General features: G+C 51.0%; 3 protein-coding genes and 1 long non-coding RNA gene across 35 annotated transcripts; 1 reads left to right on the top strand and 3 right to left on the bottom strand.

Moving 5' to 3' along the window:
* Positions 1-1878: 1878 nt before the first annotated feature.
* Positions 1879-20280, bottom strand: RAB8B (RAB8B, member RAS oncogene family). The gene is made up of 8 exons (XM_034409364.3): positions 20029-20280; positions 9565-9625; positions 8941-9001; positions 7945-8022; positions 7281-7370; positions 6857-6922; positions 6086-6136; positions 1879-4634 (listed from the first exon to the last, which is right to left on the bottom strand). The coding sequence occupies exons 1-8, from the start codon at positions 20150-20152 to the stop codon at positions 4542-4544; spliced, it is 624 nt and encodes a 207-aa protein (XP_034265255.2). The 5' UTR covers positions 20153-20280; the 3' UTR covers positions 1879-4541.
* Positions 20281-21340: 1060 nt separating this feature from the next.
* Positions 21341-28178, bottom strand: LACTB (lactamase beta). The gene is made up of 6 exons (XM_034409365.2): positions 27637-28178; positions 27150-27216; positions 26014-26204; positions 25549-25870; positions 24794-24959; positions 21341-23336 (listed from the first exon to the last, which is right to left on the bottom strand). Exons 1-6 carry the CDS (start codon positions 27886-27888, stop codon positions 22760-22762), a joined length of 1575 nt encoding a protein of 524 aa, XP_034265256.2. The 5' UTR covers positions 27889-28178; the 3' UTR covers positions 21341-22759.
* Positions 28179-30526: 2348 nt separating this feature from the next.
* On the bottom strand, positions 30527-50106 carry TPM1 (tropomyosin 1). Of its 32 annotated transcripts, none has more exons than XM_034409388.3 (10): positions 49632-49856; positions 48568-48693; positions 48266-48391; positions 42177-42310; positions 41332-41449; positions 40659-40729; positions 39616-39691; positions 38029-38091; positions 37392-37461; positions 30527-30692 (listed from the first exon to the last, which is right to left on the bottom strand). In XM_034409388.3, the coding sequence occupies exons 1-10, from the start codon at positions 49743-49745 to the stop codon at positions 30610-30612; spliced, it is 981 nt and encodes a 326-aa protein (XP_034265279.1). In that variant the 5' UTR covers positions 49746-49856; the 3' UTR covers positions 30527-30609. The 32 variants fall into 32 exon arrangements, with proteins under 32 accessions (XP_034265279.1, XP_034265269.1, XP_060545493.1 ...); XM_034409371.3 differs by lacking the exons at positions 30527-30692; positions 48568-48693 and adding exons at positions 33235-33582; positions 35811-35889 and having other exon boundaries at positions 49632-49941; XM_034409375.3 differs by lacking the exons at positions 30527-30692; positions 39616-39691; positions 48568-48693 and adding exons at positions 33235-33582; positions 35811-35889; positions 40304-40379 and having other exon boundaries at positions 49632-49940.
* Positions 50107-50638: 532 nt separating this feature from the next.
* Positions 50639-51847, top strand: LOC148112184 (uncharacterized). The gene is made up of 2 exons (XR_015729772.1): positions 50639-50769; positions 51674-51847. It is a non-coding gene; the product is annotated as an uncharacterized LOC148112184 (long non-coding RNA).
* Positions 51848-55826: the final 3979 nt, after the last annotated feature.

Here is a 55826-nt window from a genome sequence, read left to right as displayed (position 1 = left end):
ACATCTTGGATCTCAGTGAGAAAAGAAAGGTAAAGTTCTCCAACACAACTACACCCTTGGCTGTAGCCACCTCCAGAATAAGTACCTTCCAACTCTCTCCAGAATTACCCAAAATTCAGGGATCTGCATGAAATCAGGATACATGTTTCTCAAGGGGTGGGTAAAAGCCACTGTTCCCCTGGCTCATTTCAAAGCAAGTCGGTGCATTTTACTTGGCAAGAGTGCCAAAGAAGCTGGGCTGCCCCACTGGACATTTTATATGAAGACAGCTCCTTTATTCCACAAGGTGGGACATTCAGCCGTGTAAGGTGAAGCACAAGCCTTTTCAAATCCAACCAGCAAAAAGGAAGCAAGGCAACTGCAGATTGAAGGACAGGTAGGTCTCTAGGCCAGTATCTCTCCACCTTGGCAACTTTAAGATGGGTGGATTTCAACTTCCAGAATTCCCCAGCCACCTCTAGGGAATTACTCAGCCTGCGGTTCACATGCCTTAAAGAAAAACTTTGGTCCAGACAAATACAGGCTTCGCAGTCCTTTTCCCCCTAGCCAAGGTTTAAAATATGCATCTGCGTTTTTATAAGGATTTAACTAACGTAGAGCACAATAATATTAATAATGATTAGGAAGTCTTGTGGAAACTAACCACGATTCACATTTGGAGCAGGCAGAAAACCAAGGGGCAAAGAAGTTGAAAGAAAAGGGAGGAAAGAGGAGCCCAGGGTGGTGAGCAGCCACTAGGAAGGAAGGACTCCCCTTTTGAGGAAATTCATCCTTTTCAAAAGCCAAGCAAAACAAAAGCAAAGCTGATTTTGTGCAGAAATAACAATCAGTACATGTGATACACATCATTGACACACACTCCCGCAAGACAGTTTATCCCACCTACCTGCCAGTGCCAGCAGTGAAGACCCAAGGATCACGGCTTATAGAATGTTGAGCTCATCCATGGCTTACAAAGCCACAACAGTAAAGTCTCATCATCATCCTGAACCACAAACTAACCACATTATGATTTAAAGGGAGGGAACCTCACCATGACTTAGCAGAGTGCCTGGACTGTAGACTAGTCCCAAATCAGCTGAATGGCCTGGATCAGTGCTCTGCTGCCCCCTGGTGGGCACCAGAGGACGGTCAGTCTGTCCATCCAGTAGCCTTGTAAACCTCCTGGGACTGCAACTCCCCGAATTCCTCAGCCCCCCCCCTCCTGCCCCACGTACACCCAAGACCCGCAGGAGGTCCCACACAAGGCAAAGCCCTGGAAGAATGCCACAGGCCACGTGGTGCTATCCAGATGTTCTGGGCTTTGGTTTCAAAGAGCCTAATGTGATGTTGGTCAAGAGAAGGGACCAGGGCTGCAGAGAAGCCATTCTGGTCCATCCTCATCCATGGACCTTCATGGAGTGATTCTGGGCGCCCTCATCCCAGCCTTTCTTCCCCTCTTCGAGGGAGATTTCAAGAAATAAAGGAGTTAGGCCTTTGGACACAATATGTTTCACATGGTAGAATAACTAGGTAAAAATTAAGTCTGTTTTGGGATCATACAAATTTAGAATATTGCATTAAATTTCATTTGCACATAAGATCACCTGTAAGGCCACAGGAATGCACTCACATTTTCCAGAAGCTATGCAACTTTCCTTCTAATTGTGATTTATTTCTAGAATGTAATTTATTTTGACTAAAAAAAAAATTAAACGGTAATGTTAGAATACGGCAATACCAATGCAAAGATCTATTACAGTATAATTGACCTTACGACATTTCCCATTTCAGCGTTTCTCTAATTACCAAATCCTTTGTCCATTTTAATTGCAGTGAAAAGCCTTGCATACTGCTAACCAAATGAGTGAGAGACACATTGCAACATACCAAGGCGGCTACCCATCGTAATGGATTTTATTCTTTCACATCTGAAAAGAAGACATGGTGAAAGCACTTGGTACATGTACATACCCCATTTATTAAAAAAAAGCTGGCAAGTATTATACAAGTACTATACAGAAGTTTCTTTTTCTGATCTCACATGCAGCACAGGAGCCTGAAGGTGGAACCGGGCAGGTAATACTTAAAAACCCTTAAAATGGGGGAGAAGAAGGGGGCAATGAAAGGACAGGCTGCCTGCTCTCCCCAGGAACAGGGTGAGGGAAAGTCATATTTGGATCTTACGGGGAGCAAGGTCGAAGGGCCTCCCTCCCCTCAAAGACGGGCCAGAAGTCCAGGCCCCAGCCCAACAGGCAGGGAGCCACTCCGGGGTGGGCTTCAGTGCTCAAAACTAAGGAGGTTTGACTTCTGAGGGCCCCTGCTCTGCTCAAGCGAAGGAGAGGAGACTGACCCCAACGCCATTGTTGACCGCCTGGTCAGAGCCTTTGCAACCGGTCACTCTACTCCATGGCCTTTTTCCAACTGGCCACCCATCAGATGTGCTTTGCTGCAGCCAACCTTGAGTGATGGGAAGAGCAGCCCAGCACATCTGGAGCACCCAGACTGGAGAAGGGCAAGAGGCAACAGGTCTCTCTCCACAAGCCTTCCCTACCATGAAGCCACGGGGAAGAAAACTCAGCAGGCGCCCTGGCCGTCCTGTGGCTGCAGAGGCCATCCTTGTTCCTGAAGACTAAGGCTGTTTTCAGGGGATGGCCTCTTAAAAAAAAAATTCCAGCAGGGAAGAAATAATTCTGTCGTTAAACAACCGACAGGAACAAAACCTAAACTTTTAACATTATAAAGGTAAGTTAATCGTGTGTTAACTTTACAACACCAAGCTTAAAGTGGATTTCCTATGGTCTTACTCAAATTATGTACACTGTAGCACAGCTAGAAGTAAGAAAATAGCATTTTTTTTTAATAAAACAGAGTAGATGCCCCAATATGCTGCTGCTTCAAAAAGCACTTTATAACATTTCGACTAGTTGCAGGCTCTCCCGAGGGAACCTTCTCAGAGACAAAGCGTTGGTTGGCAGAACCCGAGATATGGAAGAAAAGGAGACCAAGAGAAAAGCCGAGGGAAGGAAAGACGCAACGGGCACGACTGTCTGGGTTTCACGACAGTGCCGAAGGGGTCTACAATCAGGAGGGACTTGGGGGGGCATGCCCTGTGGGTGCAGCCCCCCCCTCAAAGAAAGCACTTTGCACCCCTTGGGTTGAAGTGGGGATGAGGCCAACTCTGCCCATGTGCTGAATCACGCAAGGGCATTGCAGCCGTTGCTGAAGGGCCCGGCGGCGAAGCTGAAGATGGCACGACCTGCCAAGATGGCTCACCTGCGCCAGGTGTCCCCGAATAAGACTCAGGAGTGAAATACTGTCAGGTGAAGAGAGTGGACTGGCGGGAAGGCGGCGCTTCCCAGGGGAGGCAGGCGGTGAAGCCAGGAGTCTCCCCGCGCAGAGTGTTGGTTTGGCACGTCAATAAAAGTAAAGCACCCGTGTAGAGGCGGCCGGTTGCCTGGAAAGGAAAAGGCAGCTCAGCTTCAGTGATGGCTGATTCACAGATGGGGGTCTTGGAGACCCAAGAAAAGTTCCTCAGTGAGTCCTCGCTTCCTTCTGACCGGGGCCCAGGTTGCTCTCCCGCCTTAATGAAGGGTGGAAACCCGGGTCCTGGGTTCAACCGGATGCCCCAAGAAACAGACCCCAAGCCTTAGCAGAGCCAGATTAAGGAACGAGGGGAATGGAGTGAAGGGCGAGGGGGACATTCAGGACCCAGAAAGGGGACATGCTGCCGTCAGACAAGCAAACTCAGCTTGACCTACACAGGGTTGTGTCTTTTGTTAAACCATCCGAGCCCCACAGGAGCTTTTAAGTGGTTTGGGTTTTCCACGCCTACATTATGATGGCATTGTTTATTGGCATCCCAGGGGGAAAAAGATTCAGAACATGTGCCCGCCCTATGTGTGCCCCCGTTTTCCACCAGTAGCAGTTCCCCTTCCAAGGCCACGGAGCCCGGGGGTCTTCCAGCCAGCCTCCCTTCTGGACTGCAGGTTAACAATCTGCACACAAAGGAGGGCAGGCGGGTGGGCTGCTGTCTCAGATAGCAGAGCCCCCCCAGCCCAGCCCTAGAGGCCCCAGCTGTCCCTTGACAAACAAAGAGGTTTGTGGTCCCTGAAAAGGAAAAAAAGGAACGGACCAAGCCTGCAAGAAGACCAGTCCACCAACCCACTACCCTGTGCCTCTAACGGCCCGGCCCTAACTGTCAACCAAGGACTAACAGAGATGTGCAAAGAAAATACTCAGCAGTTTTTGAAGCAGGCAGTGAAAGAAAGAATGAAAGAAAAAAGGAAGGAAGGAAGGAAGGAAGGAAACGGAGCTCCGGCAGGTGGGAGTCTCTCAACTTCACAGCTTCCATGTCTCGGAGTGGGGAGGCTGGCGATGGCGGCCAACGGAGAGGGAGCCCCATCCATTCTCTCGGTTTAGCCCGTTCTAGGTCCAAGCAGAGCCCTCAGCAGCAGCCGGGCGGTAACAGCTCTGAGGCTGGGGGAGCCTGTGCTTTCAGAGAAGCAGGAAAAGGTATTTTTTTTGTTCTAGGTATGCTGCAGTCTCTTATGAGAAGTTCATCAAAGCAGCAAGCATCGAAAGAAGCTGCTCTTCTTCGACCGGTTCTCTGTGATCTTCACGGGCCCGCTCGCACCTGCCGAAATGTTGTCGTTCTAGGGAGAGAGGCAAGAACAAAAACGAGGGCAGGGTTACCAACAGGGAAGGGGAGCGTCTGTTTTAGAGAGCACTGGGAATTCAAGAGATTATTTGTAGGTTTCTTTTTAAACTCTGCCGGGTGAGGGTTTTTTTTACTCTATAACTTTCCCCTTTTTCTTTTGAAACGGGGGTGAAGGATAAGTCAAATGCAATTGTGAAAAATGTCAGGGGCTCAGAAAGCGCTGAAGCACACACTAGGCGGCACTGTGACGAAAACAGGCATGGAAAATGCTTATGTAAGTCTCAATCGGGCAGGAGGAAGTCCCACTTAATTATGCTTCCTGCACATGGATTCTGGACGGGGCCTTTGGGATTATCTGGCAGGAAAAAAAATTACACGCTTTAATTCAACAGAGCAAGCAAAAAAGTTTGTGTTTGTTCACCAGTCAGTCCAGGACATTTGGGAAAATCAAAAGGACCCAATCCTTGGTTTGAAACGGAAGGAGGAAGGCAGAGCCCGGCAACCCTTTTTCAGGCTCGCGCGGCCAGGCTTGTTGCTATTTGCCGCGTTTCAAGAAGGGTCGCGCAGGAGATCTCATCGAGGGGCTGTGCAAGAGCTTCGACCTGATCCTCACCTTCAAAACCTAAACTATGTTCTGGGCAAACAGGAAGGAAAGCCAAGATTTTCCCAGGCAGATTAGAAGAGCCACTAATGGCCGCTAAGAGTCAAGCCAGGCCTCCTGTCAAAGCTCCTCCAAAGGCTTGCTGGCCTAGCCCCGAGTTCGGATTCCCCAGCTGGCAGTCCTTGGCTGCCTCCGGGGACTGTCTGACCTCCCTCAGATACACCTGCAAAGTGTTTCAATTATACCCATTGAATAAATAAAGCGGATGCAGATGCTGAAAGGGGATGAAGTTAGACGGTGGGGATGATGGGTCGTTTGACAGCTGGGATATCACGTTTATAGTTTACAGATAAGTAATAGAGGAAAATGGGGTTTCTTTACTGTAATGTAAATATATCATAGTGTCCACTGATTTTATTGCTTTTGTATAATTTTAACTCCCATTAGAATTTTATGTCGTTTGAAAAACTTGTTTATTATGCTTTATTACTGTAATGTCATTTTGCGGTCTGACTTTTTATTGTCCTGATCATTGATCAAACAAACCTTTGCCTTGCCAACTGTTGTTAGTTTTTGCTTGTTAATTTTGCTTGTGGCTGGACTGCACCCTGGGTGGGTGGGTGCTTTACACTCGGGTTCTCTTTTCTTACTAGGCAGCGGGAGGGGAGGGGCTCATTAAGGCTGTGATTGGCCCATTCAATTCAGTCCCTCCCCAGCACTGATGGGCAGAAGCTGCCCCTTTAGGGAAAATTTCGGCTGGCTGTGAAGCCACCTTTGAGCTGCTTAGACTAGCAAAGGGCAGAAACCACGCGAATCAGGATAGGTTAGTACCAAGAGAAACCAACCATTTTTTTGTTGAGCTTTGTCATAATGTCCCGTGCAAGGGTGAAGAAAGCCTGGAAGGAAGAGAAAAGATCTGATGAGATCTATGCGATCCAAATAATTTATTAAATTGTTTATTAAATTTAAACCAACAGGCTGCCCAACTCCAGTGGACTTCAGACAATTACTTCGGAGTGGAGAATGAAGTCCTTTAGGGGAAGGCAACTATTATGCTTCAGGTGCCTTTCTCAAATTTTGGGCTATGAATTCCAATCCAGAATCCAATCCTCTTTCTCGCCAAATACCCATGCTGGCACCCCACCCTTCCCAGATAGGGGTGGCAAAGATTTACCCATGGAGGGGGTTGCTAAGGCGGGTCCAGGAGGACTTGTACAATTACCCCAGTGGGCATCAGCCTTGCCCCCCAGAAGAGTTGAGAGATCTGCTCTCTGCCATGGAAGGGCAAAGCAAAACCTGAGAGAGCCCCTCCCTTGAGGGGGCTCCGGTCCCCTTTGTGCCAGCCCTTGATGAGACTCAGGAAGCTGCCAGGTGACTGCGACAAAGATGGGCTGGCTCTCGTCCCCCCACCGTCCCCTTTTCACTGAAGAGGCCAAGAGGGGCTGAACAGACTTTCCAGTCCACAAACAAGCAGCAGCAAGGACATCTTGAAAAGCTCGGGAGGCGGAAAGCGGGGGTGGGTGGGTGGGTGGGTGGGTGGTTTCCCGCTCCCCCCCTCGAGACATCAGCTTCATGGTGGCAGGTCCGACCCCTGCTGGCACCTACGTAATGCTTACCTCTTCCACGTTGATGCTGGACTTTGCACTGGTTTCCAGAAATTTGATGCCATAGTCAATTGCTAACTGCAATATGAAGATTTCAACAAGCAATCAGTCAGATTCAGCAATTTCATAAATGGTGAGTTTGAATACACGTTTTGACACCTGAAGCTCTTACGTTCTTTAGCTGGGGAATGAGGAAACCTATCTGCCAAACCACCCCTGAAGACAAATTCGGGCGGGGGGTGTTGTTGTTGTTGTTGTCTGGTAGCCCTTTTCCAACGAAGTTTATGAAAAGCTCCTGCCTTTTCATCACATTTAGTAGTTGGAAAAAGTGGTGCCGAAACGCTCCTGATTTTTTGCCACTGTTCCCCCTCCCCCAGCCTGCCTCCCAAGAAAAAGGCAGCTCCGATATCAGAAACTCTGTTTTCACGAGATTTACCTTTTCTCCTTTTTCCTTCGAAACTTGCCTTTTCTCATTCATGTCAGATTTGTTGCCCAGGATCATCCTTTCCACATCCGAAGAAGCGTGCTGGGCGAAGGGAGGAGGAACCGAGTTAAGAAGAGCAGCCTTATGGTGCTCAAAGCCCTGGGAGGGAGGGAGGGAGGGAGGGAGGGAGGGAGTCTGTCCAAAGAGCCCAGAGCCCACTTTCTGCTCCAGATTGTCTTCCTGGAGGCTGAGCTTTGCAAAGCCCACCCTTTTAAAGTCTGCTTTGCTCACAGACTGCACCGAGGGGTAAACAAAGCTTCAGCAATTGGAGGAGCAGAGGAAACCAGCGAGGCCCAGGCCCAAAACTGAGCAGGACTCCTGCCAACAGGAGAGGAAATCTGGAGGGCCGTGACTCAAGGAGAAAAAATGGAACAATGGAAGCTCAAGCGCGGAGAAGCTGCAGGCACAAACTCCGAGTCCCCCTTTGTCCTTGTTTTAGCTTTGGGCCACAGAAGAGCTAGCTCTGCGATGGGAGTCCTCGGCTAGTCTCCCCTGAGGAAAAACAGTCCATCAGTTTCTTCCCCAGGCCCTTCTGCGTCCTCTCTACGTGGGACCCTGCGAATGCCCCCACGTGGCAGGTGGGTTTGCTGTCTCTTCCCCTTCCAGGCATACCTACCTCTTCTATGTTCCTGATCCAGTTTTTAATATTGTCAAAAGACTTTTCATTGGTGATATCATAAACCAGCATTATCCCCTGGAGGGAAAAGAAAGAGTGCAGCCATCATCATTCCGCAGTGGCCACAATACGTCTTTCTGTGCCAATTAAAACAGGCCTCAACTATCCCTCCTGGGTCAACTGTGCTTTTTAAACGAGATGTTCATTGCAAATTAAAAAGCCTTCAGATGCAGCCATCGCCTCCTTTCCTTCTGTTGCAGCTTCTTCATCCAAGATCTAGTTTGGCCTCTTGGGCTCAGTCTGAGACCCTGGCAAACCCCCCAGAATGCTTCCCCTCCTCTGTGCTCCAGCCTCTTGCCTGGTGCTCCTTCAGCTGCAGCTGGAAAGGCCCTGGGCACCCCAGCCTCCACAGAGTCTACCCTGCCCATCGGCACAGCCCATGGCTCCGGGTCTGACTTCCCCCCCAAATCCACCCGGCTCTCCAGAAATAAGAGAAGGCCAGGCTGCTCGAGAAGGAAGGCAGAAGAGCCTCTTTCCCCCTCCCAAATACATTCAGGCCCACAGAACCAACCCACCCACCCACCCACTTTAATGGCCTCCTCTGAAGATCCCACTTCTGCGTCAACCATTTCTGGCTCTTTTTGCTGTGTGCGCATTGCTACTTCCCATATTTGGCCAGAGGGAAAGTCACCCAGCAACCTCAGTGAGGGGCCAAAGCACTTCGAGTGTGCCGCAGTCACAGATCGCTCACAGTTCCCGTCCTGCCAACTCTGCTGCTTGTGAAACCTCTACTTTGCTTAATGACGTCATCCTTACTGGCCTTTTTTTTTTTTATAGGGGGTGGGGAAGGAGTAGAAGGCCTGAGAAAGGCAAGGCCCCAGACTCTGCTCCTCCTGAGAAAGCCCACAAGTGCTTGGCCTGCCGTGGAAAATGGGCTGCGGGGGGGTGAGCTTAGGTGAACCTGTCACAAAGGCGAGCCTGAGAACACTCACTCACCATGGCCCCCCTGTAATAGGCTGTTGTGATGGTGCGGAATCTCTCCTGGCCTGCGGTGTCCCTGAAAACCAAGATACACTGTCAAAGCGAGGCGGGGAGGGGCAGAGGGGGAAATTAGGGCTTCATGCCTTTCCCAAACACCCATCACAACGCTGGACTTTCAGCTGGACCCCGGCACACAACTCTACCCACAGTCTGTTTGAGCAGAACTTGGAACCCAGCCTAGTTGCAGACTGAAGGCCGGCTCCACCTGAAGGTCTGACAAGCCAACAGCCTCTAGAATGCAGCTTGCAGGCCAACCCTTGGCTTCCACCCTGTAACCCCCCCCCCACCCCCAGTGTTAGGCTCATGCACCTTCTCCTCGCTTCCTCTGATTTCCATTCAATGCTGGTTAAAACTCGCCTTAAATCCAGATATCTTGGACAAAGTCCAAAACAGCCAAGAAGGCCAAACGACTGCCACACCCAAGGAGGCTTCATTATGCCAGCCCAGATACCCTGCCAGCGTTGCCCCAGCTGTCAAGCCTTCAAAGACAGTTTTGCAGTTGGAGTTTCAGAAAGGAAGGCCTCCGTTTCAGGAGCTCCCGCCTGTATCTGCAAGCCAGTTGCGTTCTGATACACTTACCATATTTGCAGTTTGATTTTCTTCCCGTCTAGTTCTATTGTTCTGATTTTAAAGTCAATTCCTAAAAAAATAGAAAGGAGGGCAGTTACATTAGACGTAAGTTCTGTCTTGCTGCAACACTCTCCTGCATCCGAGAATTTAGAACAAACGAAGCACCTTTGGAATCAAACCCACTCAAATTCCCCCCCCCCCGCCCCTTTTATTAAGTGAATTCTGCATGAACTGTTTCAAAACAAAAGTCACTATTTAAATTAATCGTAACCCCGGTTCCGCTGGGGCTATAAAGAACTCAAATTAAACCACAGTTCCACCTTGCCTAACATTCCTGCTTTTTTGCAAATGGGATTTTTTTCTTTTAAGCAGAGATGCAGCTGTACCCACAAAGACGTTGTTGTCCACTCACAGGGATGAGAAATGTATACTTTTGTAGCTACAAAAGGAATTTTGGACGATTCCCCAGAGCTCAGCTGGTTTAAATATCTCCCTAGCCCAGTGAATTGATTCCAGCGTGGGGCCTGGTGGAGTTTTCTTTCTTCTTCTTCGTTCAGGGTGACAATGGAAAGTCTTACTAAAGCTTGCAGCTCTCTGCAAGGGGCTGTTGTGAGCCACCCACTGGCGCTTCCTCCCTTCAGCAACAGGAAGTGGTGCGCCGCTGCATCCATCAGCAGGAGAGGCCTGCTGACTGGCTGCCGCTTCCGGAGGAGCAGGTTGCAAGACACACGTTGGTTGGGGGGGAGAAACGAGCCCAACTTAGAGCAGAGCTGAAATTCGGAGCCTTTCAGCAGCTTGACTGTTTCCTTCTGCAAGCAAACGCAGAATCACACAGAGAGGCGAAATTGGAGCATCTGCCTGAATGCCTTGTTGGGCCACTGGACAGAGGTTGACCAGTGCTGGCAGCTTGAAGACTGAAGGACTTCAACTCCCAGAATTCCCCAGTCATCATGGTTGGTTGGGGAATTCTGGGAGTTGAAGCCAAGGCTGAGAAACACTGCACTAAAAGGCGGCCTGATTTTAAGGGGAATGCAAACTTAAGACCTTGGCTAGTCACCTCTCCCAGGGCAATTCCAAATTCTGATGGCCTTGCAAAGGATCTGACGGACAGACACGAATCGGAATGAATATATGTGCAGCGAAAGGGCCACTCATTTTTCTCTATGGCTTCTAAGCCTTTCAGAACAGCAGACTCTACGGAAACACAGCAGAGGCGCCCCCCCCAGTTGGCGGTCCTCTCTCATGCATTCAAAACATAAACTCTCCAGCTCGGACCCAGCCGGGCACGCCAGGTGCCAAGGAACAGGATCCCCACGTGCCCTGTGCAAAAAGGGCAGAATTAGGCCGAGAAAAGACACGGAAAGGAGGAGGGGAGGCTAAGTGACTGGTGCTGATCGCACTGCCAAAGGGGCTCCAGCCCTGCTTGGAGGCTCACCCGGAGAGTGTCAGCCAACCCTGTTCTCAAGCAAGCAAGACTGATGCTCTCCTAGAACAGAAGGTCCATTCGCAATTAGGGCAAAGTGAATGAGCTTTTCTGAGAATGGAGCTTGACGTCTGCTGACCACGTAGACAAGAATATGAATTTTCTTAGCAATAAGACGGAGGTGCTTTCATTGCCTCCTTCCAAAATTGTTTAAACTTCCTGGCCAAGTCTACAGCTTTAGGGTTCCCAATGACCCTGCATCCAAAGGCCACAATTGCCTCTGCCTGGGGCTTGCCGCTATCGGCCGTGAGCATAACACTCCCTGTGTTTGTGGGGGCACGGAAGGGTTGGCTTGCCTTGAGTCTCCTCCCAACCTGCAGCCACCTGGGTGGGCTTCTCCCGGACCCCCACACCACCACCTCTGGTTTGAGGGCTGCTTTTTGGAAAAGAGCTCAAGATTAACGGGGGGGGGGGCGAGGGGGGGAGCCAGGACTTTCCCCAGCACTGAAAAGGAACACTGCTCACCCGAACAGATTCCACACAGAGGAATTTGCAACAAGAACAAAGAGAGGCTTTGATAGAAGGAATGCAGGTCAAGGAAGAGCACGATTCTTCCCAAGCTGCCTTCACTCTTTCTCTCCCCTTGCAGCAGTTCCAGGCTTGGAAGGGAGTCCTTGTTCTGGCTGGATCTGAAAGTCCACTTTTCCCACTCACAGTTTTCCGCTTATGGCCTTGGTGGGCAATTATGGCAACTTTAGGACCTGTGGACTTCAACTCCCAGAATTCCTGAGCTAGCCATGCTGATTCAGAATTCTGGGAGTTGACCTCCACAGGTTACAGTCGCCATAGTTGACCATCTCTGGCTTAGGCCTTCACTGCAAACAACAGACTTTCAATTCCCAGTCTGCCCATCAACAAGCTGGTAATAAAAAAATACAGCTTTTTTTAAAGGCAATTTAACAGACTAGGACACAGCAAAGGTCCTGGAAGGGATGCAGGATTTCAATCTGGCTGGCCTCTTCTGAAAGCCACGCCAATCAACCGACAAAACGCCCAATGGGACTGTGGCTGACGTGACAGGAGAAGAGGAGCCTCCGTCTGTGGCTTTGTGACAAGAGGCAAGATTTTGTGAGGTGCAGCCGCCAACACACAGAGTGGCGTGATCGGCATCTGACGAAGGATGACTTGCTGGATTCAATTACGTTTTGAAAAGCTTCAAATATGCTAAATGCCACAGAAAGGATGGTTTCATTGCCTTTCCAGATATTGTTTGTCATGCCCTGCTGTGCCTACCAGTTGTTGCATTCACACACAGGTCTTTGGGGGGCAAAAATACAGAGTAGCATAAATACACCAAGCCCAACCCTAGAAGACACCTTCCATTTCAATACATCCATGGCAAGGATCAGGTAGCCTCTTTCTTATCCAGGTAGCCTTGGAGTTACAACCTTAATTGAGCTGGGAATTACAGTCATAGGTCACTGCGGTCATTAATTGAGGTACCCATGTGACCAGAAGCAATTTTTGTGGCCTTTTTCATTAAGTGAACGTGGCGGTTTTTAAGCAAGCCAAGTCATCTGAATGGGCATTTTTGTCAGAAACCGGCAAAAAACATCATGAGTGGGGGGTCACGTGACCAGGGACCACTGCAACCAGTTGTAGATTTGCCCTTTTTGGAGTTTGCTGGGGGAGCAAAACTTTGACATTCCCAAATATAAAAAGGGCCTGGGTGATAGTAACTGGGCTTGTTATAGAGATCAACCCTAAGGGAACACCCAGCGCAGCACCCTAGAGGCTCCGACCAGATAGGTAGCCCAGCACATGGAGTCTGAAACACAGCACGCATCCCTGTTGCTATACACACGACCATCCGGCCTGCCACATTTCCACATTTCCTCTTATTCCACAGACACGAACATCACACGGAGGTTTATTCTGCTCTCCTGGGTAGTATGAGGTCATTAGCTCCCTGGCTCTGGGACCGTCTTCACGGCTTCAGGCAATTGGGTAACAACCTAGAAAAGGACCCTCGGCTGGGCTCTGTCCGAGTCTCATCATGATCCAAAGTTGCAAATAATCTGTTTACTGGGCTCTCAACCACAAATTCCTGAACATGGAAGAATGGAAAATAAAGAACTCTTTAAACTTAGTAAAGCATAATTAATCCTGCTGCAGACAAAGGGTGGGAAAAATAGGCACAGATGTTCTATTCTTGTATCCTTACACTCCTATTAACCCCAGTAATTAATAACTCTGGTAGCCAATGCAGCTCCCATAGAAGAGGTGTTGCTCCAGTGAGGTATTTTTGAACCATCTGTAGTTTATAGGTAGCCGTCAAAACCAGTCCAATGTATGAGCTGGGTTCAAGCAGTGCTGCTTTACTGTACAGACCCTCCCCCTGTGGTCAAGGCACTCCAAAACCCGGCGTTTTCTTTAAACTGGACCACAGAAACTTTAGCCTGAAATATACACTCCAGAGGGACCATCTTTGTGGAACAAAGACTCAGAATTTCACTTCTCAATTATGCCTTAACGGCCCAATTGCTAGCCACAGATGCACTAGCATGGTGAATCGGATCACTTTTCTCGAGGGAAGCAGTGGGATCCTACTTAGAGCTTAGGATCTCTCTGCCCTTTAAGATGACATAAGCTGGCAAAGCCCTGGCATTGCATTGGATTATCTGGTGCCCTTTGTCCACCCTAATTTGTCAACCTCGACCAAAGGAGCAGAGAAGTAATCTGATGTTGCTTAATACGCAGGTGAAGTCATGGCATGTATTTCACACTATCCACATCAGCAGCACTGCAGACAAATTCCTAAAGATGGGCAAACATTCCCCGGAACCACATCCAGAAACGACACTTCCCCGGGAGCGCTGTCCAATTGAAGGAACCGACAGGTTCTCCATTGCCCTGCAAGACTCCTTTAGGAAGGATGCTTCAAACTATCAGCCCCGCAATTGTTGATGCCACTCTCCCAGTCCAGCAGAGACCTCACAACAGCTGGAAGATTGTTCAGAGAGAAATGTAGGCATGCAAGTAACTTTCCATCAAGATGCCTCAGGATTCCACTCTGACTTCAGCAGGGTGGAATGCAGGCAGAGGAAGTTCGTAGGGCCGGCCGATTTCCCTGCTCAGAGAGAAGGAGTTTTCCCTTTAAGAGATGCAGCCGTTGTGTTTGGCATCTATGGAGCATTCTTCTCCCCTTTAGAGGGGGCTCCAGGTCAAATGCTAAAAGCAAGTCAGACCCATCCTTTCTATCTGGAGGATCAGCAGCCCCCCCACCCCCACCCCCACCCCCACCTCCAGCCTTTGAGTCAGAATAAGATCAGTTGGTTCATCTGTTATCTCCCAAACAGCTCTCAAATCTCATTCAAGACAAACAATAGCAGGGCAAAAAAAAAAAAAAAGGCAAACCCCATTCTTTATTTTAACAGGTAGACTGGAAAAAAAACTTCATGTTTTACTACCGGAGAACCTGAATATCCTAGTAAAATCAACACACTGAATTTTGCATGCCTATTGCAGCACAATTCTGGACATAAGACTCCACGGCTCTAAAGGAAAGTTCAAATGGATCTGCTTCAGACGGTAATCGTTCTGTGCTCTGGTCATTACCTAAATGTGGTTAATTTAAATTGGTCTACTACCACATCAGAAACGAGAGGATGAGGCTCAATGATTTTTATGTTCAGAGCAAATATCAATACACTTAAGCTGCCCAAATTTAACAACAGCATAGAGAAAGGCTAGCGAGAGGTTGATCACAGTGGAGGCATGTGAGTTTAGTGTTGAACACGGAGTTATATTTTGTGGTTTTACAATGGCATATTAGTAGTCATTAAACATCGATTCAGATAACATTGAACAATGAAAAGTGTCCCGTTCAAAGCCTGCCTTGTCACTCCCAAAAGAGGCCATGCCCAGCTCCGCAAACCAAAGTCAGCTCTGCCTTGCCAAGGGCTTCCTTGAAGTAAGAGTCCCAGCTCACCAGCTGGAGCATCTCAAGCGGGGCCACCTCGGATTACCTGAAGCACTTAAACCTTCTAGGCAAAAAGCAGGATTAAAAACTGCTTTGCTTTGTGCGTGAGGGCCTACAGTAGCAGTTCAAATAGATAATAGATAATCGAAGATGTTTCCTGCCAAGAAACCGGATCAGAATTTGAGTTTAAGATCAAACAAGAATATAATTGTTAGAGATGCCAGACAACCCTAAAACAGCACCTAGTGGTTGAAGCACAGCAGGCGTTTTGCACCTATTCTTTGGAACATGCTCGCTTCCCTTGCCGCTCACGGTAATTTCCACCCAGCAGATGTTAGGAATTGAACGCAGGGGCCTAATGTTCTTAAAGGTTAATGAGTATTTAAACAAGCCATTTGTCTCAGTCAAATGAGACCCGCAGAATCAAAGGCAGCGTCATCTGCCAATTAAAGGGGATGAAGCTACCGGGCATCTGTCAAACGGGGGAGGCTTCACCCTGAAAGCAGAGCCAGAAGGCGGGGAGGGAAAAAAGGCCAACAATCCTCCAGGACTCCTGCTGCAGAGTCGTCAAGGCAAGCCACAGACTAAGCCAGGCGGGCCTCGCATGTGAAAGCCCAGGGCAGGTGGGCACTTTGTCTGAGGTTCATTAAAAGGCACATATTTGGGGGAAAGTAGCAGAACCGTTCTGATCCCCGCCCCCACCATACACTAACAGGAAGCTCCTCTTAGGAAAGGGATGAGCATCTCTTAAAACACGTTAAGCCGTCGGAGGCTGAAAAACCAAGATAGGCACCTGCAAAAAAATCCTCCTCCTCTTCCCCCCTCTCCCCCCACAGTCTATTTTTTTGATATTTCAGGCACCACAAGCACTTCTGATAGTGTGGCCCGGAGGGAGGGGTGTAAACTCTAGAGATATTTGATCTAGAAGGGCCAGCCGTATGGACATTTTCCAAGCTTCTAGTCACCACAACATGGTGACAAGTCTCCACTTGCTTTACCTTCCGCTGTTTTCTGCAGAAGGTATTTGAACTCAAGCACAGGATATCCCCCCAAATACACTCCTACATGCAAAAAAGCCGAGTTGCTTCCGTTATGCCAGTTTTCCACTTTCTAAATTCCACGAAGCAGCAACCACAGATCTGATGCAGACGATGGCTACAAGTGAAAAACATTTAATATGATCACAGCAATCCTATTACATGAGATGCTCTGTGTTCTTTACGCGCTCACTGGTAAGGTGGTACTCCAACTTTCTTCAGCAACATAAATTTGAGACAAAAAAGAATTTAAAATTCCATTGAGCAGTTTGGGTTCCTTCCTGGTTAGGTCCACTTTATACTCTTCGCAAAATTACAGAAATGGTTTGATGCTGTCTTCCTCCAGTGCCAGTATATCCTGTCTCCCACCCACGTGCAGCCTTGAGAACTTGGCATTTACCTGAATGGGATCATGGCCTCATGCAAAATTAAATTGGACAGCTATTTTTGTTCCCGTAACTCACAATTGTGTTATAAGTATATTCATTCACTACTAAAGGGTTCAGTGCTGTTATATTTAAATCACATACAAAGAATATTAAACTGTGTTTCTAAAGCAAGGCCTCACAGTGTTTTTTTTCAAACTTGGCAACTTTACAATGGGTGGACTTCAACTCCCAGAATCCCTTGCTGGCTGGGAAAACCTGGGTGTTGAAGTCCCCATATCTTACAGCCACCAAAGCTTAAGAACCGCTGCTCCAGAGTGCTGAGAAGCTGATGTTACTTCACCTTCCTTTGAATTAAATTGGGAAAATGAAATCCAGACGCACCACTTCCAAGAGAAAAAAGCCCTCCGAGCACACAAGCAGCATTACGGACACTGTGTTGAATCCAGATTTCATCTCGGATAAGAATGTAAATATTACAAATTTGTTTCCTAGTCAGCAAGTTCCTGCACTGAATCTGAACCCCTCCCAGATCACAAGGGAGCCAGCCCTGTGCGCAACGCAAGCCAGGTCACTGCTGCCAGCAACAGAAGAGCTTGTTGCTCCCCGGAGAGAAGGGAGGCTTCCAACTTCTCTGAACTTCCCCAGGACACACATTGCCCAGTAATCAATTAATCAATCAAGTGGGCGGGGCCCGAGTGGGGTGGCTGCAGCCGTCAAACAGCCCCGCTATCTATGCCAGGAGGTCGGGAGGGAGCCTGGTAACTCGAGAGCAACTTTTAGAAGTTGATGCAATGATCGAGCAGCTTCTGAAGCAAGCTGCAGGCCATCTTGTCAAGTTTCACTTCCCTTTTAGATTAGTTTAAGAGCAAGAGTTTCCCCTGGAGGAAGCGGTAAAATCCTGCCTGCAGAGAACAGCCCTTCCACTAAATGCGCAGAGCTGCATCAGGGTCTGGACTCATGGAATGCTGGCTGGGGATGGGAACTGTAGTCCAGCACATCTGCAGGTCATTGGCCCACCAAAGTTGGCAAGGCGGGTGGGAGAATGAAGCCTGAAAGGAAGAACAAGAACCAAACCACGCCTAAAGGTAGAGCAGCCGAGGCCTCTCAAAATGTCTCCCAGCAACAAACGATAGATTTTGCATCAGGAGGAGGATCAGAAGGTTCTAGCGAAGTTGTGAAGGAATGATAGGCTTTTCCTGCACGTCCCGTCTCTGTTCAAGGTTCCCCTTCTTTCAGCCAAAATAAATGCAACATCACATATACATCCCCTAGGAAGAACCCGACTTTGAGGAAACTTCTCAGAGTTTAATTGCACGGTAACCTAGGTTGACTAAGGAATACTTTAGACCGGGATAGACCAGGAAAATTTAAGACTTGTGGACTCCAAATCCCAGAATTCCCCTGCCAGTCTGAGATATTTTCAAGTACAATAAATATATCTGGACAATGCAAACCCCCCCCAATAAAAAAACAAAATAAAACCCTGATCAATTTGGGACGCATTTTGTTAAAGACAATTTAGACAGGAACGCAGAGCGCTGGTGGCATGAGGGACACGTTTAATTCAACAGGAAGAAAGGCTAGAACACAAGGCTTCACCACACAGGAACCCCATTTACAGGAGCTGAATAATTAACATTTTCTCGCATGGCACACAGGAACAGCCCCAACGTTTAGAAGGCTCACATGCTGATATTCTATCTATATCCCTAGCACAACAATATGCCAGGGAAGCTAAAAAACCCACAAAATGTCAGAGAACATGAAGTCATTTGCTCAAGACTAGTTACTAAAAGAATTCATGCTTGCTTAACGCCGTTCAGCATCCAGTCTGAGCAATTTTTCTTGTAACTCCTTTCATTTCCTGATAATTTCTGGACACTCAGCGTTCAGCACTGTGACATTTCAGCAAGAACCAAAGGAACACCCTTTCCTCCAGTCAACTGTTCTCTGTTCCCATCTTGGATGGGAAGTTCAGGCCAGCCTTTTTGGGAAGCCACCATGCTCTGAGGAAGCAAAAATGGCAGCGGCCGTGCTGGGGACTTCCCTCCCTGAAGGGGCTGCTGAGAAGACCCCCCCCCCCGAGGCAACACCTTCTTTTGGGGTCAATCCGGTGATGTAGCTCAGAGCGAGCAAGGCAAGGCTGGGAAAGGTTCTGCTCTGAAGCCCGGTGTTCCTGCTACAGGCGAAGTCAAAACACAGACCGTGAGTGCAACGTGAGAACCCAGTCAATAGAGGAGCTGAACTACTTGGCACAACAATCAAGTTCCCTTTCAGAAGTTTCTCAGTCAGTTGGACCTTTTACTCTTCTCTGTTGGTGCTTTGGCTACATTATCCTTTCAAGACAAACACAGTTGGGTACATCTACTGTTCACTATCTGGACTGAAATTGCTCAAGTAAACCTGGAACCAAAACAATGAACCTCTTGCACCTTTTCTCCAAAAAACAAATTCTGGATCAGTGAAGCTAAATGATTCTGCTAAGACTCTGCTTTTGTGTATCAACCAAGCCAAATGTTACTTCCCAATGCTTTGGGTCTTAGCTTCTGCAGGCCTGAAGTGGGCACCCCAACTATAAATTGAGACCACAGCAAAAGGGATACAGGGTGCCAATGTTTTTTACTGCTAAGCAGCTCAATACAATGATTGGAAATAAGTAAAAACAAGAACCGAGCACCAAAGGTATAAAATCTGTATATAAAAAGCTCAAGCAATAAATACTGGCTATATAGCAGAAGAAGAAAAAATAATTCTACTTTGAGTAAACAGCACAAATTGCAACTAAGTCACACAGGCAGTTCAAAGATTCGTCAAGGGTGTTTCTTATCACATATAGTAATCATTACCCCTGGCCACGAAAATGCGTAGTTATAATTTCTTTCTAAGCTTTTGTGACTCTGTGTCACGGCACCAAAGGTGGCACCGGGGGAGTTATGGCGCTGCATTCACAGATGAATAAATGATGGCTTTTTGAGAACTGTTGCTTTAGGAACCGAATGTGATGAAAGGCCACTGTGACTCAGAGGGTGCCCCCTCCCACCGCCGCCTTGCCACCATCATCCCCCTAAACCCCCCCCAAAGAAGAGGCGGCGGCCCTTCCCAGGCCCACCCGGAGGGACCCCTGGCCGGCTCAGGTCCATTTCCTGGAAGGCGTTCCCGGCAAAGAGGCTTGTCAGAAAGGAAGAAGCCCCCGCCGGAGCCCAAAGAGGGATCATGGCCACGAAGGGCGCCCGGGGGCCTCTTTCCCTTGGCAGAGCGGCCAGGATGGGCCCAAGGGGGGGGGGGCAAAGGGGCAGCCTCCGGGCACCAGAGCCGGGCTCTCTCCGGGGAGGCCACGCGAGGGGCGGGGGCGGGCGGGAGCCCCCGACCTGCCCCTCCTTTCCGGGCGCCCTTTGGGCCCGGGGGAGCCGGCGGGGGGGCCCTTCAGCAGCCCCGCCATCCCTGAGGGAGGGAAGCGGGGGGGGGCTACGGGCCGCCCACGGCCAGAGGGGTGGGGGTGGGGCGCAGGGACCCCCGCGGGAGGGCGGGGCCGCTGGGCGGGGGAGGCTCCCAGGCCAGGGAGAGGGGGGGAGGGCCGCGCTGCCCCCGCTTCCCGCCGCCCGCGCGCCATGGGAGTTGGGGTCCCCCGCCGCGGCGCCTCACCGATGGTGGAGATGAAGGTGGTGTTGAAGGCGTCCTCGCTGAAGCGGAAGAGCAGGCAGGTCTTGCCCACGCCCGAGTCGCCGATCAGCAGCAGCTTGAAGAGGTAGTCGTAGGTCTTCGCCATCTTCGCCGCCGCCGCCGACTGACGGGCGGGCGGGGGGGGCGGGGGGGCGGGCGCAGCGCGGGGCGGGGCGGGGCCGGGACGCGGCGGCTCCCGCGGGATGACGGGAGTTGTGGTCCGAGGCGGCTCCCAGCCCCGCGCTGCGCATGCGCCACGACCGAGAGGCGGGGCGCCCGAAGGGACGGCTTAGCCGCTGGGCGAGCGGGGGCTGCGCAACTGCCCGATCCTCGCCTAGCAAGGAAGCCTCGGAGCGCAGCGCGGGGACCCCGCAGGCTCTGGCAGCGAAGGGAGGCGCTCGCGGGCTCTAAGCCCTGCTGGACTCCGGGGGGCTTCAAGGCACGTGCGCTTCAGCTCCCAGGATCCCCCGGCCGGCATCTCCCTCCCAGGCGCTGAGAAGCTCCGCTGGAGCCCACGCCAGAGCGAAGGGAGCCTCCCAGCAGAAGCGGGGCGGGGGGCGGGGGGCGGGGGGAGAGGGACCCCCGCCCGCCCTTCTCCACCACGGGCCGCTCTGGCTTGGGCTCAGCAGGTGCCTGGATCCAGCCGCCTGGGCGTGAAAGGCGGGTCCCCTCGTGTACTTGGCCATCGAAGGCAGACCTCCTCCTCTTCCTCCTCCAGCGTCACGCATCGCCCGCCCGGGAGAGGGGCTTTCAGCTGGCTGCCTTCTCCGCTTAGCCCTGGGAGCATCTGCTGCGCCAGCTCCTTGTGAGGTGAGCGGCCGGTTGGCCCCTTGCAAAGACCCGTTCATGTCAGCCAGGTACAGAAGAAATGCCCGCAGACCCAGGCTCCACAACGGCGCCTTTTGAGAAGCAGACCTTTCGGACGTAGAAGAGCCTGACGGATGGGCTCCTTCTTCCCTGCTGAGCACATCTTAAATGTTAACTCTCTTGGATCCCGCTGTTTCCTCATCTGGGGTCTGAGCTGGTTTTCTGAACGTCAGGTTGGCCGTAAAACAAAGGCAATTAGCTTTTGGAAATGAAAAAGGTGACTCTAACATGACATTTCTTTTTCCTGAATTCATCTGCAAGGTACTTAATGCCACCAGAGGATCATCTTCCCCTTTTCCTAAAGAGGTAATCTGGTCTTGTTACTCTGATACAAAGAAAGGAGCAATTTGGTCTCCCGGATTCCGTACTCGACCTCCCCTCCGAGAAAAGCAGCCAGTTCAGTTGAAGGAATAGATAACACCAGTTGAACAGTGCAAACATTATAAAGTGTTTATTGATTAAGGGAAGCTAACGGGGTTAAAAAAAATCTAAATACAATTTTACATTATCAGCAGCCAGCATAAGCAGTTGGTGGATCCCCCAAGTCAAACGGGTTTAACTACCATTCGTTCACGTGTCCAACTTTTTAAAAGCAACACATGGGAAAATATGATTATTTGGCACTTAAACCACTAACACTAATAGATCATTCCATAATTCTAAGATGGAATAGAATGTGTTTATGATTAACCCGCCCATTATGGAAGAAAAAGAGGAAATCAGATCATCCTCTTCAAAATCTACCTTCTGTGCACTAGCTCCTGAACTACTCCTGTAATTTTAATCCAAATCTTTACTGAAAGTCTAGCATTTATGCAAGACCAAGGCTGGGTCTTTGCTAAAAAATCAAGTAAAATTTCAGAGTAAAATTCACCACCAAGATCAGCAAAATGTTGATCACTTTCCTAACTCCTAAATAATATAAAGGGAATTGGCAGGTTTAATAAAACAGAAAACGTATGATGGACGCCTACACGGTGCAATAAAATTCCAGGGAAATTCTGAGATAGTGTTTCTGAAAGAGAACCCCCTCTATGAGAGGTACAGCTTGAATATGAATTTGAAAGTGCAGTGTTTTAAAAAATTCCCAGACAAAAGATCTTTAGCTTGCATTTACGTCTACTCAGCAGTCCCCTTTTACTTAACAGAGCTTAAATTTGCAGCCTTTGTAAACAGCCCTGAAAAGTTTTAAGACACTCGTTTTCATCTTGTTTTTTTGAGAAAAGGGAATCAAATATTTGATGGTCACATGGAGCAATCACAATCTGTTGCCCAAGTTCGCAGCAAGTTATTAAAAAAGTAGTAATCCACCAAGCAGAATTCTAATGCTGGCACCTGCTCTGAGGCTTATATTGGACAGCCGATTCCATGGTATTGGCAGTGTGATTTTCTGCATCAATTTTGCATATTGATAGAGTGGCCTCCATCGGTAACTGCCTCGGCCACGAGGGAAAGCAGTTTTATTCACTGTTTGGATGAAGATGTCTTCCAAGTGGGACCACCCTTGCAAAGGCCCATGGAGACCCAAACCTTGCCAGATGAGATCCCCCCTCTGTCCATGACTGCAATTCCCCAAGAAGCAAAGACTCTGCCCCACAGACTTCAGCTAGGAGAGCAAAGAGGTTTCCAAGCATACATTCCGTGCTTCACAATTTGCAGAAGAGGAGGTGAACTGTCCGATTGGCACATGTATTTGGCTAATGCCTTTCGCTACTTGAATCAGAAAAACTCTACATTCCTGTCCCCCTCAATGAAGGGCTGCTTATCCCACAAGTGATCAAACCTAATGCTGCGCTACCCATTTAAAAAGAGAGAGGGAGGCCTCCTGGGTTACAAATTCTTGTAATCACTCAAGTCTTCCACATTCCTTCTCCAACCTTTGATTAGAGCATTGTGCTAACCTGACCTTTTCAAATTCCTTTGCAATTTTTAAGGCAATGCCATCAAGGTGAACAGACTGCATATTACAAATAATTGTGATGACCACACCACGGGGTGGGACCAGGCAGCTACCGCTGGCAGGCCTAGAGCTCAATTCTTCAGGAAGGATGAGGAGGACGCTACTTGCTCCTACCGCCCCACCAGTATGGAAGGTGTAGTGTTGCTGCTCTTTGCAGTGGCCCCATTCCTGCTTCTTCTCTACAACGACCCAGGCCATTCCATAGGCATAATCACTCTCCTGGGAGACTCTCGTGCTTGGGACTGTGGTCCACATCATTGCTATCGTGTCAGGCTTGAGATAACCAGGAAGGAGTCCAGCAGCCGGGTTTTTCACCCGCCCAAGCTGGTAACTGTAGAGCATGGCATTTCCAAATTTGAGAAGATCACCCACGGTGGACACAAAGCCACCACCAGCCCACTTGTAAGAGTTATCCACATAGGGGGCGTTGACAAGATGGCCTTTTTTGTTGTGAATGTAATACCTGGAGTGAAACAAGGATGCTCAATGAATTCACAGCATAAAGTAAAATAATCCATTCATATATTTGCTAGGCTAAAGCAGCTTTCTGCCATTGGCTTATTTCTTTTTTTTTAATATTTTTTTTTAAATTTTCTTGTAATACAAACATTCCATCTTATGTTGTGTGTCATCTGAGTATAAAATTCTTTGTGTCTTAACAATTAAACTTACCGCCATATTCATTTCTTACATTCATTCTTATATTAATACTAAATAATAATACTGATAAAATAACAAACGTAACATTTCTCTTCTTTACTTATCTATTTACAATACATTGCTTTCATATTTATTCTCTAACCATTGATAAAATAACTCCCATATATTATAATAATCTGATTCTTCTTTTTCTTGAATTGTGTTAATTTATTCATTTCTGCACATTCTAATATTTTCTTAATCACTTTTTCATCTATAGGGATCTCTTTGCTTTTCCAATTTTGTGCAAATTCAATTCTAGCTGCGGTTATTATATGGATAATCAACCATTGGATTATTTCTGATGTATACAGATTGACAGAATTCCCTGCCCAAATGGCCATTGGCGACCAAATAAAGCACACAAAACAGAGAAGTGCTGGCCAGTTAATAAGCAGCAATCTAATGCTCTGGATCATCTCTGTCAGGTACAGAAAAGCCATACTAACATTCTTGAAAAACCTCATATATCCAACCTCATTTCTCTCAACAAGGACAGCATTCTGTCCTTTCAGACATCAGGTCCACAGTAAGGAGGGAGCCCACCCCAAGGCAGCCTTCTTCAAAAGTAGAAAAAACAACAACAAAGATCTCAGGAGGCAACATGCCAGCTAGGGGAATGCTGGAATATCAGCTTTATATCAGATGTGGTCCATCCTCCTGCAAAAAAAGCAGTTTGGAAGGAAGGAAGGTAAACCTCATTAATTAAACAGAGAACTAACAAATCTCGGATGAAAACCTCAGGACAAGAGAGTTTAGGTTTCAATGATCTATCGGATTTCACTTTCCCTCTCATTCTCTTAAGCTCAGCAGCTGGGAAAAGCCATCCTGCAGCTCGAGATCTCTGAGCTGATTGTCTTTTTTTCCCTGGAGTTGATTGTGGGTACTGAGAAAAAAGCCACAAGATGGCAGTGCTCTCTGCTGTTACAGGATTCCTTCATTAAAACAGAATTATGACGACTGTGAGATTTATTTTCATTTATACCCGTGATGTGCTTGACAGGCTTTCGAAAGAAATCTCCTGGAGACTCAGTTTGATTCCAAATCACCAAATGTCTTGACTTATGTGAGCAGCTGTCCTTTTCAAACAACTATATTCAGTTCAGGGAGCAAAGAGAAGCCCTTCCTCTTTTTACACACATCTGTCCATGCAACGGAACAAGGCTCACTATTCAGTTGAAAGAAATGAGCAAAGATGGGGATACATGCCTGGCTATTTACCTTGCCCTGTTGTATATCAGAGGCTCATTCTCGTCCAACCCTGTGGATCCCATGCCCAAGTCACTAAATATCTTCAGCATGTAGTCGGTGAACTTCTGATCTGAAGCTCTCTCCACCACAGCGCTCAGGAGAGTGAATCCGTGAGTCGAATACAAAAACTGACTACCTTAAGAAATCAAAAGAGAAGACAGCCCTCATTTCACACAAGAGTTTATGTTTTATTTATTATTTATTATTTATTATTATATTTCTATACCGCCTTTCTCCCGTAGGACTCAAGGCGGTGTACAGTCAAGAAAAATATAGACACACAAACATGTTATGGAAGCTCAGCCATGGATGGTCTGTATTCTAAGTCTGCTCAAGAAGGGATCTACCTGTTCAGAGAGAAAGCATATTTTTGTATACTTTGTAAAGTTTACAAGGTTAGATTTTGTAATAGTTAAAAGTACTGGGCTATGTATTCAAAGTAAAAAAAAAAAGTTGCTTTCTCCATCTTCCGCATTTAACTTGCTACCTGAATTCCTATTATTTTTATTTGTAATTTAACTTCTTATAAGAAAACAAAACACTGCTCTTATATGGAGCCACATCATGGTTTAGCTGAGCCCCGATTGGCTAGACAAATCCCACTAAACAATGGTTTGCTTAATGATGTTTACTAAATAAGCATGCACCAAACAAACTACTCTATGGCTTAGCACAAAGGGTGAACTGACTCCATTGCCTACAGTCTGGATGGATGAGCAACTCACCTGGTTTAAAGAATAAAGGATCATTTTGAAAGATGTTCAGTGAGTCAATCACATGCTCAAATTTGTCCTTCAAATAATACTCTTCATGCTCAAACTCCCTCTTCTTCTTTCCACTTTTTGCATGCTTGCCTTCCTGTTCCGGCTTGCCTTTAGCCAAATCCCTCTTTTCAGTGTCTTTGTCTTCTTTCTCTTTCGCAGCAGAAGCTGTTGTTCTTGCTTTTCTGTTGGCCTTTTCTTTTTCTTCTTTGACTTTAGAAATATCCTTCTCATAGTGGCGAATACCGCTTAAATGTGACACAAGCAGCCTTGTGGTAATAGTGACCTAAATTTTTAAAAGACCCAAATTCATTTTGATGTCATCTATGTGAGTTATAATTAAATTAGGTTAATGACATATTTTCACCACTGGAACGTGGCCAAGGAGGTTTTTGGACGATGATGCTGTGAATAACCAGCCTTATTTACCTTTTCACCTTCATATTCTTTTTCGGGAAATTCCGGAACATACTTCTGCACAGCAGTATCTAAATCCAGCTTCCCTTCTTCCCACAGCTTTGCAACAGCAACCATGGTCAGAGATTTGCTAATGCTGGCAATTCGTAGGACAGTCTCTGGACTGCAGAGCACACGGTTTTCCAGGTCAGCGTAACCTATACCTTTAAAGGATTCAGGAGTCAATTATTTAAGGAAGTCCCCAAACCCCCAATGCTCTAAATATCAAAGGGTCTTTGCTCCCCATAAGATCAGCAATGGTCGTATCTTCTTGGCCTAATAGTTTGCACAAGTAGAACAGCTCTTTGATCCAGTGAGAATCACGAGGAAAGAAAGGCATGACATACAGTACTCTAAAGCAAGAACACGTGTCTCATATTTGTTCAATATGAACATACAGAAAAACACCAATTAACTCCGAGTGTTGTTTGTAAGGGGAAAAAGAGACAAAAACAGAACCGAAGACAAATGAATTATCTCATCCTAGGTCACCCGTGGTACAAGTCAGACTTCCTCAAGCAAAATTAAGGGGTGCCGGCTGCCTGGCAAGCCAAAGCAAGCATTGCAAAGCAGGAACGGCTTGACCTCAGCGGACTGGAATCTCCTGAGCAAGTCTTATTAGATCCATTAAGTTCTGCTCATAAACATTATACAAGGATGAACCATATGTAAGCCAAACGATTTTCAATACGCTTAATTGCACCATACGCAAAGAAAAATTAGAATGAGCATATAGACAATAATATAAATTTTGCTTTGAAAAAGCATGCATGTTATTAATAGAAGAGGCAATTGAACTCTGAAAACATGACTGGAAGCTAGAAAGCCAAACACCGTCCACTGGCCAAATGTTTTCTCATTATGCAGGGCAAGTATGGCTGGAAACACTGTGCTTAATTATATTTAATTTTAAATATAACCCATAAATAAAACACTTTTGTTCCAGCACGTTTCATTCCAAAGCAGTTTAATTTAAGGGTGCCTGCAATGTTTACAGACTTCCAAAAGGTCTTATTCTTCATCCATATTCATATTTCGTTTTCTGGTGCAGCCCATCCGAACTGGGCTGGGCTCTCCATTTTGCCAGTGAAGGGAACGCACCGACTCACCTTCCGACCAGACCTCTTTCCCGTCCACGGACACGCCAACCACCACGCCGGGGACCCCCAGTTGGTCCTGGGGAGCAAAAGGTTCATTCAGCCCGAGACCCCCCCCAGCTTGTGTCTGACTCCCCCCATGACCAGACCTCGGGGGAGGCAGCTGAGGGGCATCTATGGGGGGGGGAGTGGGGAAGGGGGGGTCTGCAAACAGGTTTCTCAGTGAGGAAAAAAAAAAGGGGGGGCAGTCAGTCCTTTGGATCCTGTTCAAGGAAACTCGGCCTCACCTTCCCTGCCTCCTTTATGCCAAGAGCGTTCTGCCCATGCCCAGGAGGGACACTCGGCACATGCTCAGAGGCCCTGCGCCCCCTCAAACAAGGCTTCGGGGCGAATAAGCGGCGCCTGGATAGCCGGACACCCTACCGGGGGGGGGGGGAGTCGTCAGGCCACTTTGGGGAACTCTGTACATGCTCAGAGTACATGCTCCCTACCCTCCGACCTTTAGCCGCTGGAGGAGGTCCCTGCTCCGGGCGACGGCCCGCTGGAAGGCCGCTTCTCTGGACGGCCGCTCCTCGCTGTCCGTCTCCGGCCCGGCTACGGCTACGGCGGTCACCGCCAGGCCCAGCCCCACCCCCAGGCGCCACACGGGCCACCGAGCGCCGGGGCCGCCGCCGCCCCCGCCCCGGAAAGCGCCTCCAATGAGTCGCAGGGCGGCCCGCCGCGCCGCTACGCCCCGCAGGAGCAGCCACATCGCGCCCCGCCGGCCTCACGCTAGGCTCAGGCTCCGCGCCCTGCTAGGCCCGCGTTGCTAGGAGGCGGGCCAGGCACGAGCAGCCGCTCCCCGAGCGAAGCCAGCCGCCCATTTCCGGGTGGAGCGCCCGCCCCCAGGAAGCGCGATCGAGCGCCGAGTGCCTCGATCGGAGGAGGGCCGAGGGAGCTCCCCTGCTGGCCGTGGGAAGCCTCCATCCAGGCGCCGCAAGGCAGGGCTGAAGTTTCTCAAGCTCAGCCGCCCTGGCTTAGTACTAGTGGGTAGGGAGGGATTTCAACTCCCAGAATTCCCCTCCTTGCTGGCTGGGGGATTCGGGGAGCTGAAGCCCATGCCTATAAGGGCTGGAGGTTGGCCTTCCCAGTGCACGCTCGGGCTGCTCCTCAGAGATGAAGCGCATTGACCGTCATCCCCACGTGGGGATCCTGGGAGACCCACAGGCCGCCTTCAAGATTGTTTTTCCTGGGGCTGCCCCTCTTTGGACTTGGAGGGCACACGGGGGACCTGCTCATGCCAATCCCTGAACTGCTCCATCACTTCCCCACGGAGCTCCAGGGAAAGGCGGCGCTGGGCATAGCAGGCGCCAAGAACGTGCCTTCTCCAGCCAAGTTAAAGTGGTTTGAGTTGGGACTCGGGCCACTGGCTGGAAGGGCTTCATGGGTACCCCCAAGCCTCGCAGGTTGCTGGTGCCATTTAGTGACTGTTTGCAGTTACAACAGTGAGGAAAAAGTCACTTTGCGACTAGTTCTTGCATGTACGATCTTGGCAAGTCAATGAACCAAAAGAAAGCTGAAGTCAAGAGAATAAGCAGTTACCGTTTCACTTAGTGACCACTTCACTTAACCAACCACTAGCCAGTCTCAATTGCAGTTACTAAATACAGTTTTCATGTATTACCTGAAGACAAGCTGCATTTTAGCCCCTCCCCAGACAGGAGTGAATAAAATGTGAGTGCAGAAGAGCAAGCAGAAGAGTTGGAGGCTTATTGTCTCTGGAGCCATTTTTGGGCTGCCTTGAGTTCACTGAACAGCCGGTTAAAATGAAGAGGGTTCAAATGTCCCAGGGATGTGCTTTTCTGCCCTTTTAGCCCAAAAATCAACAACAGAAGGAGCAATGACCTGTTTGGGGGGAGAGGGGGAAAGCCCAGGAGGCCAGATATTTTGGCCACTCACAATCACTCCCTAGATATGGACTAGAGCAGAATCCATGAAATGAAGGGGAATGCAGTTCCAATTAAGTTTTAAACCCATCGACTTGGGCACCAGGCCAGGCCAAATAATTTTCAAACCTGCCATAAAATGCAGACCAGATGGGGCCCCTAGCACCATTTGTTGTTTTAACTCTCATTCCCGCTTTCCCAATAAAGCAGAATCATTTATCATTTGCCAAAATTATCTCCAGTTTAGACAAAGTCTGGTTTCATTTAGCAAAGTTTAACTTTGTCCCATAGCTAAGGGCCTGGCTATCGCATCGCATTGCAAGGAGAAGTAAACTCTAGAACTGGGTGTCCAACCATGGCAACTTTTAAGACCTGTGGCTGGCTGGGGATTTCTGGGAGTTGAAGGCCACAGATCTTAAAAAGTGGCCAAGGTTGAACACTCTTGCCCTAGAATCGTAGGGTTGAAGAAGGGGAACATGAAGACCAGAGTTTCTCAAACATGACAACTTTCAGATGGGTAGACTTCAACTCCCAGATTTCCCCAGCCAAATCCACCCATCTGGACATTGCCAAAGTTGAAAACCTTCACTCTCCACCAATCCGCCCAGCAGGAATCCACAAACCATCCCAGACAAATGACCATCCAACTTTGGCTTGGAAACCTCCAGTGATGGAACTCTTCAGGTAGCAGAATAAAGATCACAAGGCTACAACCGTTGGTTTTTTTTTTTTTTAAAAAAATGTTCTAGAGTGTGTGTTTTATTTCATTATCATCAATTATACAATGTTTACATACAGAAATGATTCTCCAAAACTGCTCAAAACAACACAAGGGAAAGGCGTGTCGAACAAACAGGTGGCAGACATCAAAGAGTATTTGGTTCAGACAACATAAAAATTGCAGTGGGAAGTTCTCCGTGTAAGGTAAGGATGACTCCCAAGCACAACAGAGCTTCAAAGCCGCCACAGAACCTTTTGCAGACCAAAATGTCGCCGATGCTCGAAGTTTCTTTTCATGCTGAGCCTCAGGCCCCTCCAGGAAAAAAACAGTTCCTGGCTGGGCGAAGTGCTGAGTTATCCAGGGAGGGGCTGGAGGGCGGCGTGGCTGCCTTTTCTTTCAAGACAAGCTGATTAAAATCCCCTCCCCCCTTCACTCTGCGTCCCTGACAATTAAACTGAAGGAGATCTACCTTGGCAATCCTAACAAAAGAATATTCCCATTTTTTGGAGCCTGCAGACAATTGGCATTAACCGACTCCATCCAAAGCGTAGGCAACAGGAGTCCCAAGAAGGGCACCCCATAGCTGGCAGATGCCCCCTATAACTCCTGCATCTTGTTCCCTGTCTTAATTTTTCCCCCGACTCCACATCTGGATAGAGGGGACGGGCCTGTAATGATTGTGGCAACATGGTGGGGGAGGGGAGCGGAAATGATAAAATAAGGACACATTTCAAAGGGTTTCATGGCAAGCAGGTGTTTTTTTGTTTTTTTTTTTAAAAAGAACTAGAAATGATTGCTGTTGGCACCGTCCCAGCTAAGAGACTTATCACATGTTGTTTAACTCCAGTAGAGTTTGGTCCAGCATCTGATGCATATTGAAGTTTTCTTCTTTTGCATTAGCCACCTTTTCTGTTTTGGGTCAAAAAAAATGAAAAGGAGTCATTTGGAGGCATCCTTTAATGGCAGGAAGGCAAACATCGCGGTGAAACACCTATGCATAGCTTCACTATGGCAGTCAAAGTATTTGAAATCAAAAAAGGGATAAAGCACCTTTTAGCCAGGTCACTGCCCCAAACTGATCTGGCCAAGTCAAGTGACAAACTTGTTTTGGCATATTTAAGGCAGAACCTGAGCACCTTAAACACCTAACGGAGTTGGTGATTTGTCAGTTATTGCTGCGGCAACTGGCTGACTCAACCCGTCTTCTAAAAAGAAAGAAAGTCTGCCCTTTTTCTATCACAAATTTAAAAAGGTGGGGACAAAGTTAGGTTGCAGCAGAAAGAAAAGAAAAATCCATGTACTAAAAATGCTGACAAAAGTATTTTGCAATTTTACTCCACCAGGACTGCAGAAATGGTAGAACATGACAACGTGGAGGGTGAAGGAAAGAGGCAGCTATCTGTCTGCTAGGGAAAAGTAAAGCAGCTTTCGCAATAGCTGTTAGTGTAAAGTCACATGCATATTGTGTAGGAAAGGCATTAAATTCACGTCTGTGATGGGAGACAAAAGCACAAAAGCTCGAGATCCACATACAATCAACACAGCAACAGCAGCTTCACAAATGTACCACAAAACTGGCAGAGGTGATCGACCAAAGGCCCTTTTCCGCTGCCCATGCACAAAGTTGATTTGACTTGGGCTAGAAAAGTGAGTGTTCAGATCTCATTCCTGAGCCCAACAGGAAGCAAACTTCACCAAGATTCCAATTTCAGCATTCCCCCCACCCCCAAGCCCAGAATTGCTAGTAAAACTACCCCTTCCAAGGAGGAGACTCCTTGGTCTCATTTTATCAAACTATGATCAAGAGTGCAGCCCATCTTAAGGTTGAAAAGGACATGCCAAGACAATCTTAAAACCTCCTAGGCCCACCCAGCTTCAGCCCCAACCAGCAGCGGACACAGGTCTCTCGCATCATTCAACGGCAGGTGAGTCAAGACACATGGGTTAGGAAGTACGAAAGCTTAATCCTCATTCAGGGCCAACTTCAGCTCATGAGTGAGACGCCGGTTTTGCTCAAGCTGTTGGTAGAGCTGGTCTGTGCAAATCGGCAAGCGGACAGAAGGAAGGAAAAAGGCAGAGAGAAGAGAAACGGTTAGAGAGAAAGGGTTATCCCCGAACGTCACTCTGTAGAGAGTCAGTTTAGTAGGACAGATCAGAAACAGGTCAGACACACCAAGGCAGGAGCTCTGTACCTCCTTCGATGAAGCATCTCAGGAAGGAAGGAAGGCAGTTCCACCATCAGTGGTGGGCCATGCGTGGCTCAGCCCAGTGGGGAACCCATCTCTCCTAGTCAGAAGATGCCCACTCATGTGTACTAGGGAGAGGGCTGGGCAGGTGCTGGGGGTGACCACAAGGCAGGGCTGGTCAGTTCCAGCAAGGGAGACGGCCTGGTCCTGGTCCACGATCTGCTCTGGCCACCCAGTGTCTTCAAACTATCTCTGCCTCCCCATCCCTGGGAGCTCATGCCTAAGACCCTGCTTGCAATTCTCACGTGTGACACTTCTGAGCCTGGGTTCTGTGCAGGTGACTCTGGCTAGTCCTGAGTCCACAACCCAAGTTCTTCTGGATTCTTTAGGTGATGTGACGAGCAAGACCTCCAGAATTTCATGGTAGGCTTGAAGAAACCAGAGCCTCAATTTGCAGAAGACTGATTTAGGAAGACCAAGAGAAGGCTGGGGTACCCCCCCTCTTTTGTGTAAAAGACAAGTAGCCTATGTGGGAGCAGGTCCACCCAACGGGCCTGCTGCTGGGATGAGCCACCTGAGGCTCCCTCTCTGGATTGACTCAGCTGCTGGAACTGCCCCAGAAATGGCCAGTCAAGGAATCTCAAAGTTGGGCTTCAAGAGCCAAGGGGATTCCCACCAGCTGGAGGGAGGAAGAGGTGGGATCGATGACCCATGCCTTGCAAACATCTTTGGGGCAATGACTGACTCGCTTTTAACTAGGTCACAACCATTTCTACACTAATCCGGTTTTGGGTTGGTCAAAACCCAACTGTGGCTTACTGATGGAGCCAGAACTGCATAGGCCAAGGCCCAGCCCAGCCCACTTCAGCCAGCAGGGATCTCAGAATGGCCTTCCATCTTCCCCAGCCTATTCCCCACCCAGGTGTGCAGGGGGCCTCCAGGTGTGCATTCCCCATTGCAGCCATTTCTCCTCAGCCCAAGCCATCCACTCCAGCCTCTGCTCTTGCCCTGGCTCCCCCCTCCATGCCACAACGCCCCCCCCACCGCATCCCCAGTGAAGCCCAGGATGCTCATCCAGCAAGTGACTGAAGCAAAGCCCCCTCCCTCCAGAGACCCCTGCCATCCCCTCGAAGCTGCAAACCCCCTCCCTGCATGGGCTCCATCCTGCCAGAAGAGCTGCGAAAGGGGCAAGGGAGAAAAAGAACAAAAAAAGAAACAGGCGGGTGAAAAAGGAAAATAAAAGAATGAATCCCTAACAGAAGAAAGCAAATTTTTTAACTTTATTCATACTTGAAATGGAGGACATAAATAAAAGGCAAAAGGAGCAGCAAAACAGATATGACATCGGGATTTTTCGTTTATTTTACAGTGAAAGTTGTAGAGTTCCTGTACAGTTGAAAGGCCCAAAGTGGGGAGAGGGGAGGGCAGGGGAGGGGTGGGGGAGGAGCCCCCTCCCATCCTGTGGGCAAGCCCCAGGAGGAAAGGGAGGAGGGAGAGGGGGAGGAGGAGGAGGGGAAGCCAAGGAACTGGACAGCAGGTACCAGCTTGGAAAAGATGGTTCACCCAGGCTGACGAAAGAGAGGTCTTGGGAGGAGTGAAACAAAGACAGTTATCTGTGTGAAGATAAAAGAAACAGAAGTAAAAATGGCAGAGCAAATGGAGAAAGGAAGAAGAGAGGGAGGGAGAGAAGGAGGGAGGAAAGGGAAGGAGGGAAGGAGGGAGGAAAGGGAAGGAGGGAAGGAAGGAAGGAAGGAAGGAAGGAAGGAGAGCAAAGGAGAAAAAAATGCATCAGGATAACGGAAACAGCATCTGCCCTACAACAACCCTTCACCCCCATCTTGGTCAGCATCCAAGGCCAGGCCACGGAACCCCTGGCGGAGAGAGAGAGCCAAGCCCTCCGAGGGGAGCCTTGCCAGCCTGGAGGCAGCCCTCTCTACGGGCATCAAATCTTTCGTTCTTTTAACTTCGCCTCCAAGATCTGACCTTGCAGAGCTTTCATGAAATCGAAGCCAGTGGATTTGGATATTTCCCTCTCCTCTGCTTACTGGTCAAATCTGAGCTGTGTTTTGAAAAGCCCAACCCTCCTTTGGAAACGGGTCAGGTCTGAAGTGGGCATTCGCTCTCTGGCCCTTGCAAGCTCCGTAAAGGGACCATCTTCCAGCCAAGGCTTCCCTCTCCCTTCGCCAACCCCATTTTAAGCAGGGAGAGATCGCTCTCTTTTTCACAGAACCTTCCAAGCGGCATTTGACTTAAGTTAAATTCTTTTTCTTCATAGCATTTTAATCATGCCACACCCCATCCTGTCAACTGCACAATGCCCAGTAATTTGTAAAAGACAACAACCAGCAGACAATGTTAAACACGCATATATAAAATTTCTCAAATATGCAAGGAACCCAGACCTACAAAAAGGATCGATTGTTCAGACTATAACTTTGGAATTCCAAGGGAACAACAAAAGCAAACCGCTGAATGGCAAACTCAGGGCTAATTGTTGCTTGTCAATTAAGCCGGGAGAATGCCAATCACTCCAGCATAATTCAGCTCTGAGGTTTCAGCCAGAGATTCCACTCTCTGAAACAACCTGCAGCTTCTGCACAACAGTAAATGGCTCTCATGCAAGCAGGCACTTAGCCTTAGGGACTTTTTTCCACTTTAATAAGTTAGTACAGCCCATTTCCACAAGGGTTAGTAGGAAGGTTATTGGTCAGGTGCGACTGACTTCCGTTTAGCATTTCTTATGCAGTGTAAACTTGAAACGACTGACAGATTTAAAAGAGCCTTTAAAAACCACTTTTTAACCTGAGAACTTCTGGCTGTGCTGGACTACACAAACTAAAACTTTTGTGCTGGACTAAAATGGCCACAGGGAGTTGTAACCCCACCATATCTGGTGAAACTTTCCCCAAAAATACATTCTAAATAGTTTCTGGATAATTATAACTTTCTCAGTAAACACGGGAAGTCAAACACATATTAACAGGTGTACATGTGTAATAGGTTAACACATAAAAGGTGGGATGCTTTTTGAATAAATACTATACTTTTTCAAAAGACAATCCCTTGACAAGTAGTCTCAGGAATATTCTGCTAAAAACGTGCTCGTTCACCCTTGGCTACTGCCTAATTAAAATCAAATGTAGAGATCCCACTGCAGGGAGAAATATTACGCATTTTCCTGCTCAAGAATTTGCTCTTGTACATTTTCCACAAAAAAGCTTGCACAGGCACTGTGGACCTCATTGGATCTGACGTTAAAAATACCCTCTATTTACAGGGAGTTTCTTAAGAAGAAGGTTTGGCTTGCCAACCGGAAGAGCAGGTGAGGGGCTTTGGTGCAGAAGCAGAGAAATGCTGAAACGGAAGAGAACTGAAAGGAGAAACTAAAGATTAAGAAAATGGTGTGGAACCAAGTGGAGGAAAGCAGAAGAAAGGAAAGGAAGGGACACTCATTCAAGTGAGCCTTGCCCTGAATTGTCCAGGCAAAACGCTTGCTCCCTCAGCCTTAATTCAGAATAATCTCAGAGCGTTAATGACTATTGCTCTCTTGCCCCCTCATTAGAGAGTCTGCTAAATGACTCCGGGAAAGCTGCTGAAACCCAGGGCTAACACAACAGTATTTGCACGAAGGGGCAATGCCACCCGCTGCTTGCCAACTGCATTCTGTGCCAGTCCTCTCCAAAACACTGAGGACTAGAAACTTAACAGAAGGCGCTTAAAGAGCACGCTTATAATGTATAGGACAGAAGAAGCAAGGGTCGCGTAACTTTGCAAGGCTGACTTGAGACCATGCGGAGGGTGGGGGAGACCAGGCGGAGGCAGAAAACAGGGCGCCATTTACATGGAGGTCATGTCGTTGAGGGCGTGATCCAGCTCCTCGCTGATGGCTTTGTACTTGAGTTTCTGGGAATACAACTCATCTAAGAGTTGCCGAGGAAAAGATGGAAGGAGTGCAAAGAGGAGGCAGTGATGAAAGGAAGCGCCATCCAGAAATCCGGCCAGGAGCAGGGAGGATGGTGTGCAGGCATCGGCAGGAGGGAGAGTGTGGAATAAAACACAAGAGAGGTCAGGAGAAGGATTTGAAAAGGGTTTTCACAAAATAAGAATGAGAAAAAGTCAAGCTGGCAGACGGGAAAGCGAGGATTCTGGGGATGTCGTAGGAAAAGCGCTTCTGGGTAGGCCTGGTCTCCAGAAGGCTGGTTCTAGGTGGAGGCCCCTCTGCCCTTGGTGAGGATGCTTGCTCAAAGCACCTGGCTGCCAGGCCCCAAACTGCACGGAGGCAGGACGGGGAAATTGGAAGAGGGAGAGACCCCACCCGAGAAGAAAACGGCCCTGAGGTGGTCCATCCTCAAGGGACCCGCTTGGTGCTCAGGGAGGGAAGAGACCCCACTTTCTCCATCTCTTCTCCCCTACACTTTAGAGGACCTCAGGCCAGAGAGTGTTTGGAGGCTCTTCTCCACCAAACACCAACTTCCTCCTTAAATCTCCAATTCTGAGCCACTTTTTAAAGAGACTCTTCTTCAAGAGAGCTTCCTCAACTGAGGGCAAGCTGAGGTCCTCCATGAGGACAAGGCTATGACTGAACGTGGGGAGTCTGTGGTGCCCCAAATGTAGTCTCCCCCCCCCTTGCCATTCACCCCAAAGCTGAGGCCCCAGCTGGCAGCCCCAGCTCCTGGGCTCCTTACAGGCCTCAACATGGTATTTGCCCAAGCGCTCCTTTCATCCCTCCCTGGGCAGGAGAGGTCCGGGTGGCACTGCAGCCACAACCCAACAACTATCCTGGTCTTCTCAAGCAGATTTGGTGAGCCTAGTAATAATGAAATTCTTCCACGGAAAAGCACAATCCCAACCTTTGGCAAAGGGAAACCATCCATCCAGGTGTGCAAAGCCACGCAGACTCTGTTCCCACGCAAACAAGTCAGAGGTTGCCACCCAAAAACCACCGTGACCATCACTTATTTGCATCTGGAAATTAAGCTCATTGTTGAGATTCCTAACTGAGGGGAAAGAAACTCAGGCCGGGACAAGACATGCCGGTCAATGAACTGGAGACGTTTGGATGATAAAATATTCAACCCAACTTTTACATTCATTAAGATGTTCAAACCGCCCACCCTTTATTTCCATTAAAGCAACGTTTCTTTCTTCTCTCCTCGCCCAAGGAGCCTCCAATGGGGGCCTGATGCCTGGTTCTAAGATACCTGCCAAAGGGCGGCTGCTGAATAGCTGAAAGCCCCCCTCAAGCCTGGGGCTCCTTCGCACCTTCACCTCTTGCTTAAGAGGGAAATGCCCCGAGGGACAAGCAGTCAGCACCCAGTCCAGGGAGACTGACCAGGATCACCCCCGTGTGAAGCAGCGGCTTCCCAGGTGGCCTGAGGGCAGCAGCAGCTGGAGAAGAACAGAGGCAAGCAAAGAAACATACCTTCTAAGTCGTCGATACTCTTCTCTAGCTTGGTTACTGACCTCTCTGCAAATTCAGCTCGGGTCTCAGCCTGTGGTCAAAGCACACGTAGGCGGGTCAGGAGGAGGCTTGGGCCACCAGGGCGTTTCCCCCAGAAAAAGCCCACTGGATACAGAGCAATGCAAAGAGCTGCCCCCAATGCCAAAACTGGAGGTGAAGCAGCCCAAGGTGTGTTCAGCCATTCCCACCAGAAAAACAAGGGTGCTCTCATCAGAGGAAGCCCCAAAAGAGCATCGGGAAGCTGGTCAGAGGACGCACGGACTGGAAATGGAGAGGACGGAGGATCCGGGCCCTCAGGATATGACCAGAGTGGGAATCCTCCTCCCCCGTTTGTGCAACATTCCCAAGAGAAGAGCTCCACAGCCTGGCTGCACAAAGATTTTATTGCGCTCCATGAAGGAGGTTTTCCTCCTTTGACTGCAGGGGAGCGGATGAAGAGCAGAGTGTGGCTTTGGGACAAAGTGCAACACACTTCTGCACACCCTGAGTGGCTGACACTCCCCTGGGCCACCTCAGCATTCCAGGAAGCAAAAGAAATCCCAGCAATGTTGACCCTCCTCCTCCAGAAAACCAGCTTCCTTGTTTTGGGGAGGTTTACCTCTTTCAGTTTGTCAGTAAGGACCTTGATTTCCTCTTCGTATTTGTCTTCCTTCTGAGAGTACTGCAAGTGGAAAGGAAAAACACAGCACACCCGATGTGAGGAACCACTCCAAGCCACCCGATCAACCGCCCTCTCCAAGCCGGTTGCACAACAGGAGCCCTGAGAGGCTGCCAGCTCAAAATCAAGCAGGAGGTTGGATCAGATGGGGCTGAGTGAAGAGCTGTAGCCCACGGAAAGCAGGCCCTGTCCACGGATGTTGGACTACAACTCCCATCTGCTGGGGGGCCAGGTGGAAGTTGCAGCCTAAGACCAGGGGACTTCAGGCACGGCCATATTTTTCTAAAGAAAATAAGAATACTAAAAAATACTGGCTGCCACCGCTTCCAAAAGTCCAGCTTTCCAACTCAAAACGTCTCCTGAACCCCCCCAAAATGGATGCTTTCTTCTCCTCCGCCAGGAGAAGCCTGTCTTGCCCATCTTGCCATCTGAGCTGCACAACCGCCCAGCGCATAAAGCAGCCGCTGGAGGGCTGCAAGGGCCCCCCTCCCTCGCTCAGCCCAGGGCAACGTCAGCACCTTGGACTTCCCTTTTCCGCACGCTGGTTGAAAGGTAGGAGAAGGAAGACGTGGACCCCTTCAGAGCCAAACAGGGACAGAAACAGGCACCCGAGGGAGTTCCTGGACCACAGGAAGAGCCTGGGGAATTAGGAACGCTCCTGCGAAGACCCCCTCCCCTCCCCAAGGCCGACAGCTCCTCTTTACTTCCGGTTTTGCTGCTTAGGGGAACCAGGCTAAGTGGCTTTGCAAGATGAAGCCCATTTGCTGCCAAGGACAGATGTGCTCCTGAGCCTCTTCTCAATTTCACAAGAGGAAAGCACTTCCTCTCTGGAGCCAGGCTCTCCTCTGAGAAAGTGGAGCAGGGCAGATCCAAGAGGAGGGAATAAATGCTGCCTGGATTGAACTGGGGAGTCCTTGGCGCTCTCTGAGCTGGGTGGCAAAGAAGAACCACTGATACCAACCTGGCTTGTGACAAAGCCAGAGAAAATTAAAAAAAAATAAGTCTGGAAAAAAAATGCAAGTCCCTGAAAATTTGCCCAGTGTGCAGATTCATGAAATAAAGTCACTGGTGCTCCTTTCCTTCCGCTTCGCTGCCAGATCAGATGCCCACGTGCTCAAATGGGAGACCACCTCAAAAGGTCTCCCTTTAATCCTTGGCACTTCTGGTGATTTCAGGCTGCCCAGCTGCCACAATCTGAGATTAAATCCAGAGCGGTCCAGAAGAGCAGACAACTTTAAGGCATGTGGACTTCAATTCACAGGATTCCTCACCCATGGAGGGCTGGAGTCCATCTATGCTGGCTGGGAAATTCTGGGAGTTGAGGCCCACCCATCCGCCAGTTGCCAAAACCGCCAACTGCTTTGACTCCGAACGAGGCCGCATATCCCCTCGGAGGCCACCTGGTAACTTGTGGGCAGAAAAGCGAAGTGGACAAGGCCAGATAACTGCGGGACTCGAAGGCAAGTCCTGTGTTGGGGGCAGCCGCTTTCTTCCCCACCTTGCCTTGCTCCTCCCTGCTCGTCCTACCTTCTCCGCCTGAGCTTCCAGCGACCTCAGGTTGTTGGTCACAGTTTTCAATTCCTCTTCAAGTTCAGCACATTTGCTATTATTTGGGAACGCAGCCAGGAAAGGGGGCAGGAGGAAGACCAGTCAAGCCCAAGAAGAGAGGGGGAGAAAAGATAGAAAAAAAATGAAAATGGAATCTTAAAGCTCAAGGAAAGGGCCTCGAAAGCAGCTGCATTCCTCTGGGACCACCAAATCGAGACTGCTACCATGCTCAAGGGGCACGGAGAGAAAATCCCCTCCACGCTCTCGCCTGCAGCGGAGGGTACGCAAGGAAGGAGGGGCAGGTTCTCCCAATTAAGAGCCCCTCTCCTCTAATAAAAGGCAGCCAAACCAGCAGCCTTTTGCAAACAGGTGGGTGTTTTGCAGCTCTGCAGCATTTTAGATGCCTGACTGGCAGAGGCCTTGGTTACAACCCAAGGGGTCCCAGAGCGGTCAGCTCCTTTCCTAGGGCTCGGTCACGGCCACAAGGCTTCCACGCACACACACATCCGATCGGTGCTTTTGGAGACAAAGGACAGCCACTCAAGCGATGCAGAAGGACACAAGGAAAAGAAGGAGGCCAGCAAGAAGGCGAAAGCAGCCGAAAGGCCTGGGCTGCGGCTAAGCCCGGTCTTTGCATTCACCGACAGAGGCTGACGCGTGCCAGTACCTTTTCCTCGGCTGCCATGAGCGCTTTCAAGGTCTGGTCCATTGTTCTTAGCTGTTCTTCCAGCTGTCGGACTTGGCTGTTAGTGAACACAGGAAACGCACAAGAGCCATTCACAAAAATCGGTGAGCCAGTGACAACCACAGCATGCAGTGACCCAAACCACACCAGAGCTCCCCCCAACTCCGACACGGGCTGAAGCACACAGAAGCAAACACAGGCAGGCGGACACACACCGCAGCCCCTTCCGCTGGGGTGCACAGCCGAGCACGGTTGCCGCGGACACAACAGCCACCACATCCACGGGCGGCGCAAGGCCGGCAGCAGCAGCCGCCGCCGCCCAGGCAGGGAGACCCACCTTTCGGAGAGCTCAGCCCGTTCTTCTGCACGCTCCAGGTCACTCTCGATGATCACCAGCTTCCGGGCCACCTAGAGCCGCCGGGGAAACAGAAGCGGGGGGGAGATGAAGCCGGGAGAGGGCACTCCAGCCAACGGCTGCCTTCCGGGTGCTGGATTCCCAGCAACGGAGCCTGGCAGAATGGGCTTGCTTCCTTCTAAAAGGCATTTCTGAAACTAGCCAGGCTCTGGAGGCTTACAGAGTGGAATATTAGGATTCAAAGACAACGTTGGACGTTATACAATTGAGAGGCGGCAGCACAGACATTTGTCCACCAAAGCTCTCCGGAAGAGCCACGTGCAGACTTTGGGGTCAAGCAGTTTCCAAGGAGGGGCCGCTCCACCATCAGCCCCCTCCTGGCAGGTGGGGGCCCTTAGCAGGCTGTCCCCGATTGCTCAAATGTGGTGGGCGGAAGCTCTGGGCAAAGGTGGTCTTGAAACTGCAACTGGATGGACAGAGAAGCAAGCAGGAGCTGGCAAACAGCTTCCACTCCTCTTCTGCCCATTCCTGGCGGGACTGCCTGAAGCCCAGCTGTCCAAGGTCCGCCCTTCCTTTCCCAAAGTCTCCCAGAGACCCCCACTACATCCAACGGGATGCCAGGCCAGATGCCAGGCCAGGGTCAGCTGAGGCTCACCTCCTCGTACTTCCGGTCAGCGTCCTCAGCGATGTTCTTGGCCTCTCTCAGTTGGATCTCTTGGATCTCCATCTTCTCCTCATCCTTCAGGGCTCTGCTCTCAATGACCTTCATGCCTCTGGGAGAGAAGGGCATCGTCACGGGCAAAGCCAGGAAGCCCAGCCTTCCCAGTGCCACCCGCCCGGTTTGGGCTGCAACCATCCTGGTGCCCCTGATCCCAAGTGCCTGAAATGCCACCATCCTTCCTAGCTCAACCAAAGTGGCTGCCTCAGAAAGGGAGGATGGCACCCTGCAAGGCTTCTGCACCCAAAGCCCGCCTGTCCACACGCTCCATCCTGCACATGTTCAGACGGCACTCCCTCTCCCTCCCCCCTGCGTGTGCGCCTGTGTTTGTGTGTATGAGAGAGAAATCCTGGAAGAGAGCCTCTCCTTAATCAACGCTGATCTAGACCAGTGTTTCTCTTTAAGACGTGAGGCTGGCTGGGGAATTCTGGGAGTTGAAGTCCACACATCTTAAATTTGCAAAGATTGAGAAACACAGATCTAGAGGGAAGTCGCCCTGAAATTGTCCCATTATGTGGTTTCTTTTCCTTCACTGCCAATTTTCAAACAGAGGCTGGATACCCACCTATTGTGGATATTATAGTGAATTCTGCAATGTGCAGGGGTTGGACTTGATGGCCTCTGAGGTCCCTTCCCATTCTACATCTCTGTTTCACCGAGTTCCCCTTAAGGCAAAAGGCCAGACCCCTCAGAACCCAAAGGACACCAGGACACTATATTATCCCGAGGGGCGTAACTCTGGGCCAGCCAAGCACCCTCCATGCCAAGGGGCCCAGCCTCACCTCTCGCTCTCGTCTGCCGCCTTCTCAGCCTCCTCCAGCTTCTGCAGGGCTGTCGTCAGGCGCTCCTGGGCACGATCCAGCTCCTCCTCCACCAGCTGGATGCGCCTGTTCAGAGAAGCCACATCGCTCTCAGCCTGGGAGCAGGAAGGGAGGAAGGAAGGGAAGATGCTCGTTTTTGCAAAGTGGGCAGGAGGGCAGCATTAAACCACGAAGAGGGAGGTGCGGGGAGAACACACACCCCTCCCCAGAACCAGGGCCTGACATCCTTGGTTTTGCCACTGCCTGTCCATTCTCTCCACTTCACAGCCAAGAAACAAAGGAGAAGAAAAATGACTTTTTTTCTACCCTAAGCCATAAGCGCAATTTAACTTAAAACTGGACAGAGAGAATGACACCAATGAATTAAAGCAGATCACAGCCACTGTACTTTGCACCAAACCCACCCTCTTCTTGGCTTCCTAAAACTACCCAACAGCCATGCTCCCTTGGCCACCCTGAATATGTCTCTACCTTTTGGCTCAGGCCACGCAGAAAGGAAGCCACGAGAAGAGCATCCAGGCCAGTCCACAAGCCCGATGCGAAGAGACCAAGCGGCTGCAAAGGCCGCCCTTACAGCAAGGGTCTCCAACCTTGGCCACCTTCAGCCTTGTGGACTTCAACTCCCAGAATTCCCCAGCCAGCGCATGCTAGCTGAGGAATTCTGGGAGTTAAAGTCCACAAGGCTGAAGGTGGCCAAGGTTGGAGACCCTTCTCTTACAGGAAATGCTCCTCTTGAATGCTAATCCAGATCAACTCCCAGCCAAGTTTATCCAGTGGCTACTTCAGCCACTTTTAATTCAAGCAGAGCAAAGCACATCTCAGGGGAGGGGGGACCCAACCCAAACCACACAACAGAATTTGCCTTGCATACTTTTCCCCTCCAGGGAAAGAGAAGGATGGCGCTCATGTTAATCATTACACCAAAAGGGATCTGGCCGAGTCCCTTGGAGGCTGAAAGGTCACTTTCCTACTTCCTGTTCCCAAAGAGAAACCAGCAGGGCCAATTATTATCCCTTTCTATTTTCCACAAAGCAAAGCCGTTTCCTTATATGGTCACAAAAATACCATTATTCCAAAGGACGCGTCCAAGGCCAGCAGATAAATACCAGCTCCACTCCAGGTGGCTGATTCTGGCAGAGTTTGGCCAAAAGAGGGATTAAGATCTTCAGCTCCCCCTTGCAAAGCAACAGCCCCACCCTCCCCAATGCCCATGTGCCACTGTCTTTGGAAAGAAGATCTGGATTCCGTCCAGGCCTCTGGCTGGCCAAGGGGGCAGGTGGGAGAGGTCTGTTCAGGTCAGCCTCCAAACCCCAAGGCTACCTGGCTAAAAAGGTGGCATTCAGAGCCCGGGACGGGTTCAGCAGCAAAGGCTCTCCTGGTCTTCACTGCCGCCAGAGAAAGGGAGGGAGCCCATATATTAGCCCCCTTGCACCCACTCCTTCACCCAGATTCCAGTCTCTGCAAAAACAGCCCCAGGAAGCAACTTTCCTTGGACTCCAAGGGAGCCTTTTAGCCAGAAGTGCAAAATTGGGCCAGACTGGGGCTCCCAGTTAAAGGCTCCTGCTGGTCCCAGTGGCTTGAGGGCTTCCTTGCCACTGTGGGGTTCCCTAAAACCAGTCGAGGTCTGGAATAGGCAGAGTCGCGGTGGTTTTGCACCCTGGACCATTCCCGCTCGGGAGGAGCCCAACAGGTGCCAGGAAAGGACCCCGCCCTCACCAGGCGCTCCTTTGGGGGGGGGCGCTCAGGGCCCGTGGTGGGCAGAGCATCAGAAAAAAAGGGGGGAGGTCTGGGAAAGCAGCCAAAGGCGGCGGCTCTCACGAAGGATCCAGGGAGCCCCTGGAACCGGAGGGACCCTGAACTGGGAGCTCCCATCTGGAGAGGCAGCGGTTGGGCCGGCTGGAATCGCCCGAAGGCTGGAAGGGGGAGCCCGGAGCCCCTGCAGAGGCGGAAGGCGTCTCCTCCGCTTCCGTCGCACCTGGCGGGGCAGGGGCGCTGCCTGCGGGGTGAGGGCCCGGGCAGGGCAGGGCGGCCAAGGCCTCCCGACGGCATCCCCTCAGCCGGCCTCCCCCACCCTCTCTGGCCGCCGCGCAGTGCGGAAGGAAGGGAGGGAGGGAGGGAGGGAGGGAGGCGGCCAGGTGAGCGAAGAGCTCCGATGGGGGGGTGGCGCCTTTGTCCCTCCCGGCCGACTCACCTGCTCGCGCAGCGCCCGCTCCTCGTCCAGCTCGCGCTGCAGCCGCCCCGCCTGCTCCTCGGCGCTGTCCGCCTGTTCCTGCAGGCTGCGGATCTTCCTGCGCACCGCCTCGAGCGAGCTCAGCCCCGCCGCCATCGGGCCCGCAGCGCAGGAGGAAGGCAGGCGAGCGGAGGAAGAGGAAGGCGCGGGCGGGCAGGGCCGGGAAGGGAGGGAGGAGCAGCAGCAGCAGCCGGGCCGCCCGCCCTCCGCGCGCCGCAGCGCCCGCCTCCCCAGCCCGCCTCAGCCCCGCCTGGACGCCCCCGGCGGCCCCCGCAGAGCCCGCACCGCTCAGGCTGGGCCGATGCGGCGAACCGCCCGGCAGCACAAGCGCATCCCCCCCCCGCCCCGCTGATCTGCCAGTCCCAGCAAATGGTCCCCAGCAGCGGTTGGGCAACAGCTGGCGGGCGCCCTGCTGACTGGGGGGGGGGCGCCAAGGGACAGGGAGCCTCGTTTTGCACGGCCTCTGCCAGCACAAGCGCCCCATGGAGGGCCCAGAAGGGGAGAGGGCAGAAAAAGGCCTGACCCCCCCCCCCCCCCCCACTCGGGGTGACCGAAGGAATGGCATCGCATGTGCTGGCTCATCTGCAGAAAGCCGAGGACGAGCGAGCCTGTCTTGGGGACGGCAGGATCCTGAATCCTCCAAAACCGGCTAGTCTGGGAAGCTCACTGGTGGCCCCCGACAGGCGATGGGAGCCGTTCCTGTGCTGGAGAAAGGGCACCCCCTTCTCACACCTGCCAGCCTCCCTCCCCACATTTCCGCCCAGTGTCTCAAGCCCTCTTGCAACAACCAAATGAAAAAACTGTTGTGGAAAAATAAATAGGTTGACTTCTAGGAGACCCGCAGAGCCTGGGAAGAAATCTGGGGACTTTCCCTGGGAGACTGTTCCCAAGAAACCAAGGAGGGCGCAAAGGGCATTACTGGGCGAGCCAGCACAACTCCCGAGGAAATCCCCAGGATGGGCGTGAAAGCAGCAGCTAGTGTGAAGAGAGAGTTGTGGAAAGAAGGCGGTTTACAACCTCGGGGAAGGGCACAGCTGGCCGGAAACCTCCCTCCAATGCAACCATCTTCAAGGACGGGGACTCCTTCAACTGGGCAAAGAAATGCTCAGTTAAACAGTAGCAGAGCCTACTGGTGATGACCTCAGGGCTTTCCCAATATGGAAGGATTGGAAGGCTGCGATTTCCAAGATCCCCTCCACCCCCACTCAGAGAAGCCTGGAGAACAGCAGCAGGCCAACAGGAGGCCCATCCACTATCCCAAAAGAGCCCCAACCTGGTGCTGGGCTGAGATGGTGTGGACTACAAAGCTAACAGCCTCAGCCAGGTCATCTCTGCTCCCCCACCCCAGTTCTGTCCGCTCTGCCGGCTGACCTGTTCCTCCCCTTTTTCTCTCCGTAGATCTGGGTGAGAAAATGAGAGGCGTAATGAGATTTCCCCCTCCTGGTTTATCCGCCAGGAGGAACTGCAGCTAAAGCCAGCCAAGGATAAGAATCTGGCAACCCAAATCACACTTCGGCTGATTCAGTCCGATGAGCCGCAAGGTTGGCCAGGAGGGCGAGGAAGAGCCGACAGGGCTGAAGAAGCCCAGCCAGGACGGACTGCAGGCAATAGGATATTGGTGGCTTTTCTCAGCCCGACTTTGGCCTCTCATTCAAGCACCTGGAGGGAATCCACACGGGTGCTGTAATTGGGTCGGGGGCTTCGGAACACAGTTGTCTTTATCCGGAAAACCACCCCACTAGACTGAACAAAGCCCCTTCTAAAGAGGAGAGATTTGCCATAACAGACCTGTCCCCTTCCTAGTTTCCCCAGGAGAGAAAACCACGAGAATCTTGACTTCGAAGGCGGCATGGCCACCTCCTCCTTGGCAGCCTCCAGAAGGGGCTCCCGGCCCCTTTTTTGCAAAATGCATGTTCAGGCAGGGTCACTTGATCTACAAGGTTCCAGCCTGAAGGGGGAAAAGGTATTTTTGAAAGAGGAGCTGTGCAGTTAGGAAGCTTGGGAGACACCTTCCCAGCCAGCCCAACGGTTACTCAGGCTGCCTGGCCCTCCCCCCCTCCCCCAGGCAGAGTTCATACTCGCCACGGAAGTGATGCAAGACGCACGGCTGAGCACAGCCATGAGTCATGGCCCAGTCGCGCCAGCAAAGGTGAGCTCTTCCTGGCACCCCCCTCCACCCTCGTCCTGCACATCTGCCCCGGCAGCTGTTCTTCACCTACCACACCCTCAACCCTGCAGTCGCCTTCACTCTTTCTACAAAATACAAAGTCTTTTAAGGGCCAAAGGGAGGAAAGGCAAGACTTGTGCACTACTTAGAAGAAGAATCTACCGCTGGGGGCAAGGTCCCCCAATTCCCCTTCATGCCTACAAGGAAATAAACCTTTTTCCCCGGAGGGTGAAAAAAACCAGCAGAGCCTCCTCTCTGCAAATTCGGTAGCATTTCTCTGGCCCCCTTCCTTCCCTCCCTCCCTCCCTCCCTCCTCCTCCTCCTCTCTCCTGCCTTTAACCGAGACAAGCTATTTCAAAATAGTCTGCATTCTCTTCCTTATAAGGAATATCTTCCCCGGGATCTATTTGCGGTTCCTTTGAACAAGTTAAATAAACGCCTGGCTGGAATGCTGACTCCCATCTATTGAAAAGCCACAGCGCGGAGGGCGCATCTGAGCCAGATTAGGCACAGCAGCCTCTCGCGGAGGACAAGCGGTTCCAGAGTTGAAATGAAGTCAGATTTCTGTTGGGCCGGGCAGAACCAGCCTTCCACAAGGAGCTAGGCAAAAGTGAAAGCCTCAGAAAGGCTCCCAGTGCTCATGGCTCTGCCCCGTTTGCATTCCATGTTGGCTTTTCCTCCGCTCTGGCCTGGCTGCTCTTGCTGTGCCTTAAAACCCCCACGTGACCACGGCACTTTCTAGCAGGCCTGGGAGAGCTGGTTTCTTTCCCTTAAAGAGAGTGGTAGTCCTCCGCATGACATCATCTGCTTGGGATGTCTGACTCCCCCCCCCCAACCTTAAGGGGCCGACAGCCCAGATTTGGAATGAATTGCAGGGAAGGCTGTGGGGCCGGGAATGCTTGAGGGCTACAGCCATAGGACGATTTGATACTGAGACAGGTGGGTGGGAGAGAGCGCTCGCTCCCTCTTCCATATAAAGTGCTGAGCTATATATAACCCCCACCCACCGGGTCTCTGGATCCGGCCCCAGCCTTGACTGATTGCCGACCCAGCAAGTATCCCCTCCTTGGCATGACAAGAAGCCTCTTGGCACGCCTTGGGCATCAAGCATCAGCGGCCTATCTTTGCACCTCTGAGGCATCAGCATTTGTCCTCTGGGTACCTTTTCCCACATGGGAATCTCGGCTCAAGTATTCAATAGGTCTGCTGGCCCAGACAAGCACTTTTACCAATGTGGGTGCTGTGGGGTCTCTTACACGCATCGGAGCCCCTCTCCATTTCCAAGGATTTGGTTCTGGGAAGTTTGTTTGTTTTTTTTTTTTGTTTTTTTTTTACACCTGAGGGCTCTGGCCTGATATCCAAGCAACCTTCCCCAAAACAGCTCCAGGTATGGCTCCTAGGAACACAACAGGACACATCTCTGCTGCTTCCTTGGCAACAATACCGGCTGGGCATCTGGACCAGCAGGAGCTATCCAGGTGTCCAGGATTCTTGGCTGATGGATGGCACATCTCATGCCAAGGCCTCATGCTTGGGTCCTGGCAGGGGGGCTGATCCCCACAGTAGGGAGAGAGATTGAGTGACCAGAAGAGGCAGAAAGGTGGGGGCACATGCTCATTGGGTGGGGGCGGGGGGGGTTAGAGAAGTACTCACATCTGTAGCTTTCTTCTCTGCCACCTCCAGCTTCTCCTGGGCATCTTTCAGGGACTCTGAATATTTGTCCAGCTCATCTTCAGTGCTCTTCAGCTTCTTTTGCAGAGACACCAACTCATCTTCCAACTGCCCGAAGGTTGGGAACCAGGGAAGGGGGGGTGATGAGGGGGAGTGGGGGGAAGGGAAGGGGGTGCAGCAGGCAACGCGATGGCATGAAGACGGCGTGAAGAAGGAGAAGAGGTGCAGAAGGACAGAGGGAGGAAAACAGGAGAGAAGGAGGTTAGCGCATCCAGAGAGGCTACCTTGGTGGCCTTCTCGTCCGCAGTGAGTAGGCTGTCCTCGGCGCTATGCAGCTCCTCCAGGATGCGGTCCCTCTCATCCTCCGAGACCCGCAGTTGCTTTTCCAACTGCACAATGTCTTCCTCCAACTAGCCACGCAGGCCAGAGGCAAAAAGAGGAGGAAGCACTTTTAATCTCTCCCGGTCCGGCCTTCCCTTCCATCTGCCCCCTCCCTGGGGCACAACCCGGTCACCGAGTTCACACGACCCGTCTAACTTGGATGCTGTGGTTGCTTTTGGGACCCAGAGTGTTGCTGAATGAAGCTGCCCGTGTGCTTAGTTCATGGCTAGGGGAACTGCGGCCCCAGAGGAGGGGGAAGCAAGTTTACCCAGGTTAAGCCTATTGCAGGAACAGGGCCAGTTGGAAAGTCCTCAAGCCTGTGGAGGGCCAGGCCAGCTGAGAAAAGAGGGCTGGGCTGCCTTAAGGTCTCTGGGTTCGATGCCTGAGTCACTTTGGGTGAAGCCCCAGAGCCTGAACCAGGCCAGGTTCCCCCCCCCATCAAAACCTTCCATCATCCAGCTGCTTTCAGCTGTGGCCTCAAATCCCAGCTGTTTGAGCTGGGAACCACCGGAGGTGTAGTCCCAACACATCTGCAAGGCATCAAGTGGGGAAGGCTTAGATTGGCCCTGATGTGCTGTAACTAATGATATGAGACTCCCCGGGGAGGAAAAGGGGGGAGGGGGGTCTTTCCCCCCAACGTGGCTCTATCAACTTTACTTGGCTGCTTTTTCTCGGAAACGACCAACTCGGGACCCTTCAACCAACTACCTGGGATCCAGGATCCCCACTTCAAAGCGGGGGGGGGGGGGAGGATCGGCCGGCAGAAGGACACAGCCCAGTCCAGGGAGGCCAGCCCCCCCCCCCCCCCCGCGCTCTTCCCAATCCCCGCCGAGGGCGATGCCGAGACCCCCCTCCCAATTCCCGAAGCGGGCCGTGGGGGGAGCGCAGAAGGCATCCCGGCTTCTCTTTCGGGAGGTCCAGAGCGAACGGCTGCTCCTTCCCGGGGGGGGGGGCGGGGGCGGCCCACCTGCTTGCTGCGCTCCTCGGCGGCCTTCTTGTCGGCCTCGGCTTGCTCGGCGCGGTCCAGCGCGTTCTCCTTGTCCAGCTTCAGCATCTGCATCTTCTTCTTGATGGCGTCCATGGCGGCGGTGGCGGCGGGGCAGTTGCCAAAAGTCCGTCGAGGAGGAGGAAGAGGAGGCGGCGGCGGCGGCGGCGGCGGAGCTGCGCTGGGACGGTCGAAGTGGCCGGAGTGCGAGCGGCTCCGCGGCGGCCGCGGGCGGATAAGTACCCTCGCGGGGCGGGGTGGGGGCGCCGCATTCCGCCGGGCAGCCAATGCTTTTTTGGGAAAGGGCTCCGCGCGCGCCGCCCCCTCCGCCCGGGCCCCGCCTGCCCTCGCCGATGCCTAAAGAAGGGCAGGGCGGCGGCGGCGGCCTCCCTCGCAGGGCTGGCGCTCCCGCCTTGAGCAGAGGCAGTCTACCCCGACGATCCCCGTCGCCAGCCGCGTCCTCCTCCCGCGCCCACCCAGGAAAGGCCGCTTCGCTTGGGAGGGAGGAGGAGGAGGAGGCGCCCCGGGGCTGCAACGGGGGTCCCGGAGGTGGGCTGGGGAGGCTGACGTCTGAAGAAGCCCCCCCCCTCGCCTGCACAGCTCTACTCGGGAGAAAGTGGCAAGCCAGGAGGGGCAGCGCCAGCCCTGCATGCCCTCTGGGCGCTCCGGATGCCCAGGCAGGAAACCACAAGGAGGAGGCAAAGCTTCCCAGTTCCACCACAATGGTGTTGGGGTGCTGACCCCTTCCCTTCAATGCAGGGAGTGGCCAGGTAACCCAAAGGTGTTTTAAATTGAAATTTTAAATCTGGTTTTAAATTATTGGGGTTTTAAATTTGTTCAGCCAAATTATTTAATTCGTTTTAATCTATTTTAAATTTTGTATTTATATGTTTTATTCTATGGCTGTTCACCGCCCTGAGTCCTTCGGGAGTAGGGCGGTATACAAATTCAATAAAATAAAATAAATAAAATAAAATAAATAAATAAATAAAGGGAGGCCCTGGTCACCAAGCTGCCTTTTCCTCACCAACTACAGATGCTTCTGAATAAACCCCCCTTGGTGGATTCGCACATGCTGTGCCAGAACCAGAGAGGGCCTGGTCTGCCCAGGTCAGAGGAGGTTAGTCTGGCATGGTGGGATGCAGTGGTGGGTTTCAATTTTTTTTACTACCGGTTCTGTGGGTGTGGCTTGGTGGGTGTGGCAGGGGAAGGATACTGTAAAATCCCCATTTCCTCCCGATCAGCTGGGACTTGGGAGGCAGAGAATAGATGGGGGAGGGGCCAGTCAGAAGTTCCACTACCGGTTCTCCAGAACTGGTCAGAACCTGCTGAAACCCACCTCTGGTGGAATGCCATTCCAAGTTTCAGCCCTCCAAACCAGAAAGGGTCGGCTAGCCATGGGGGTCACACCACAGACTAAACTTCAGCTGCGATTGCTGCTTGAGGTGACAACTTTAAGATGTGTGGACTTCAACTCCCAGCATGCTGGCTGGGAATTCTGGGAGTTGAAGTCCACAGATCTTAAAGCAGCCCACTTGGAAAAACACACGGCTAACTAACCCCCTGGGGGCCCCCTGAGCCAGCTCCCTGTGCGGGCTGCTCACTCACCCTCCAAACTGCAGGTTACCAGGACGCCCTGACCAGAAGCAGCCCAGCCCCTCTCAGCCAATGCAGACTCTTGGCTAAGGGAGCCGGGCTCTATGCCGGCCACGGGGCGAGATGGGCGAGTGCGGATTCTGGGCACCGGGAAGCACAGCTGAACTCCAGGGAAGCAGTTCCAGGATCCCTTCCCTCTCTCCCTGCTTCTCTCCCGCCCAAACCCGTCCCTTTCCGCGCCTGCCTGGCAGTGCCGTTTTGACTGCATCCACTGTGACCCGCAGGAGCCTTTCCCCAGTGCCCACATGTTTTCTCCAGCAGTCAGAACGAGCTTTCACAAATTGCTCTCAACCCGGAAAAATGTTTGTTGTAAGTTTAAGATTCATCCTCAGACGAGTCAATTATCTTTCCATCTAATGATTTTGCAGGCAACCTATCTGCCCGGAAGGCAAAAAGGCCAAAACATTTACTCATACTGGGTTGCAACAGGAAGTCTCCTCTGAGAACAATTGGCTGGATCTGCATAAGGATCCAGGGGAGCTTCTGTTTGTTAGAGGTTACTAAATGATATGTTATTAAATGTAGGCTTAGTAAGTCCCAAGGCGGTGTGTGCATTCCTTGTTTAGGTCCCCGCAGCAATCCGATCCTTCATGATGCCAAAAATTCTCAACCTGGATTTGGGCTAGAAAAGACGGGGGGCTACCAGACCCCTTAGGGCAGTCTTCCTGGTTGGGCCTCCAGCACATGACAAGGGGTGAACTGGACTCCCCTTTTGTTGACTCTCAGATTCCCCAGGAGCAATTACCGTGTCAATCATCTCTGCTATTGCCCCTGCTTTCAGCTGTGCAAAATATATAAAGGGTAATCGGGATGGTGGACCACCAGGAGATCCAGGGCCTGCAAACAAGGTTGAGAACCTCAAACAAACATCCCATTAAAGGAGCAACCGGAGACTTCCAGGATGTTGCCAGAGTGAAATGGATGCCTCTGTGAGTCACCGGGGGCCAAGCTCAACATGGGGTGGGTGGGTGTTTCCCTTCCAACTGGCAAGGCGGGCAGCACAATCAAGCATGCCTCCGTCTACCTGGAGGGGTCATCGTGGAAGAACGGAGGGTCCTCCTTGGGAGGGTGGGAGAGGGAAATAATGGCGACACAAAGCAGCTGGCAAGGATGGGGGAGGGGAGGTCCAGGGAGCAGAAGAAAACAAGCTTTGTTGAGTTTTCCTTTGCTGCCCCCTCCCAATTCCAGCTGTGCCAGAGGCAGCCACGGGTGTGTCACTCAAGATGGGAAAACAGAAGCTGATCCCAGAGGTGATTCAGTCTGCAAGAGCTAATTCTGCTCCTGAAAAACATTCACCACCAAAGCGGAGCAGCAGCAGGGCAGGATCCATCCTCTCAGTGTAAACAGATGCCTACCCAGGACTGTCAGCCACCTGGTGGGTCTTCCTGTGGCCACGATCCACGGCTTCTCTGGAGGAAGCCCCTTCCTGTGGCTGTGCCAACCCTTGAACCTCCGTGCTCTTTTTTAAACCTTCCATGGAAAAGTCCTTAAGCGGGAGATGTGCCCAGCGCCTCCCAAAAGCAGCACAAGGAGCCTCTGGCCCCCCAGGGCCTTCCTTCCACCACGCAATGCTGAGCAGCCCCTTTCAAAGGCCAGTGCTGGGGAGGGGGGCTTCAGAACTCTGCCCTCTGGCCTCCTCCAAAGCCAACAATTGCTGCAGCCAGCCAGACCGGGGAACAGCGCTCCCTCCCTCCCTCCCTCCGATGCTTCTGGGCAAAAAGGCACTTTTGGCAGCCTGCAAAAGCTGCATCCGGTTTGGCCTCCCTTCCATCCTGCTCCGCACAAGGAGGTTGTCTGCAGCTGGGGACAAACTGGGACTTGACTGGGTCTGGGGAGGCTGCTCTGAAGGCCACTGGCTCGAGCCCTCCAGAGGAGGCTTTTCTGCATCTCAGGCTTGTGGCTGTTGGTCCATGAAGCCCATGAACTCAGGGCTGGCAGATAGACGTGGCACCTCTGCTTTTGCTGAGAGACGGCTGTGGCCGAGGGGCCAGGAGACCAAAGCTGCTCTGTCCAGAGACCAAGGCAGCTGCTCCCTCTCTATGCTGAATGGGACTCACAGCTCAACTCTTTGTGGCGTGGGAAATTCCAAAGTCCGGTTTTCGGGCCCTTTTATCCCCGTTCACTTGGGAACATCCACACCTGCCCAGACCTGGAAGGCAATGGTGCCCAGGTGGCTCTGCCCCTCGCCTGTCCCATATCCTCCCTGGCAGTGCAGCGCAGACATCCTGCTGCTGCTGCCGGGATGGGCAGGTTCCACCAGTTCTGGGCCAAGGTTTTTCCACTGACTAAGCGTTTTGTGTCTGTCGTGGCCCGTGACTGGTTTTAAAAGCCCAACCTTCGATTGTGGGCTGCTTCCACGAGACCCGTGACCGGTACCAATAAATGCAGGTGGGAGAGCAAAAAAGTGTGACGAGGAATCTTGTAAAATCCCACCAACCTTTTCCTTGCCTCGTGGGTGAGGATGATGGAGAAGAAGTAAGCTTCTGCTTTCTTGGCTACGTTCCCTGTTCAAGATGATCACAGTCCTTAAAAGGCCAATAAATCCATCTGCATGGGAGAAGAGCAGCCTCTTAGTGAGTCCCTGAAGTTTCAAAGCTGACTGTAATGATGACCAGAGAATTATGCCAGAATTAACCAGATCGGCTTCCTAAACCAGGCAAGACTGATGACAAGAAGGGGTCAGCTGGTGTTCCCCATTTTCTGTCCCCCAGACAACAGCCAGTCTGGGGCGCATCCTGGGCCCACAGATGACAATCTCCAAAACCGGTTGTCCTTGGACCCGGCACCCCTTCAGAGGGACTTGGCAATCGGTTCAGAGGCTCAGCCTCGGGACGGGGACCTGTGGCCTCCGTGGATGGATGGAAGGAACAAGGGGCTTTTTTCAGACCATCCGTCTGGCTTTCCCCCCCTCTCCTTTTTTTTCTTTATTTTAATGAAGGGATGGAGGGAACATGAATGATGGTGCAGAAAAATCCAGGCATGAAGTGGGGATTCCTTCAGGGGATGAACGTAACACCAGAAGCTCATCTCCCCTCTGAATACCAAATTCTGCCCCTCCCTGAAAGCCCAACCAGCCTTCCTGCAGAGGACTGCTCAGTCCATCTTTGCACAGGCTCTCCCCCCCCCCACCTCCCCCAGGTGATGGGATTAATTGCAGAGAAAAGCGGGCAGACTTCTGGGCGGGCAGATGCAGAGGTGCCCAGAGGGCATTGGAGGGGGCGAGTGAGCAGAGGCCTCCCAGGTTCTGCTGGAAGGCTTCTTGGAGGGCCGTCCTGGGACAAGGCTGAGTGAAAAACTTGTACTGCTTGGTCTGTCCCCAAGCAATTTGGTCAAGGGTTCCGAAGAAGGGCTCTGGCCTTAAGTCTGGGCAAAGCTCTGGCAAGTTTGGCCTCGTGCAGCCAACCGTGTTCCTAAAAGACGCCTCCTTCTTGCCTGTTAAGTTTCTTGGGGATATTTATAGCCCAGCTCGGTGCACCTGCCCAAGGCTGTAACTCAAGAGGGTGGCTCAGATGCCAAGGCGAGGGCAGAGCGGCAGCACGCCACTAAGCCAGGCCCTGAAATCAGCAGGGAGGAGTGGGTGGGCTTGGGTGGTGCCCTTCTCAAGGAGGCCCTTTTCTTTGGCCAGAAAGGGGAGCTGCAGGCTCCTCAGATCTTCCGCCCAGAACTTTACCTGCAGCACAAAAGCTTCCGGGGGAAACTGCGCTGGTCACCCTCCACGCAAGGCCCGGAACAATTTCATTTTAGCTCTCATGCCTCTGCGGCTCCAGCTCAGGGGAAGGGATTACGTTACAAGCATCTAAAGATGGCAAGGAACTAAAGATGCTCCATTTGGAAGATGAATGGCTGGCAGCTCAGGGCTCCTCCTTCACCCTCCTCTGGAGTAGGTGGCAGGCTGGGAGAAGTTAGCTGGGCTGGTGCCACCCAGAGACGGGGGCCCAGAATGATTCTCCTAGAGAAGCCACCACATGCACCCCAAAATTCAACTTTAATAAAGTCAATGAGCATCATCTCTATTTGGGTTGTTTGAATGAAAGGGACACAACTTCTCCCAAATTCTATGCTGCGTACGGCAAAACGGCCGATCCAAACGATGTTAAGGGCTTTGATAATAAATAGCTTGGAGATGTTGACCATGATAATTGGTTATTTGCTGTTAGCAGCCGGCCAGATGGTTCCTACCCTGAACATTTCCCTTCTATTTTTTTTTAATGTTGTTTTTTTATTCATAAACATTTTGAATACAGTGTATTATCAGGGTATATCATTTACAAACGAAAACAAAGAAAAGGCAGTAAAAATATTAACACATATATTGGTAACAATAGTAATAATGTAACAGAATAATTTTGGCTAAGCTTTTTATATTGGCATATTTATAATTCTGTTAAATATATTGGCATATTTATCGTTATAAACCATCTTTAACTTTAATTCATATCTAGCAAGAATTTCTCTTCATCTAATTTCTACCTCTTATGTCTAACAACTCATAAAATTATTCCATATCAAGTAATATTCTGT

The sequence above is a fragment of the Pantherophis guttatus genome, chromosome 13 (genome assembly GCF_059756535.1).
Source record: "Pantherophis guttatus breed Tessera chromosome 13, ASM5975653v1, whole genome shotgun sequence".
NCBI lineage: Eukaryota > Metazoa > Chordata > Lepidosauria > Squamata > Colubridae > Pantherophis > Pantherophis guttatus.
The sequence above is the reverse complement of the archived record's forward strand: the minus strand, read 5'-3'. Positions and strand labels throughout refer to the sequence as shown.

Coding starts and splice junctions, on each gene's coding strand:
- RAB8B (XM_034409364.3), bottom strand. CDS start 20,152: ATGGCGAAGACCTACGACTACCTCTTCAAGCTGCTGCTGATCGGCGAC. Junction 9,626..20,028: donor CACCTTCATCTCCACCATCG/GTGAGGCGCCGC, acceptor CTATTTTTTTAG/GAATTGACTTTAAAATCAGA. Junction 8,023..8,940: donor CCTATTACAGGGGGGCCATG/GTGAGTGAGTGT, acceptor TTTTCCCTCCAG/GGGATAATGCTGGTTTATGA.
- LACTB (XM_034409365.2), bottom strand. CDS start 27,888: ATGTGGCTGCTCCTGCGGGGCGTAGCGGCGCGGCGGGCCGCCCTGCGA. Junction 25,871..26,013: donor AAGAATATGAAGGTGAAAAG/GTAAATAAGGCT, acceptor TTAAAAATTTAG/GTCACTATTACCACAAGGCT. Junction 24,960..25,548: donor TCCTTTATTCTTTAAACCAG/GTGAGTTGCTCA, acceptor TGATTTCTTAAG/GTAGTCAGTTTTTGTATTCG.
- TPM1 (XM_087877973.1), bottom strand. CDS start 49,745: ATGGACGCCATCAAGAAGAAGATGCAGATGCTGAAGCTGGACAAGGAG. Junction 42,311..48,265: donor CAGAGAAGAAAGCTACAGAT/GTGAGTACTTCT, acceptor TCCTGCTCCCAG/GCTGAGAGCGATGTGGCTTC. Junction 40,730..41,331: donor CTGACCGGAAGTACGAGGAG/GTGAGCCTCAGC, acceptor CGGCGGCTCTAG/GTGGCCCGGAAGCTGGTGAT.